The 60,948-nt window shown below is 38.5% G+C and overlaps 2 pseudogenes; one reads left to right on the top strand and one right to left on the bottom strand.

The window, feature by feature from the left end:
* The first annotated feature begins 255 nt into the window (after nt 1-255).
* LOC132597040 (ferritin light chain pseudogene) lies at nt 256-27,626 on the top strand (annotated as a pseudogene).
* Nucleotides 27,627-33,879: 6,253 nt separating this feature from the next.
* LOC115850469 (UDP-N-acetylglucosamine--peptide N-acetylglucosaminyltransferase 110 kDa subunit pseudogene) lies at nt 33,880-37,517 on the bottom strand (annotated as a pseudogene).
* Nucleotides 37,518-60,948: the final 23,431 nt, after the last annotated feature.

The following is a 60,948-nucleotide window of genomic DNA, read 5'->3' as shown; positions in this document are numbered from 1 at the left end:
CTGTATAGCACAGGCAACTATATTCAATACCTTGTAATAACCTATAATGGAAAAGGATCTGAAAAAGAATACATATATCTGAATCACTTGGCTGTACACCTGAAACACAACATTGTCAATCAACTATACTTCAAGTAAAACAAAACAAAAGAAAAAACTAAGTGTAAAGGGAAGTATAGTTTTATAAATTCACCTCTGATACCCAATGGACCAACTGAAAGATAACAGAAAGTACAACTTTCTAGGAGACAGGACATGGCCAGCAAACCAGGCCGTTACCCTCGGTAACGGTCATACCTTCCAAAAAATATACAGACTAGCCTGCATTCATGAATACATAGGAATTCTTCATTTATCTGGCATTGTTAGGCAATGAGGCATTGTATGTTAGGAGAAGTATTTTTAAAATGACAAATTTAAGAGGAGTTATTTTAACCTTCACTCGGTAATTTTTTCCTAAAATTAAGAAATGTATCCACTGGTGTATCTAATGTTTCCGTGAAAACTCGGGGTCATCAGTTCAATCAACGTTTGCATGAATAATGCAAATGGAAACAAAACAGCCATGTTTACTGAAACTGAAAATGACATAGCAATGGCTGGAATAACTGATGAGAGAGCAAGAAAAAAGCAAAACTGAAAACAAACCGTGATCAAGAAACAATCAGTCAAGTTCTGACTTTCTGTACTTAGTTTCAAAAACAGATACCACAAATCCCAGCAAGAGACTCCAGCATCATTAGCTGTCTTTCTCCTTTGTTTCCACCTTCCTTTCCTTTTCCTTCTACCCTAGACTGTTCCAGGAAGTGTTTATAGCTCCTTGCAAGACAAATTCTAATACTTGCTTTCTCTCACACAAACTTCACAATATGTCCATATGATAAATAGTGTGGAGGTAAAAGACAATTCATCACAGGGACATCTCCTATGAAAATAAAATTAGAAACTAGCTTCTAAACATGAAGAGAGAAGGGCGTGGTGTCAGGCACTAATTTCCTTGCGAATTCCTCTCCATTTCTAATAGACGTTCTTCTTTACCAAGATCCCTTTTTATTGGTGTCCCATTCCAGACTGCTTCACTCTGCCCATCATCATCCTGTAAAATACATTCACACTCTTTTGTGACCCTACTTATTTGCCCATTAAATAATCAATCATAGAACTGTCAGAATTAAATATAGAGTGAAATTAAAATACTGGAGTCACTTGGAGGGTTTAGCAGCTCCACCAGAAAATACTGGGCATGGATTTAAAAGAGGCTGCGTGGGACTTGCTCTTGTCCAAGTTCTTTCTCAAGAAGTATCTGAAATAAGCCTAAATTCAGAGTTAATCAGACTGGCCTGCTTTCTCAGGTGGACTGGAATTCATTGCTCTTTCCCCTCAACTCCGATGTCAGTGGCACTTTCCGGAGATGAGGTGGACTTCTCTGCCTACTGCAGAAGCTCAGTTCCCCCCGGGTCCACTCCCTGTCTGAATCCCACACTTGAGGCCAGATGCCAGCCTTCCCAGAACATTTGTGATCTCCTTTCAGTTTTTGACCTGCTCAGATTGAGTCCCTGTAGACTCTTCCTCGGCTTGAAACCTGATCTTCCACCCCTTCCCTGACCTTGATGGTTACCTTCCTACTTTAGGCCTCAGGTGCTTTAGCTATAAAATGATATAGTTGCCCTTAATTCTAAAGTCTTCTTTCTAAAGCTCTACAATGTGGTGGCTCCTTGAAAATGTTTCTCTTCGCTGGTTTTAATTTTGTAGAGAATTAAAAACACAGCTACTCTAAAAGACAGTAAGTTGCATTGGATAAGGAAAATGTGCTTTTGTAGTTAGATTAACAGGGATGGAAGACGACTTAGTATGTTTTAAGATACCATGATCCGTTCTCGTGAGAGTCGGGGGAAGAAGGGGAAGAGAGTTAATAAAATACCAAACGATTGTGACAAATTAAGTTCACCAAGATGTAGCTGATTAGTTACTACTTGAATAAGCCACACAAATCCAATTCAAGTTGTCCTTTATTTTTCTAAGAAGGATCCCAGTGAACTGAGTCCCATGTTCAGTAACTCCACGTTCAATGACTTAGTCTTTAAACACTGTTATGTTGCTGGAAGCAGAAATATTGCCCATCAGTCCTAATTGATGTTTAGCTATCACGCACATTTGAAATAAAGTTATTACTTTGACTGATCTCAGTGTAATACATTCCAAAGGGGCAAGGAGCACACGAAAAGTTATGGAGTCTCCATCTTCTACACTGAAGTGTGCAATAAATTACATATTATTTGGCTGTGAAATTCACAAGCCATAGAAACCACGCCATTAGCAATGTATACAGTGGTAAACAGCAGGTAATGAGAATGATATAAAACAAAACAGACTGTGTATGTTGGCACTGCTGCCAATAAGACAATCATTAAATGCATTCATATGCATCTACGCTAGGTAAGCTCTTTAGGGCAATTGCTATGAGTTCTACATACCTGTCAGGATATTATATATAGCCCACTTTCTATGCCCTTTATTCAAAGACGCTGAGAAAGGGTTACTCTGGATAAATCCAGACCTTTTCTCAATATAGAATTTGGTCAACATGCGTTCTGAACAGCAAAATTTCACAGTATTTTCCTACACTAATTGCCACCTCAGCAAATGCAGGATTAAGTATAATGGATTATAAGAAGTTAGAAAGGAAAGATGCAAGAAAAGAAGGAAGGTAGAAAAAAGGTGGGTATGGAGTACTTCAACATTTATGTAAACAGTGGACCTAAAACTAACCTGAGGTTACCCTGAATTATTAGCATATGCTATAGAAACTTAAATGAAAAAATAAAAAACCCAGCAAGGGAAACTCAAAGATTCTCTGTTTTTTCACTTTACTGCATATACACGTCCATCTTAAACAATCTATATGCTTATATCCAATAAGAGAGCATTGTTTTGCAAGGCTCTTTGGGATCTATTAGCATGTAAAGGTCGGACAACTCAACTTTAGCAAATTCAGCTTTCAGGTGAATAATTGCTTCTTTCAGGTTGCGAGCATTTGAATTTTCCAGAAATGTTTCCCAAAACATGAAAACTAAAAGAGTCCTAGGACAGCGTCCTTTAGAAGTTTTATAGTATCAAGGTTTTTGCAGGGGGAGTATCCTTGTCCATTATCAACACAATGATTCCAAGCAGGTCAGTTTATGCTGAGAATATTATATAACAGAACCCACTTCACCTCCATTATACTGACAATGATCTTCCTTACTTCAACCTGTGCTTCTTAGTAAAGTTGAAAATACGGAGCCAAGAACAGACAGTGACAATGCCAGAGACTCAGATGTACCTGTAGGTGCCTTCAGACAACATCAGCCACCCAGGCTAAAGTCCTGGTTTAAAACATCCCAACATGAATGAATCTCAAAAACCATATGCTGAGCAAGTGAAGCCAGATCAAAAGGGCACCTACTGTATTATTCAACTTACATGAAATTGTAAACTGGGCAAAAGTCATCTCTAAAGATAAAAAACAGATCCGTGGTTGCCTTGGGGTGGGAGATGGGGATACTTTTGCAAAAGCCTGGGAGGAAACTTTCTAGGGTTTTAGAATTGTTATCTATCTTTATGGGGGTGGTAGTTATACAAATGTATACTTTAATTAAAAGTCACTGAACAGTTGACTAAAAATGTCTCCATTTTATTGTATGTAAATGATACCTTAATAAGGTTGATTACAAAATAAACCAAAAACAAAACAAAGCAGAAGAAAAACCTCTCAAGACCTCAAAGAAAATACACTGTTTTCTTCCAGGGTACCAGATTGGAAATGAGGCATTGGTCTGTTCTACCCTCAGATTATCCCTAGGATTATCTAGTCTATTTTAAAGCACTAGAGTCCCCTATCAGGAAAACTCACCCCATGTTTAATTACTTTGATTTCTTCTCTGCCTCTTCTCCCAACACAGTGAAGCCATTCATGGAAGAAAAACCAGCTTTTTCCAACTTTGCATCACCACATATTCTTTCCAAAGCTATTATTTATGGAAGGAAATTTGGCTACACTTTGTAAAAATCTAGCTTTTTGAGCCTTACAAATCTTAACAGTTAACCTATTGCATCCACTGGAATTTGGGGAAAAAATTATTTTGAAAATGAATAGCTGAGACTTGACATTTTTTGTGTGTGTGATTTTCTCTTCCCCTAAGAGAGAAGTGAGTAGGAATGAGAAACACATACATAAAGAAAAACAATTATCTTGCTGCCTTTGCATGGTTATAATTTATAGGAGGCCCTTTTCAACAATAATCTATTATCAGAATCAATAAAATATAATCTCCATGAAGGCCAGGCCAGGATATTTGTCTCTTTTTCAGCAGATTGCAATACAAACCACATTCATGGATATGCTTCTTGATGATCTTTGTAATACTGTAACAGTTGACCATTTCCTCATGCCTCTTCACCTTAACTTCAACCTGGTTTTTCACTGATGACCTCACATTTCCTTCTCTAGCACTTGGTTGTGGGCCTCTTTTCCAACTCCAACTCCAACTCGCATTTCACTCTGGCACCAAAGGAAGACTCACACCTTCCTGCTTTTTAGTGATACCTCAAGGTCATTACCCTGATCACCCTGAAGAATAGCCAGACAATTGTTATTTCAGAGCCATCGGACAGTTTGTAGCTCTAAAAATTAACTAAGGACCGCATTTGTCAAAAATATCCTAGTTTAAGATCTTGGTAATACAGCAACAGTAATTCCGAAGTCATTTATGACAATCAGTGTGGGAAGCACCCTCCTTCAGGAAGACCCTTTGCCATACAATACTCTTTCCCTGTCTGGTAATAAGGAAGAATGGCCGTGGAAAGTAACCTTTTGTGGAAAGCAATACTTGGCTTCGAGAAGGCTTGCAGTTCATACACTTTTCTTGAATTAGATTCCCCATTAATTACTTTATCCACAAAGAGGTAATTATCAGAGTTATGTAAGCAATTAAGGAGATGCTACTCCACATTCTTTCAGCTTGTTGACCTTTCTCACTTTATTTCATGTGGCTATCTGAAACATCAGTGATTTACATGTCTTTTTTTTTTGACAGATTTCTCTGTGTGTGTGTGTCCCCATGATGAAAACATCATTAAAGTGAAATATCATGAATAGACTCTTAAGAAGCAGAGTCTACTTAAAGTCCTGGAAAATATGAAAGCACTAATATTCATGGACAACTCTACACTCTGAAAGTTACTCCAAATTTTGTTGACCTCTCTTTTGTCTAGGAGTTTTTCAAATTTTCTACCATGATCTTTTGTTAGTTTTATAATTACATAATAAAGGCATTACATCATACAATCTTTTGTTATCCATTGCACTTTTAAAACCATTCCTTTCCTTGTCCTCAGCAGATATGTCATAGCTAATGAGTACACAAGCAAAGACTTTCAACGTAACAGTACTTTATAGTGAGAAGAACTATACTGAGCTATCTCTATCCTAAGACAATGCACTAGGAAAGCACTAGGAATTCTTAAGCACTAGGAATACAGAGACGATCAAGGGGCAAGTTCCTAGCCTTCGAGTATACATAATCATTATAGCAAATGCTTAAATAGCACTTAGTACGTAACTCACCACAGCAGTCTTATTATCCTCCTTTTTAATAGGTGAGCAGAGGAAGCCACAGGGAAGTCATAGGGTAAAGCCAGAATTTGAACCTAGGTAGACCAGTACACTCTCCATGGCTTTAACCACTACATTAAAAAAATATATATATAAAACATATATATAACTCCAAGTATTCCAAAGTTACAAAACACTTATCTACCAAAACTCAAAAAGGAGCACACAAACTTGCATAGAAAATAAACATGTAAAAGTTCATAACTAAACCACAATATAACCTGCTCCACATAATATACTGACTGCAGTGTCCTGGGCCTCTCCCATCCTTAGGTAGCCGGAAATTACAACAAAATAATACTTTTCACCTTTGGAAGCCACACCATCTCTCATACCAACCAACCAATTACTTCCTTAGTATTGGAAATTAACCTGAATATCATAAAATATATATATATAGCATTAGTGATGTAGAATCTTTGTTGAAAGACAATAACTTCAATAGCAGAGGGAACGTTACCATTGCAGGCTTCAGATAACCTCTATATTTCTCAGATTTCATGCTAAATCATAAAATGCCATATTGTGTCTGAAGCTATTTTTTCAATAGTCCATTTTCTTAAATGGACTAGCAAAGCAGTAAATACTGAGGAACATTTTGGCTCCCAATTCCTAAAGCCATTCTGATTATGCCTGGGTGATCATGGGGACGTCATCGGAACTACCAGAGGACTGGCCGAAATACCAGTGTTCTGGCCAGCTTACAAATTAGAAATTATACAGAATCCAATTTTATTTTTTTGTTAAGTAATTCCTATGAGGCTTTTGGGATGTCACTGTAAAGTCCTTTCATGTGTAATCTTTATCCATTAGATAGGGAACAATGCCAATCCCCGTCATAAATACTTTCACAACCTGACACTGAAAATCCATTGCAGGGCATAGGACCTGCAAATAGGAGGTGAGTCACACACATCCACTCATTCAGACAATCCACAAATATTCATTTTTAAGTCTACTATATGCCAATAATGTACCGGCCTCTCAGATGCTAGACCATGCTAAATGCTGAAACAGATATACTCAGTTCGGGCCCTCCTGGAACTTATTACCTACAGAAGTGCCTTCATTGTAAATGGTCAGGTCTCAGCCAATGCTATTATCATCAGCAGGTGACCAAATGATACAGCTTGCTTTCTAAACAAGCTCCACACTCCTTGCTTTCAACATTTTTGCTTTCCTTCAAGGCACATAATCCAGTGGTCAGTTTCTCCCAGTTAGTGAGGTTTGGGGAAAATTACCCAGTGAACAATTCCTTGTGGCCTCACTCTTTCCTCATACTCTCCTCTGTGCTCTTGAGCTTAAGAGACCTGAATTAAAGTCACTTGTTCTAACCTTATTATTTTAAAATAGGGCTGCTCCTGCTTTGAGGATTTCCACTGGACCAACACAGCAGCAAAGCAGCACTGAATCAGAAGCAGGTAAATTTCAAAATGACAGCTCTAAACATATCCACTCTCCTTTTGTTTTCTTCCTATCCCTTTGCTCTGAACACCTCTGCCCTGAGGCTCTGCCTTTACCCTTCTCTGATTACTGCTCCAAAAGGGTTTCCAAGAGCGGGGAGTATTTATGGTTTCATTTGCTCCCAAGTCCATGGTGGAAAAGGATGCTTGCTTCCTGATTCTTACTAATTCTACACTCACATCATTAACACAAAAATCATCATTTAAAAAAAAAATTTCCTCAGCTTCATATTTCTTCTGGGCCAACACTGAAAGAATATTTTCAAAGAAACAATATCCTCTCTCCTTTGCTCTTCTGAGTTTCACGTTCTTACCTCCAGTCTCATTTTCAACCCTTATTATGGGATGCATCACAAACACGAAGAAAGTTCTTCGTGCTTTCCTGTACCAGCTAATTATTCTAATTTGTTCTGTCTCTACCGAACAGAATGCGAAATCAACACAAAGCCTGATTATGCGACCTCTTCCAAGGGAATGGTCTGAGAGTTGTCTATTTAGTAATGAAGCTCAGTGTGTATTAAGGGTTGACTGAAGCAATCATCAGGAATTTTCATCCCTTAAATTAGTGTTTTCCACCAGATGCACATCTTTCATTTCGGATAATATAAATTTTAAGTTCAGGATACAGCTGGACAAAAGAAAAGAAAAAGTAACCAACACAACATTTGCAGTAATAACACAGTAACAGCTATCATCCTTCCCTGAGGAATTCAGCCTACTTTATGGACACAATTTAGTACAAACTCATAAGAAAGCTAACAAAGCCCCAAACCACTTCACAAGAGCGTAGAGAGGTAAAGGTCAGAAATTATGACTGCCAGACCCAGCAGACAATGGCACCTACCGGAAGGAGCACAGGACAGGAAAACCTGAAAGCCTGTGTTCCAGTTTCGGTTATTCCTGTAAGCACTAGTACGATCTGAGTGAACTCAGCCTGCCCTGCTTTTTCCGTTTATAAAAACCTACATCATCCTCTCAGTAGAATGAAATGCCACATCTGAAAAGTTGCAGATCTCTTTAGGAAAGAAAAAAACTCATGCTTTCCAACCAAAATGGAATAATTCAGTCAATGGAGACTTAATAAAAATCTGCCATAAAGCAATTGTTTACTTGAAATCTATCTTTTGTGGTATATTTATTGGGGTAAGGAGTGTAAGCAAATCATAATTAGAGTTACCAGTTATTCCAGAAATCAAGGTCATTGAGTTCAGATTCCAGCTTTGACCCTGATCCAGGCTTACAGAGATGTAAGATGTCCCAATACCTCATATCCACCATACATGGGAGAAACAAGGTATGCAGACAGATCCTCTTATAAATATCCCATATGTAGTGGTTTTAATACAGGGTCTCAGATTCACTGCCATTCTTCGCATCCAGATGTGGGCGTTTTCCCTTGAATTTGGGCAGGCTTTCCATGGCTTCAAACAATAGAGCAGGGGTCAGTAAATTATGGCTGGTGGGCCAAGTCTAGGCCTCTACCAGCTTTTATAAATGAAGCTTTATTGGAACACAGCCATGTTCCTTAGTATATGTATTGTTTGTGTCTGTTTTCACATCACAGCAGCAGAGCTAAGTAGTTGCAAGAGAGACTGTATGGCTTGTAAAGCCTAAAATATTGACTGTCTGACACTTTATGGAAAAAGGTCTCCAACGCCTGCAATAGTATATAATGAAAGTGATGCTATGTAACATCTAAGACTAGGTCATAAAAGGTCATGCAGCTTTTGCATGATTCTCGTGGAATGCTTCAACCCTGGACACTCATTCTCTTGGGATACTCTATCTTGAATCCTAACTACCACGTTATGAGAAGTCCAAGCCACATGGGCAGCCATCTATAGGCACTCCAGTCAACAGTCCTTGTTGGGCCCAGTCTTCAAGGGCCAGACGTGTGAATTAAAATTATCTAGATGATTCCAGCCCCAGCCATCTGAATCCTCATGAGCTGAGGTTCCAGACATCAGTCATAGAGTAGAGACAAGCCATCTCCTCTGTGTACTGTTTGAATTGCTGACCCACAGAATCTGGGCACATATTAAAATTTTTGTTTATTTCACCACTAAGTTTGGACTTCTTTATTATGTAGCAATAGATAACTATAGCACTGTGTCTGTACACAGGAGCTCTACATTTCACAGAGCACAGGTTTTTAGATGTGAATGTTGACTGCTCAATTTCTAAGAAGAACGTATACACACACATAGGTACAAAATGTTTATGTATATGTAAATATTAGACCTATATAAACTAATCTATATTATCCATAAAATGAGGGGGCCTTGATAAAGGCTAACATTATTTTTCGGTACTTATTGTGTTCCAAGAACTGATAAATTCTTGCATTGTATGAATTTTCTCTTTCACCCTCATAGCAACTCCCTGAGAGAAGTAATGTTATCTCTATTTTATAGATGAGAAAACTGAGGCAAAAACAGATGACATGCTCAAGAGTACTCAACAAGTAAATTTTAGAGTCAAGATTTGAACCCAGGTTCTCAAGTTTTAGATCCCTTACTCATACTCACCAAGCTATATACTGAGGAAGGAGATGAAAGCTGACGCCATTACCTCATGCTCAAGAAGTTAGACAGAAACTTAGCAGGTATGGTTGAAAGAAGACAGGACTTGGAGTCGTAAGTCCAGAGCCTGAGTTATGAGATGAATTCTCCTCTCATCTAGATATAGGTTTGTTTTTAGAAAATGAAGAAGATCACTGCATATTTTGATTGTTAATTTCTGTACTTAATGATTACCAAAGAATGGAATTTTACCAGGGAGCTATTTTGCAATGACATAAATGATTGATTCAAACTCAAACCTTTATTATAAATTATTGATTCAAAATCAAATCTTTATTAAGTCTCCCTTGCATCAGAAGTCTTTCCCACTCTTCATTTCTTTGAAACCCTTTTCTGTCTACTCTTGGCCAAAGCTTGAAGCCTAATTTAACATTTGGAAATAAAATAATGAAACAGTCATAACCCAGCAATTCCAATGCCTACTGAAATGGAAGCTCTAAATAATTTTTCAGATAATTTAGGAAATTAAAAATATTTACATCATAGATGCAAAGACAGAAGTTACTTGTGTAATAAATGGTGAGACAAAAAGTTTCTGGTCAAGTAGATTTGTTTAAATATGATCACTCATCTGAGTTCTACCCCTGTGCTAAAACCCAGTGACAGGTTGCATACAGCTTCTAAAGGGATAGTTCAGTGCATTGGGTCAAATTCATGCCATAAAATGTGGTATTAGTAGTAGTACTAGAAGACAGAGTGACTGTCTTCTTTGGGACATAGATGAAGACCCCAAGATAGACAATATCAAGGACAAATTATGTAGAATAAGATATTATCTCAGTCCTTGGAACATGTCATCCAGGATAGAACAAGAAGTAGATTTATTATCAAGTACATGAAGCCAGAGACAGTAAGCAATGAGTGGTAGTTGGTTAAAATAGACAGGTTTTAGAAGCAGAGGCACGGACGTAGAAAACAAACTTAGGGTTACCAGGGGATTGTGGCGGGGAGGCTAAACTGGGAGATTGGGACTGAAATATACACACTACTATACATGAAATAGATAACTAGTAAGAACCTGCTCTTCTTATTAGCCCAGGGAACTCCATTCAGTACTCTGTAATGGGCTATTTGGAAAAGTGGGCCTTCCCTGGTGGCGCAGTGGTTGAGAGTCTGCCTGCTGATGCAGGGGATACGGGTTCGTGCCCCTGTCCGCGAAGATCCCACATGCCGCGGAGCGGCTGGGACCGTGAGCCATGGCCGCTGAGCCTGCGCGTCTGGAGCCTGTGCTCCACAACGGGAGAGGCCACAACAATGAGAGGCCTGCGCACTGAAAAAAGAAAAAAAAAAAGTGGATATGTGTATATGTATAACTGATTCACTTTGCTGTACACCTGAAACTAACACAACACTGTAAATCAACTATACTCCAATAAAAATTTACCAAAAAAATAGGTTTTAAGAACCATAGTCAGGGAGCAGTGTGGATTGGAAAGACCTGGCAAGAAATATTTCTGCATCCTCAGACAGTGCTCCCCAAGCTGGCTATTGCAAGGGTGAGCATTTAAGAGATCTTTGACCTAAGGAGGACATGAGATTAACAATCTATCCCAATGTGCATGAATTATTCTCCTCGGTGCTATCAGAAATCAGATGGCATCGTAGAGCAGGGGTCAGCAGATCTTTTTTGTAAAGGGTCAGATAGTAAATATTTTGGATTTTCTGTACCATACATCTCCATTGCAACTGCCCATCTGCTGCTGTAGCACAGAAACAGCCATGCACAATACGTTAATGAATGGATGCGGCTGTGTTCAAGCCAAACGTTAGGTACAAAACCAGGAGTCAAGCGAGATCTGATCAGTGGGCCAGAGTGTGCGGACGCCAGTTCTGGGTCAGTGCTCACGGCTGAATGAGTCATGAGGCCTTAAGTTCCAGTTCTCATTGTACTACTTTCTACCTGGGTGAACTTGGGTTCATCCTTTTATTTATATGGGCCACTGTATTAGTCAAGGTTCTCCAGAAAAACAGAACCAACAGCACGTGTATACAATGTGCCCGTATATACTGGCAGATATAGATCTAGATATCGATATTGATACCTAGATCTATATCCATATCTATATAAAGATAGAGAAAGAGAGAGAGATTTTAAACAACTGGTTCACACAATAATAGAGGCTTGGTAAATTCAAAATCTGCAGGTTAGGCTTCTAGAGACTCTCGGAAGAGTTGCAGTTCAATTTCTGTAAGTCTTCTGGCAGAATTCCTTTTTGCGACAGGGAGGTCAGTCTTTGTTTTATTAAGAGCTTCACCTGATTGGATGAGGCCCATGCATATTATGGAGGATAATCTACTTTACTCAAAGTCCACCACAAATTTAATTATGAATTTCATCCAAAAACACCATCACAGGGACTACCCTCGTGGCACAGTGGTTAAGAATCTGCCTGCCAATGCAGGGGACACGGGTTTGAGCCCTGGTCTAGGAAGATCTCACATGCCGTGGAACAACTAAGCCCATGCACCACAGCTACTGAGCCCGTGCACCTAGCGCCCATGCTCTGCAACAAGAGAAGCCACCACAATGAGAAGCCCGCACACCACAACAAAGAGTAGCCCTCGCTTGCTGCAAATAGAGAAAGCCCACGTGCAGCAACGAAGACCCAATGCAGCCAAAAATTATAAATAAATAAAACATAAAAATTAAAAAAAACACAAAAACACCATCACAGAAATATCCATAATAATATTTGACCAAATAACTGGGCATGGTGGCCCAGACAAATTGACATGGAAAATTCACCACCTAAGCCATAGTTTTGTCACCTGTTACTGAGAAATATGACTTATCTGAGCTATTTTGATACCTAGAAGATACCTTCTAGAGGTAACACCCTCAGTATTTTACATGGTAGGCAGTAGAGGGAATGAGCCCATTTGCCCAGCCATATGACACCTAAAGGATAAAATTCTGTCTTCTCTCTCCAACCCACAAGGATGAATGCCAAAAATACATCACTTATATCTGCTTTAGCTAACATAGGATAGGTCTGCAACAGACCTATGCTCCCAGTAAGTCTCATGAAATGCTTTTTCATTAAGGGGAGACTTTACTTGCTAAGATTAGAAGCAAAAGAGGGTGGTGGATGAAAAACCGCCCAAGGATATAAGCTCATGCAAGGAAGCAGGAGAGAGAATGGGTATCCGAAGATGTGCGCTCTGAGCCAACACTAATTCCACAGCATCAGGTTATAATTCAGGGAGCCCAACCGCTGGGGTTTTTTTCCCCTTCTTCTTTTCCCCCAAAGAGAGACAAGCATACTGCCAAAGGAAGAGCATTAGTCACCACAGATAAATTCCTTTTTAGAGCTGATCTCACAAATGATTTGGCTCAGTGTAGACTATGATTTGGCTCCCAAAACCATAAGCTAGAGCATTTCATTCCAGCTCCCTCCTCAAATATCCATGATAGGTAAAACTCTGGCATCAAGTAGGTCTTGAAATCTCCCCAGGTGATTATAATATGCAACCAGGGCTGAGAATCTGGAGAGGTAGAGCAAATTTAAATTGAACTTTAGTTAAACAGTAAAACAAGCTCTGACTCTACTGGCTGGAGCTAGACAAGGGATATGGATTTAGTGGGATGAGAAGATGAAGGACACCAGGGAGTAAATCAAATGCTTTACACCTGTGCTTAGCTAGTTGTTACTCAGATAATTCAGACAATCTTACAGCACCTGAACCCTGAAATTCCTTAGTTCTGTTTACAAAAAAGTAACTCTTCAAGTAACTGAACTCTGAGAATCATGCAACTCATAAAGAAAAAGAAGAAATCTTATTTTTTGAATTAGTTGATTTCATATATACTGTTTCACTTTCATGATATTAACTACTTATCTTTCTTTCCATTTTATGTTTGAGGAAAGTAAGGCTTTAAAGTCTCAGTAATTTTCTCAAGGTCACTTGTTAAGGGTGTGGTAGGCAGCATAATGGCTCCTAAAAATGCCCTCACCCTAATCCCTAGAACCCAATAATATGTTACCTTACATGGTAAAGAGGACTTTGCAGATATGACTGAAGTTATAGGCCTTGAGATAGAAAGATTATCCTGGATTACCTCATGGAACAAATCTAATTGCATGAGTCCTTAAAAGCAGAAAACCATTCCCAACTGTAGAAAGAGAAAGAGAGAGATGTCCTAATAGAAGCAGAATCAGAGAGATGCAACATTTTGGGTTTTGTAGGTGGAGAAAGGGGACTCTGAGTCAAGGACTACAAGTGACTGCTGGAAGCGGATGAAGTCCAGGGAACAGAAACACCCCTAAAAGCCTCCAGAAAAGAATGTAGCTCTGCCAACACTTTTTTTTCTTTTTTAACCATCTTTATTGGAGTATAATTGCTTTACAATAGCGTGTTAGTTTCTGCTTCATAACAAAGTGAATCAGCTATACATATACATATATCCCCATATCTCCTCCCTCTTGCATCTCCCTCCCACCCTCCCTTCCCTATCCCACACATCTAGGTGGACACAAAGCACAGAGCTGATCTCCCTGTGCTTTGTGGCTTCTTCCCACTAGCTAGCTATTTTACATTTGGTAGTGTATATATGTCCATGCCACTCTCTCACTTCATCCCAGATTACCCTTCCCCGTCCCTGTGTCCTCAAGTCCACTCTCTATGGCTGCGTCTTTATTCCTGCCCTGGCCCTAGGTTCTTCATAACCATTTTTTCTTTTTTTTTTAGATTCCATATATATGTGTTAGCATATGGTATTTGTTTTTCTCTTTCTGACTTACTTCACTCTGTATGACAGTCTCTAGGTCAATCCACCTCACTACAAATAACTCAATTTCATTTCTTTTTATGGCTGAGTAATATTCCATTGTATATATGTGCCACATCTTTATCCATTCATCTGTCGATCCTGCCAACACTTTTACTTTACTCAATTGAGACCAATGTCAGACTTGTAAGGTAATAAATTTACGTTGCTTTGAGTCACTAAATTTGGGATAATTTGCATGAAAGCAATAAAAAAAATACAGAGGTCCTACAAGAGCCAGGCTATATATTTATACTTAAGTATTTCTGAAATGAATTTAACCTTGTGATTGACAGCAGCAGCAGCAGCAGCTTCCAAGGGATCCCACCACACACCTGAGGCAAAAGGAGCCTAATACAAAGCAGTGACAGCAGCAGGTCACTGCCCCACACTTGGGGTAGAGGGGGACTTGATCTACTGTAGCAGCAGCATAGCCTGAATGGGAACCCATCCTCCTGTGGCACTAGTCCCATCAACATTAGTCTAATCTGCTAGCATCTGCTGTGCCAACAGGCCCAACATATACAAACCCTCCAACTCAGTAGCATTAAGTGAGCCAGGCTCAGTGTTTCCTGAAACTCATATCCAGTTGCACTGGAAATCCAAGATATCACCTACTGTTATGAAAACATAAACAATAACAGAAGACTGGGAACTTCAGAAAGAAAAGGGGAACAATGGAATGGGTGAAAACAAATGGGGTAAATATAAGAGACTATCATTAGCCTCATGAGTTTCTTAAATTCTATATGATGGTCAAAGCAAAAATGATGACACCATCTGATGGGGTTCTCAATGTAGAGAAAGGAAATACTACAGAAAATCATACTTTAAAACTGGGGAATATTAAGAGACCTAAATGGAAGTAAAATTTTGAAACTTCACTTGAAGTAATAAAACACTGATTCCAGTAGGCTATGATAAATTACATATGTATACTGTAATGCCAAAAGCAACCACTAAGAAAACTATACAAACAGTATACACAAATGATTATAAATGAATTAAATTAAAATGGACTTATTAAAAAATGTTTAAGTAACCCACAAGAAGGAAAAATAAGGGAAACACAGGATTGAGAAACTAAGGTAAAAGACAAAACAAAAAATAACATGGTAGACCAAATCATTGACATGGCAATAATTACATTAACAGTAAATGATCTAAATAACAAAGTCAAAGACAGAGATTGGTAGAGTAGATTAAAAAATCGCAAGCATGATCCAACTATATACTGTCTATAAGAAGCTTACTTTAAACATCATGATATAGGTAGTTCAAAGTAAAAGGATGAAAATGATATATCATGTGAACATTAATCAGAAAAAGCAGGAATGGCTATATTAATATCAGATAAAGTAGACTTCAGAGCAAAGGAAATTATTAGGGGCAAAGCGGGTCATTACATAAGGATAACAGGAATAATCCACCTAGATGACCTAGTGATACTAAATTGTGCACCAAACAACAGAACTTCAAGATACATGAAGCAAACACTGAAAAAGGTAAAAGGAGAAAGTTTTAAATCCACAATTATTATTTGAGACTTCAACACAGCAATTTATACAACTACCAGAGAGAAAAATCAGCAAGGATATGGAAGAACTGAAAACATCATCAATCAACAGGATATAACTGACATTTAAAGAACACACTCAGTAAGAGCAGAATACATATTCAAGTGTCCATGGAACATTCACTCATATACCATATACTGGGTGATAAAAAAACATTAGCAGATTTAAAAGAATTAAAATCACAGAGAGTATGTTCTCTAGCCATAATGGAATCTGACTAGAAATCAATAAGAGAAAGACAACAGGAAAATCTTCAATCACATGAAAACTAAACATCACAATTCCAAATAACTCATGGGTAAAAAAGACAGCATCAAGGAAAAATTTTTAAATGCATAGAATAAAAGAAAATGGAGATACAACAGATCAAAGTTTGCGGAATGAAGTGAAAGCAATGCTGAAAGGGAAGTTTATAGCACTAAATTGGGAAAGAAAATATTTCAAAGCAATAATCTAATTTTCTATATTAAAATAGTAAAAAAGGAAGAGGAAAAAACACTAAACAAGCAGAAAGAAGGAAATAATAAAGATGAAACAGAAATCCATGAAACTGAAAACAGGAAAATAGGGGGGAAAAAATCAATGAAACAAAAGGCTGTTTCTTTGAAATAAACAATCTAACCAATAAAGATCTAGCAAGACTGATAAAGATAAACAGAGAGATGGCACAAATCACAGATATCAGAAATGCAACCAGGGATACCATGACATATCCTGCAGGTTAATGAGGGACAAGTTACTATGAACAAGTCTACACTATAAATTCAAAAATGTAGATGAAATGGGCCAATGTTTCTACACCCAAAACTACCAAAACTCAGCCAAGATGAAATAGATAATCTCAATTTTCCTGTAACCATTAGAAACACTGGTTTTTCATTTAAAAACTCCCAAAAGAAATATTCAGGCTTAGATGTTTCACTTTTACCCAAGACTTAAAGAATTAACACCAATTTTACATGATTTGATAAGAAATAAAAGTAGAGGGAACAGTTTCTAATTAATTTCATGTAGCCAGTATTACCTTGATACCAAAACCAGACAGGGATAGTATAGAAAGAAGAAACCTACAGACCAATATTTTTTATGAAATTGGCTGAAAAACCCTCAGCCAAATATTAGCAAATTAAATCCAGAAATATATGAAAAGAATAATATACCATGACCAAGTGGGATTTATTCCAGTTATGCAAAGTTGGTTAAATATTTGAAAATTAAACAGTGTAATCCACCATATCCAATAGATTAAGGGGGAAAAGTCATGTGATCCTATCCATTAATGCAGAGAAAGCATCTGACAAAATCCAATCCCATTCATGATTTTAAAAAAGGAAGAAAAAAAACTCCAAGCAAACTAGGAATAGAAAAGGAACATACTGAAACTCATAAAGATGATCTACAAACAACCTATACCGACATTATATTTAACTGTGAAAGACTGGATGCTTTCTCTGTAAGATCAGAAACAAGGCACCGATATCTGCTCTCACCACTTTTATTAAATATATCACTGGAGGTTCTAGTAAGAAAATAAAACAAAAATAAATAAATACATAAATTTAAAAGTTAAATTTTTAAAAAGTTTATTTAAAAGATAAAAGGACTATTCCTAGTACATTGCATAGGAAGGAACATATCCTACTGAATGTTGAATAGTAATATATCCTATTACACTGAATAAGGAAAAGTAAAACTGTCTGTATCTGAAGATGAGATGATAATCTAAATGGAGAAAATACCAAGGAATCCACAAAAAGCTTGAGAAATAATATTAGTTTGTAAATGATTTAGAGTACAAGATCACCACAATTTTATCAAATTATATATTAATAACAAATGTGTAGAAGCTTAAATAAAACTATGTGATGCCATTTACAACTGACCTAAATAAATACCTAAATATAAGCCCAATAAGACATTTATAGGACCTCTAGACTGAAAATTACAAAATGCTGACGAAGAAAAATTTTTAAGTCCCAAACAAATAGGGAGACATACCTTGTTCATGGATTAGAAAACACAACATGATAAAGATGTCAATTCTCCCCAAGTTAAGAGGCTTAACACAATTACTCTTAAAATGCCCTCAAGGTTTTTGTGGATATAGACAAGCTTATTCTAAGATTTATATGGTAAGAAGAGGCTGAAGAAGAGCTAAAACAACTTGTAAAGGAAGATGAAAATGGGAGGAATTAATCTACCCAATTTCAAGATTTTGCAGTAATGATGGAGGGTAGATACATAGATCAATGGAATGGAATAGAGAACCCAGAAATAGACTGACATAAATACATATAACGTGTTTTTGACAGCAGTGCAAAAGCTATCAAGGAAGAATAGACTTTTCAAAAAATGGTACTGAAACAGTTGGACATCCCTCGACAAAAACAAACAAACAAAAAATGAACCTTAACCTCCACACCTTACACAAAAATTAAATCAAAGTGGATCATAATCTTAAATGTAAAAGCAGGACATTTTTAGAAAAAAAATAGGAGAAAATGTTTGACATCTAGAACTAGGGGAATAATTCTTAGACTTGACACCAAAAGTATGATCAATAAAGGCAAAAACTGATAAATTGGATCTCATCAAAATGAGTTAAAAATGCTTCATAGAGGGCTTCCCTGGTGGCGCAGTGGTTGAGAGTCCGCCTGCCGATGCAGGGGACACGGGTTCGTGCCCAGTTCCGGGAAGATCCCACATGCCGCGGAGCGGCCCGCGTAACAAAACAAAACAAACAAACAAAAAATGCTTCATAGAAGATCCTTTTAAGTGGATGAAAACTCAAATTACACAGTAGGAAAACATATTTGAAAATCCCATATGAGACAAATGACTTGTATCTATAATATACAAAGAACTCTCCAAACAACTTAAAAAAATCCAACTAGAAAATAGGCAGAAGACAGGAACAGACATTTCATGGAAGAGAATATACACATGGCAAAGGAGCACGTGAAAAGATGCTCAGCATCATTAGCCATTAGGGAAATGCAAACTAAGACCATAATGAGATGTCAGAGAGTAACTAAAATTAAAGTATAGGGACAACATCAAATGCTGGCGAGTACATAGAAAAATTATATCACATCACTGGTGGGAAAATAAAATGGTTTAGCCACTCTGATCAACAGCTTGACAGTCTCTTTTAATCCTAAAAGTAGATTCACCCTACAACGCAGTAATTGTACTCTTGAGCATTTATCCAAAAGAAACAAAAACTTAATTAAGTTCCCACAGAAACTTACACATAAATGTTCATAGCAGTTTTATTTATAATAGCCAAAAACTGGCAACTACCCAAATGTCTTTCAGTGGATGAATGTTGAAACAAATTGTGATAAAATCTTATGATAGAATACTACCGAGCAACAAAAAGGAACAAATTATTAATATACGCAAAAATTGAAATGAACTTCAAGGGAATGATGCTGAGGGAAAAATTGTGAAAAGCCGATCTCCGAAGATTAAGTAATTCATGATTATGTTTACATATTATTCTTAAAATAACAAAACTGTGGAGATGGAGAACAGATTACAAGTTGCCAAGGGTTAGAGATGGGGGTAGAAGGTACAGCGGGGGAACTCTGTGAGGTTTTTGTGGTTCCAGTACAAATAATACAGCAATCTTGGTTTTAATCCCTAAAGATTTCTAAAAGCAATTCCTAACAAGAGGTGTCCAGATATTTAGCAATGGCAGATTAGAGGTATAGCTCCCCAACATAACAACTTCAAAAGAGAACATACTAATTCAATGCATATGTTAATTTCAAATAAGGCCAGTCACAATACTTAAATGGTATATATCTTAATGATATTATTCTAAGTATCCAGCTATACCAGATGGACTAGCAAGATTTTCTGTACATTCAACCTTATTTAAGACAGTAAATCTTATAATAAGACAGTTAAAAAAAGAAAAAGAAAAAAAAAACAAACCTCAACTACAGTTGGATATTCTCATAGGAAGATGAGGTGCAAATATGCAGCAGCGGTTCAAAAGCTTAAGCAGTGGCACCTAAATTTGGTTGTGCATTAGAATCATCTGAAGCACTTTTTAAAAACCCTCACACTGACGGTTGGTCATCGTAGACCAATAAAATCATTTTAAATCTCCTCAGACGATGCCAATGTCTAGCCAGAACTGAGAACCAGCGGACTAAGCAGAAGGGGATGTTTCTACAAAGATCTCTTAACAATAAGTCCTTCCACCCAATCAGATTTACCTCCCCGCAAAGGGCTAAAGAACGCTAGATGTTGTCCATACTTGCTTAGCTTTAATTAGCACTTGTGACTTGCCCAAAACCTAGATCATGTTTCCCCTAAATTTCATGTTATTCCCTACGTTTTTCAAACCCAGGGCTAAGGGGTTTGCCAGGATGAGATTTTAAGTGCTCACACAGGGGAAGTCCCTGGCAAACCAGGACAGCGGTCCCTCTACATTGAAATGTAAAGCACCCTAAATAACCCTGCCACTGCTCCCAGATCCTAGTCTGTGCCAACCAGTGGAGAAAAGGCATTCTCCATTACTACCACGGCAAATGCTGCCGTACTTGCCTTGGCTGGTCCCTATCTTTTCCAGGCACCACTCCCCTTCACCTGCTGGTGGAAGCTTTGGCCAGCTGACAATGCAGATATTTTCAAACTTTAAGGTGAATAAAAATCATCTGGAGGGCTTGTTATAACAGAGATCACTGAGCCCCACCAGAGTTGCTGATTCCATAGGGCTGGGACAGGGCCCTAAAACTTGAATATTTGACACATTATCAGGGGACGCTGGTAAAACTGGTCAGGTTGTTACCGAATGCACGTTCGTGTGTCTGAAGCACAGTGAGGCCAAACAAAACTAAAGGTTGGAGTCTGGAGCAGAGAAAGGTTTATTGCAGGATCGAGCAAGGAGAGGGGTGGCCCGTGTTCCAAAACACCCTGAAATCTCCAAAGGATTTCAGTAAAGCATTTTTAAAGGCCAGGTGAGGGAGGGACGTCCCAGGGAATGTGATCAGCTCGTGCATAATCCTCTGATTGGTTATGTTGAGGCCACAGGGCAGGTAACATTATCCATCCTTAGGTGCCAGAAGGTCTGGGAGCTACATGCTCATGATCATCAAGGAGTTAATTTCTTCCATTGGGTGGTGGTTTTTAGCATCTGAAAACTCAAGAAATATGCCTGAGATACTATTATCTGAGTACTTCAGAGAGGAACTACAGCAGAGGATATGGGGGATGGGTCTGTCCTAGGAAGGCCCCATAGGGTACTGCTTGGTTACAAGGTGACCATACTTTGAGAACCACTGCTCTAGTGGCTTGGAATGTTCAGAAAGTAATGGAAGAATCCCTTCTCAGGTCTAGATTCTAGTATCGCCAGCTATTTTGGTGGGGGGAAGGGTAAGTTTTGTCCTCGCTTGGACTTCTTGTTCATTTATATCAAAGCCTATTTGAGGCAGTGCGCTCGGCAGTCCTGCAGTTCTGTCTTTTGCTTCAACAGTGTTTGGAATGAACAGACCCAGGGACGCTCCTTGCTCCAGCCCCCGACCACCCTCCACCTTTCTTCCTGTCGCAACCTTTGGAATCAGCCACTCAGCTATCCCCAGCCTCCAGGACAGGCCAACACCGTTTTTTGAGCTTAGCTCCTTATCACTGATCAACCACGAGTTCCCAGGTTTGTCAGAATTCTTCCATCGAGGTGGAGGCCGCCGTCCACCGCCTGTTCAACATGCATCTGGGGACACTTACCTCTCTCTGAGCTTCTATTTCGACAGCAACAATGGGACTCTGGACAGTGTGGGCCACATTTTTCGCCAACTGGCTGAGGAGAAGTGTGAGGGCGCCCAGCGTCTCTTGAAAATGCAAAACCAGTGCTGTGGCCGCGCCCTCTTCCAGGATGCGCGGAAGCCTTCTCAAGATGAGTGGGGTAAAACCCAGGACGCTGTGGAAGCCGCCATTCTTAGGGAGAAGAGCCTGCACCAGGCACTATCAGATCTGCGCGCCCTGGGTTCCGTCCGCGCAGACTCCCACCTCTGTGACTTCCTGGAGAGCCGCTTCCTGGAGGAGCAGGTGAAACTCATCAAGAAGATGGGCGACCACCTGACCACGTGACCGCAGGCTGGCTGGTCCGCAGGCTGTGCTGGGCGAGTATCTCTTTGAAAGGCTCACCCTCGAGCACAAACAGGAGTCTCTGAAGTCCAGCCGCCTCTGAGGAGCCCCTCTGGCATCAGAGCTTCTGCCTGAAGCCCTGCTCTGCAGCTACTAGGCAGCTTTGTAACCGCCCTGGAGCCCTCGCCCAAGCCTTGGACCAGATGGAAACAATAACGCTTTTTGCAGAAGGAAAAAAAAAAAGCCTATTTGAAACACAAACAGAATAAAGAGGAAAAAAAGAAATATATATATATATGTGTGTATATATATATTCATGTTTTTCTTTTTTTAAAAATTTATTTTACTGAAGTATAGTTGATATACAATGTTGTGTTTATGCTGTACAACAAAGTGATTCAGTTATACATATATATAATTTTTCATATTCTTTTCCATTATGGTTAATTACAGGACATTGAATATAGTTCCCTGTACTATACAGTAGGACCTTGTTGTTTATCCATCATATATATAATAGGTTACCTCTGCTAATCCCAAACTCCCAATCCATCACTCCCCCACCTCCCCCTTCCCCTCGGGAACCACAAGTTTGTGTGCTATGTCTGTGAGTCTGTTTCTGTTTCATGGATAAGTTCAACATATTGACCTTCAATTCTTCTACTTTGCAGCTTCCCTCTTATCAGGAGATGTCAGCATTTAGTGCAAGGACAAATGCTTGCCTCTTGGTGAGTAATGTAGGCAATGCCTCCAAGAGACAAATAGCCCTTAGGGAGGGGGAAAAAAAAGTCTTTCAAAAAGGTTGATGCCCAGAGGAGGCATTTTCAGTCATCTCAGCTTAGAGGTCAAATATCCAAAATTAAAAAGGTTAAAAAAAAGAAAAAGAAGCAAGGAAGAAAAGAAGGAAACAATTTTCTTATCTCATAGTAATAAGGCAGTTTTCCTTAAAAAAAAAAAGACTTAAGCCATAAATTCTCTTTCCTAATCAAAATGTGCTTTTCCGTCTTTAGACTATTCCTCTTATATCCTGTATTATTCATGACGTTTAATTCTTGAAATAGCACATGGCTGAAAACAGAAGCTAACCTCTTGTCCACTATGAATTAAATCTTCTTTTCCTAGGACCTGTCTACAATGTACAGTTTGGGGTTTGCCAACATAATTCTTTTCTCTGAAATAAGTTACAGCATTTTGCCTTTTCAATATATAGTTATACAATATATTGTTAACACAACATAGTTAATATAGTCAATATAGTAAATACAACTATAACACACGTGATATGATGCCACTTTGGTGATTTTCCTCATCCATGTAATTCTGAAATTTGACAGTATAGTTTTCATATTCTAATGAGCTGAGTATTACCTTTGCAAGGATAGAAAAATAAAATAAATTCATAATATTCTTGTGTGGTTTGCCCCTGGGGTGGATTACCATAATGGGGGGATATTTGAGCCATTCCTCCAGCGAGCAGCCCCTTGTCCTCTCCAGGGAGTGGGGGAAAGGATCTTTAATCATAATAATCCTGGGGGGAGAAATCTCAGAAATAAGACATCTGCTTCTGTGCCTTGTTGTTTTGCAGAATAGCAATGATTGCTTTAGCAGCTTCTATTGCCAAGTGTGTACAATAAGTAAATGAACATAAAATTGAATGAACGCATAAAAGAAGGATAAACCCACCCAGCTTAACAAATCCACTCTCTCACCTGCTGTGCCCGGAAACATGAAAGAAAGAATCATGGGATCATAAGGATTAATAAAATAACAGTCTCTGTTAACAATATTGACAGAAGGTATAGGAAAATTTGTCTGATGTGGGACCAAGAGCTTAACTGCTTAATCCATTTTTTTTTTTTTAAGGGCAACTCATTCATTTATTGTTTAAAGATTGCAAGACAACTTCTGAATTTCTGTAGCACAGTTTAAATGTTTTACTTTTTTGATAAATCAGAGTATAATAGAAAAAACAATTAGTTTCCAGTAATATCTATATCTCTATTCAGAATTAAGTCTTCCACAGACATGTAACCTGGAAACAAAAGCCTGTTACAATAAGCAAAGTTTCAACAGAGCTGCTACTTTTCGGGCCAGGGAAAGGTTCATCCCTATAGGAGGAGGATGTGCTATGTAAAATGGCTGCAAGGTCACAGCCTTGAGGGCGCTGGAAGTCTATTATCCTATCCCACATTAAGTAGTTTGGTGAACTTCCAACGTCCGTTCATCTGCAACCAAGCTGGCAAACTTTAACTGATATTTCAAGCAGGTAAAAAATAAATTAAAAGAAACCCTTACACTGATGTTCCTTGATTTACACTGTTAAATGGTTCATTAACATGTAATTCTGGCTAAGAATTACATCTGAGACTCCTTGCTCAGATTTTGGTTAACAGTACAAATCTTTCAGAAATTCAAATTCTTATTAATCAATAATTTGTCAGCTAGGCTACATTCAGGCATCAGCTGCAACTACAGAATAGGTGCACTGCCTCAGCGCTTTGGAAAGACATAATCTAGAACACTACTAGCAGACAAAATATCTGTTACTAGACAGCACAGGTGCAGTACAGCAAGACAAAAACATATATTCATGTGTGCCGCGGACCAGCAGGAGAAAGAGGATTTCACCGCCCAGGGTCAGAAGGGAAGGGGTAAGGAACTGAAGTGGCACCGACGGATGGGGTCAGAAGGACCAAGACAACTGATGGTTGCAAGGCAAATTTTATTATGCTACAGTTGCAGATTATCTAGACTAGAAAAAGGAAGGCTGCCAGATGGTGGTTTACATTATCTACAGACTGTCTCGGCTCAAGGTTAACTTCCCTGGGAGGAAACCCATAAACCCAGAAGCATCAAAAATAACCTGCATGTGCAGGGGGGAGACAGCTTTGCTTGTCTCATTTTACATTCTTTCTGATCTCTGGGCCCTGGTGATTTATCTCCCATGGAATGGAACAAGGAGGGGAACAAGTAGGGACAGTCCCTTCGAGCAGCGGCGGCATGCCTGGCATGTCCGTAGCCTGCTCTCAAGGCTGACTGCTTCCCACAGGTCCCCCTTTTTTATTTTTTAACTTTTGCTGCAAAATAATTCCATGAAGTTTAGTGCCCAGAGTAGTATACTGTTGCATGAGGATACGAAACAGACATGAGAAGATTATTATCAATAATAGGCAAATTATGGCCTGGGTAATAAATCCTGACAACCTTCCGGTAATCAAAGACTGAGGGTTTAACCACTTTAAATGATCCAGTAAAGTTTGAATTACATCTTCTGGTGAAATATCATCAAGATGTGTATTTTGTATATCCTGAATTTCAGCATTTAATTTCTTAAGATCAAGACTAATATTATTATCTGACCAAACACTCAGCAGATGCATTTTTACTTTTTCCCATTCCCAAATACAGTCCTTGTACTTTTAAGGAGTACCACACATCCATGTATACTTTGCATGACAAGCTAAACGCATCCTCAATTTTAATGCTTCTATCTGATCTCCAATCCCCAAAATTGCGTTTTTAAATTCAACTAACTTGTTATTAATCTGTAAATCTATGTGACTTTGTAAAGATAAAGCAAGACTGGTATGTTGAGATAACTGATTAGCAAAGTGAGCATGATGAATACTCTGTGAAAGAGCAAGACCGGCAGTAGCCGCGGTAGCAGACAGAGCAGCCGAGGCAGGTAAACTTACCATTAGCCACCCAAGAAAGCGTCTCCTTCTCTGCAAGGCTTTAGAGAGTTCCACCCATGCCTGTACTCCAGTATCTTCATACCAAGGTTCTCTCAGATGTACAGGCACCATAACATATATGGGTTGCTTTAGTATAAGCACAGATTGCGTTCCTGCAGAAGGGAACATACAACTGCTAAAAGTACAATTAACACAGCTAATATTATATCCTCCTTTGGAAGAATTACCAATGTGAATAGAACCACACAAACGTGTATATGGAGGAGTAACACAAGTTATAACAGGTGTATTGGAATAAGTTAGAGCTAGTTTCCATATATCCCAGTTCTTTTGAAATGTGATAAACCTATCTATGATGGGAATAGAAGAGATAAGAATTGGCACCTTGGTATAATCTATAGTACACCATATTTGGTTATTATTCCAAGATGCATTGCAACGTTCAAAACTGGATCCAGGAAGTTAACGGTCATAAGGGGAGGCAATTGATTTTTTGATTTTCTGTTAAGCATAGTAACCTTATGTCCAGCTATAAATATCCCTTGTCCTCCAAGTAAACGCTTCATACAGAAATAATTTCCTGAATCTTCACCTGTAACCTTGGCTATAGTAATAGAGGAATCCCTAAGTGGTGAGGCGTATGCGATTTGACCTCTAATATTAAGAGGTTGCCCATTTTATACCAAATGATTGTATCCTTAAGATACTCTCCTCAGCTGGTAGCCGGGCATGTTAAGAGTAATGTTGGTTCCTGTAAAACGAAGGATGCCTGGAGAGCCTGACAAACTAATTGATTGATCCGTTCCCTCATAAACATCTGTATGCTCATAACTAATAGCCTTTACACGTCCAGTTTCCAGATTCCATGGGCTAAGACAGACAGGATGGGTACTAAACCACTTAGTATAATTTACAGACATATTGATTTGTTTTATATTCCCAATAAGAGGCCCATAAACAGTTATCATTGTAAAATACAGGAAACTCTGCTTCAGACCAAGATATGGGTTGTAATAGTGGAGGATCAGGTACATAGGCCCAGTAAGTTGCTGCATTAACAGAAGAAACACATGAAATGGTTGCCAACATAGCCAAAAATAAAGTTACAGGTGTAACAGGATTATTCTGTTGTTTCACTGACTCTTGAGCTCGTGAAACCAGTTGTTTAATTTGTCCCCAAGCTGGAACATCACTCCTTTGAGTCGTCCTGGCAAGTGGTCTTCTCTTCCTCTTCTCTTTCTGAATCAACACTGTCAAATTTTCCGGAGAGGTGCAGAGCTTCTTCATCTTCTGAACTAGTTGTGAGCTGTGGCGAGCCATCTATTTGCTTGACTAAGCGCTCAGGAAGCCAGCAAGGTCCAGGCGCTGATCTGGGAAAGATACACACGTGACCACGTCCCCAAATCAACACAGGATCAGGACCACGCCAAGTGCTGGTTAACGGATCTTTCCAGAGGACCTCCGGAGACTGAGAGGCCAATCCTGGCTCAGCCACCAACCTTCCCCCTGCAGAGCAGCCAAATTTGTCAACAGTGAGAACATTTAAAATAAACAGAGCATGATTTATAAGGTTATGTGGCGTTGTTCTATACAATTCCCCCCTTTTTATTTTTTCAATAGTTAGCTTTAAAGATCTATTTGCACGTTCTATAATACCTTGTCCTTGAGGGTTATATGGAATGCCTGTAATATGGGTAATTTTGTAATGAATTACAAAATGTTGCAAAAGCAGCGGGCCCATTATCTGTTTTAATAATTTTGGGAAGGTTCATGAAAGCAAAACAGTGTAATAAATGAGTGATAACATGTTTAGTAGCTTCTCCGGTCTGTGCTGTAGCACAGAGGAAACCAGAATAAGTATCGATAGTGACATGAACAAACTGTAATTTCCCAAAAGACGGGATATGAGTAACATCCATTTGCCATAAATGTCTAGGTAATAATCCACGAGGATTAACAACATAATGTGGAACAGGAAGGTGAGGTAAGCATTGTGGGCATTGCTTAACAAATTGTCGGGCGGCTTCACCAGTAAGGGAAAATTGTGTGTGTAATGTAGCCGCTGACTGATGGTGTAAAGCGTGCAACTGCTGTGCTGCTTGTGAAGCAGTTTGATCATAACTTACCATAATATGAGGGTGTCCAGGACATGGACCATGAGTATCAAGAGTATGAAGATAATGAATGCAGTACATTAGCCATTCTTGACAGCATGAGGAACGGAAAGGAGGAGTATGGTAAATTGGGACATGTCCTCTTTAGGGAAAAGAGATTGAGGAGGAGGAGTAACTTCAACTCTATTCTTGGGAGGAAAATGTACAGGATAAAGATCACGTTTAGATCGAGTTAAAACATCTGCAGTCGCATTAAGTTTAGTCAATGGACCAGGCAAGTTAGAATGAGCACGGATATACAGACCTGCAACAGGACCATCATGGGAATGAATAAGCTGTTGAAGCAAACGAAAAGAGGATGATAATTCAGGGTCATTAGTATGTCCTATGGTCGCAGTCTCCAGAAGAAATCACAAGCTAATAAGATATTTACTATCAGAAAACAAATTAAAAGATATAGAAGGCAAATGTTTAAAAGACATAATGACAGCATACAGTTCAACATACAGTTCAACTTCCTTCCTGAAGTCAAGGAAGTTTCTTTAATTAGGTTTGTTCCGTCGTCAATGATTACAGCAGCCACTCCTGAAGAAGAACCATCCGTAAAAACCAAAGGTACATGAGGAACAGGCTGTTGCCTAATTATAGAAGGAAAGATATGAGTTAAGTTTGCTGAATTGGATCAATTTATCAGCAGGGTAATGGCATTCCAAGGTACCTGAAAATCCTGCAAGAGCAAGACCCCATTCATTACTATGTTGAAAAAGCCAATTTTGTTGACTAACTGAATAAGGGATAATAATTTGAGAAGGTTCTATACTTATAGGTTGTAAGCATCTAGTTCTACCTTGCATTATTAAATTACTAGTAAGTTCATAATAAGGGTTAATAACTTTAGAGGGTGTAGTTTTCATATGAATCTATTCAATAATTCCAACAGTTTGCCATAAGACGGCAGTAGGCACATGAGGAGTTGGACAAATTATTAAGAAAATTGGAAGGTGAGTATGAATTCTAGTTAACTGTGTAGAACTGATAGATCTATTGACTATTTGTAAAGCTTGAAATCCTTCTGGAGTCATAGAGCGTGAAGAAGAAGGATCTGAGTCACCTTTAAGAATATCAAACAAAGGCTGTAATTGAGCAGTAGTAAGTTTTAAGGAAGGCCTTAGCCAATTAATATCTCCAAGTAATTTTTGAAAAGCATTTAATGTTTTTAAATTATCAACTCGAATTTGCAGTTTTTGAGGCCTAATAGTAGTGTTATCAATATATTTTCCCAAATATAAAAATGGAGATTGTCTTTGAATTTTTTTTGAGGCAATGACCAAGCCAAATGATTGTAAGGACTGTTGTAAAAATTGAAAAGCAGTCTCTAATAAAGAAATATTATCAGTGGCTAAAAGTATATCATCCATATAATGTATGAGATATAACGATGGAAACCTTTTTCTCACAGGAGTCAAGGCCTGAGCCACATATTTTTGGCATAATGTAGGACTACTTGCCATGCCCTGAGGCAATACTTTCCATTGAAATCTCCTCATGGCTTCCTTAAAATTTAAGGCAGGCAAGCTAAAAGCAAAATGTTTTCTATCTTCAGGAAACAAAGGAATAGTGAAAAAACAATCTTTTAGATCTATAACTTAAAGATGATAATTGTGTGGTATGGCTGTTGGAGAGGGTAGGCCTGGTTGAAGAGCTCCCATTATTAGCATAGTTTTATTAACAGCTCTTAGATCCTGTAATAACCTATATTTTCCAGATTTTTTCTTGATAATAAAAATAGGAGTATCCAAGGACTACTGGAAATTTCTAAATGCCCTAATTGTTCCAGTACTAATTGTTCTGCAGCTTCTCATTTCTCCTTTGTGAGGGGCCATTGGTCCACCCATACAGGGTCATCAGTCAGCCAAGTAATTGGATCAGCAGTGAGTGGAGGAGAATCCAAGGCCCGTAAGAAAAACCCAAACCTTGTCTATCATTTTTTATTTTCACATCAATAGGAGAGACAGTTCCTTGTTGATTTGTTCCCAGCCCTTTTGTGGGAAGAAATCCTTGATCCAACATCATATTAGAGACTTGAGAGTTTGGACTATAAAGTAATACTCCCATTTCTTTTAATATATCTCGGCCCCAGAGGTTTAAAGGCAGCCCAGGCAAAACATAAGGCTGGAAGTATCCTGAATGGCCCTCACTATCTTGCCATAGTAAAAACTGACTACTTTGCATAGGAGAAGAACTTTGTCCTATTCCGTGAAGTTCTGTAATAGTAGGACTAATGGGCCAACGTTTAGGCCAGTGTATCTGCGTCATAACAGAGACATCAGCTCCAGTGTCTCACAAACCTGAAAAAACCTTTCCGTTAATGGTTCATTTCATTTCTGGACGTTCTTTCCCTATCTTCTGAATCCAGTAGGCAGCATTAGACGATCCAAAAGCCTTTGTTTCTCTCTTTTGATGTTGTAAAATTTGTCCATGAGGTTCAAAGGGCAAAAGTAGCAATTGTGCAATTTTATCACCAGGAGAAATAGTTATTATATTTTTAATAGTTTGTGCCATGACTTTTATTTCTCCTTCGTAGTCAGAATCTGTGACTCCTGGCATAATAGTTAAACCTTTCATGGTGACACTACTTCTTCCCAATAATAGTCCCATCAAACCCTTGGGTAAAGGTCCACAGATGCCCGTAGAGAGGGCCTGAGGACCCATTTCAGGAGTTAATACATATCGGGCGGAGGTGCTGAGCTCCAGTCCTGCGCTTCCTGGTGTTGCTCTGGAGAGCGAGGATATTGTATGTTTCTGTTTTTGGTTAATGTCTGATTGATAATTTGAGGAGGATACACAGACATTGCCCTTATTATTTGTTGGGGCCGGGGAAGGCCCCGGGAGGAGTTTCCCGACAGTGGTGGCCCATCCCTGTGGGCCACTGAGCAACAGTCTTGTGCCCAATGTTTTCCCCTATTGCATTTAGGGCATAAACCAGGGATTTTCTGACCATCTGGAGGTTTCTGAGTAGGGAAGGAAGGACTAGGGTTAGAATTAAAAGATCTACATTCTCTAGCAAAATGACCTGCCTTTCCGCATTTAAAACAAGTCTTTGTTTTCTTTTGATTGTTTTTGAACCCCACTTTAGTTAATGCTGCAGCCACAGCAGCACCCTGTATATAAGTAGGCCCAATGTCTGCACAAACGCGAATATAATCCTCCAATGTTCCCCGTTTTCTCCAAGGTCGAATCGCAGCCTGACATGCATTATTAGCATTCTCAAAAGCAAGCTGCTTAACTACAATTGTACCAGTGAGTCCGTCCACAATGAGTCTCCCCACCGCCTGTGACAACCTATCTACAAAATCAGCATATGCTTCATCAGGTCCCTGTCTAATTGTTGAAAGATCCTCAGTTTTGTGTGTAGAAGGACATTTCCTCCAGGCTTGTAATGCCAAATGATTTATTTGAGGATAAGCAACGAAGGGATAAGTTAATTGATCTTGTAAAGAAAGATACTGTCCTTCCCCAATCAGCATATGATAATCAACTGGAATATTATGGGCAGCATTCTTTTCTGCTTGTTCAGCAGCTCGTTCATAAAAATCAAACTTCCATATTAAATAATCTCCACCATTTAAACAAGCTCGTGCAATAGACTTCCAATCAGCGGGGGGAAGAGCTTCTCCTGTCAACCATAGCAGCAGTAAAAGGAGCAGTGGGCCCATATTGAGCACAGGCAGATTTTCAATCTTTCAAAACTTTCAAAGGGAGAGCCTGATGCTCCCTAGTAGCTTGTTGAGGATTATTAGGACCAGGTCTTTCTATGACGGGACAACAGAAAATAGGATCTTCTCGTTTTATTGCTCCTTGTACAGCGCGCTGCAAGGGACTGAGCATTTTTACAGATGTAGATTTTTGAGGAAGACAGTCCTTATTAACCTGCAGCTTTTTCACTGACTTATCTATCACAGCCATTAGAAAATCATCCTCAGGATAGTTCTCTCTTTTATGTTTACAAGCCACATCTATTAAGTCAAAATGTTCCTCTTCATCTAAACTATTTAAATTAATTAGCTCTTTCGGTTTAGGAAGCGGCGACACAGTAGCTGATAATACAGTCTCTCCTTCTGTCAGAGGCTTATGTTTTTCTGACTTTACATTCAAATCAACACTATCATGAGAAGCATCTAAACATATTTTTATCAGATTCCACAAACTATATGTAACAACAGGAGTATGAGTAGGCCCTCGAGACTCATAATAATTTTTTAAATCTTCTCCAGCTTTCTGCCAGATTTCTACGTCAACAGAGCCGCCATCAGGAAACCAGGGAGATACACATGGATATGCTGTAAAAATTCAGTCAACCGTGAGGTAGAAACTTTATTACCCCGAGCTTTAAGCATCGAAAGTAAAACTTGAGCAAATAATTCACACTCCTTTGAGCCCTCTTGCCCCATCTTATTTTACTTCTGACTATTGCCTCATGCCTCTATTAGTTTCACTTTTACTGGTGGCCACACATATTTTGCATAAGGGTTCTCTTACCTGCACTTTCTTTTTCTTTTAATTGCCTTCACGCTTCAGGTCCCTGTTCCAGTGCCACTTGCCGCGGACCAGCCGGAGAAAGAGGATTTCACCGCCCAGGGTCAGAAGGGAAGGGGTAAGGAACTGAAGTAGCGCCGACGGATGGGGTCAGAAGGACCAAGACAACTGATGGTTGCAAGGCAAATTTTATTATGCTACAGTTGCAGATTATCTAGACTAGAAAAAGGAAGGCTGCCAGATGGTGGTTTACATTATCTACAGACTGTCTCGGCTCAAGGTTAACTTCCCTGGGAGGAAACTCATAAACCCAGAAGCATCAAGAATAACCTGCATGTGCAGGGGGGAGACAGCTTTGCTTGTCTCATTTTACATTCTTTCTGATCTCTGGGCCCTGGTGATTTATCTCCCATGGAATGGAACAAGGAGGGGAACAAGTAGGGACAGTCCCTTCGAGCAGCGGCCGCATGCCTGGCATGTCCTTACCTGCTCTCAAGGCTGACTGCTTCCCACACATATGTTGCCTTGTTTAAGCCTCAAGCCCTCGATCCTTTGTTGAAATACAATAATTTCATTCCTATGGTTTTCAATACCAAAAACTCAACCTCCAGGAGGGCTAAAGTCTAATTTGTACTCCAAAGCAAGTAGCAGTGCAGTTCACTACTACTGAGGCTGGATCCATAAAGACTTCAAGACCACGTCCAGAAGACACGTTATTATATATAATACCGTAGAAAGTCTGAAACATAATTATCATATACATAGCTGGTCCTTCAGAGCTTTTTACCTATAACATGTTTTTTGATGAAAGTTATTTAATGTACTGGAGATAACTGTGACTTACTGATCAAATATTTGAATACTTATACTTACCTGGGATTTCATTTCTGCTGAAAGAAAAAGGAAGAACAGGACTCACTAAAAAAAAAAAACAAACTTTAGAAGTGAATGTAAAAATCTTAACACACACTATCACTTTTGGAAGCAGCATAGAGGGGCAGTCAACGGTAAAACACTGGTGAAATAGGTCACAACTCTAGGCCAAAAATCCATTATCGTTATCATCAGTGACAGTACCACAACTGTGCCCTTCAGAATTAATAATCACTCCTAAGAATCTTCATTTGGCACCAGATGATGCGTTTAAGAGAAACGCTCTGGGAGGTTTTGAATCAGACTTGGTTTTTTGTTAGCCAAGTTACAGGAGAATTTTTAAAGTGGGGGGAAGGGAAGAAGGAAACGGACCAGGAAAAGAATTTAAGCCATCATCTATAAACCAACAAAGCACTGATAGTTCCAAACATTATGTCAGAAACTAAAATGACTGACATAGGCTCAAGTGGTTTATAAAAAGACTACACCAGCAAAGTCCCCATTTATCTGTAGAGTTCAGAAACTAAAACAAGGAATATTTCAGCTTAAAACCTTATCTCAAGAGAATCATATACACTTCACATGAATAAAAATACCTGAAACCAAACATTTTTAAAAGCTCCAATACCCAAAATATAAAGAAAAATATTAATTCAGAAGACTCAATCAATCCATGATAATCACAAAACGGCTGGGCAATCTCTATCTCCCTTCCACACTAACCATCCATCCCATGGAAGACCAAGGGAGATCAGACCTTCCAGACTTACCTTCCAGACCTTCCAGACATCTGGCTGCTGCAAAATTCTATGGAGACTCCTTGTGGAACAGCAGTTTCCCATCTCTTGTGTCTCTCCCTATCGTGATCATGCAGGAAGCAAGTCTGGCTGTGCTATTTCTTATCATTGTCTGTCACCCATCTGCAGCATGGTATTGTACAGATAAGGAAAAAGTAGTTCCCTTTCCCCCAGAAGGTTGAGGCTCAGGTACAGGGTAATTCTCCTGTGCACACAGTCATTATTTAGGCCGACTCAGTGACTTCAACAGGCTTAATCATGTGATCAGGTTTGTTGCCAGCTGCGTAATGCTCCCACATCTGTAGATAGAGCTGCTCTAGGTCCATTGTGTACTGTTTGGTGTTGAACAGAGGGCTAGATGTTCTCTGCTTCCAGACTTTGCCACGAAGTTTCTTCAGGTATTCTAGATCAGTTCCCAGTTTCACAGCTATGTCTTCATATTCTTGTCTATTTTGAGCAATAAGCTCAAGACAGCCTAAACAAGTGAGCTGGGAAGCTGCAACTCGGGAAGCAAGAGTCTCTCCTGGCATAGTCACCACGGGTGTCCCTGACCAAAGGACATCCATCCCTGTGGTGTGTCCATTACAGAGTGGAGTGTCCAAGCAGACATCAGCCAGCTGGCCTCTCCAAACATGTTCCTCCTTAGGAGCAACAGGTGAAAAAATGATACGCTTCTGGGGAAGGCCCATCTTTTGTGCATACTGTTGAATATTAGGTTCTCCTACTGCTGGAAAACGCAACAGCCACAGTACACTATTGGGAACACGCTTCAGAATATTTGCCCACATCTGCAAAGTAGATGGGTCAATGTTATATAACTGATTAAAGTTACAGTACACAATGGCATCTTCCGGTAACCCGTACTGAGAACGTGTGGTTACAATAATGGTACGGGGAACCTCCTCTCCAGTGGCAGCCTTAATGTTGATCTGGGTAGTTGCCAGTCCATTGCTAAGACTGAATCCATTAATTGTTATCTGAATTTGTCCTCTGTTAATCATTTCAATAACTGCCTCTGCAATAGTATTCATAGGAATGACAGGCATATTAAGAGCTGTATTACTGCTGTCTGCGTTGTCTCCTCCATCAGGACATTTCATCTTGACAATCTGCACATCTGGGAGACTATCAAGAAATGCTTTGAGGTCGATGCCATTCAGCACAATCCGATTGTCATAAATGTGCCCATTGGACTGAAAATCGATGACTGCTTTCTTCTTCAGGTGAGGGAACATATTAGCATGATCACCAATAAAGAAAGTATGGGGCATATAAGCCAGTTTCTCAGAATACTGCTCAGCAACTTCAGCAGGTGAAGTTTCCTGATCAGTGATGATATAATCCATGAAAAGCACGCCACTGGTCCCAGGGTAGCCCAGCCACATTGCCTGAATAGGAGCTGGCCTGAGAGCAAAGAGTTCATTTCGAGCACCCCTGGTATAACCATTCATATTTACAAGGATGTGTATACCATCTTGATGGATGCGATCAGCTGCTTTCCCATTGCATGGAATCTGAGAAAGATCAATGAAATGATGGGCTTCTGCCATCACCTTCGCTCGGAAGTTTGTGCCATCATCTGGGCTCAGGTCATAACAGAATACCTCAAATTTATCAGGATTGTGCATGCCTGGAATAGACTGCATAAGATGAGAAGTAGGATGATTCCCAAAGTCAGAACTCACGTATCCTACACGCAGTCGACCATCACTGAGCTTCAAGTCTTTTGGATGTTCATACGGTGGTTTGTGAAGGACACTGATCTCATCCAAGCAGAGGTTCCCGTGGCTCTCAGCAATAGCCTTCCTGAAGCCATGAGAAAGAGGATAGAGCATACTATGATGAGGCTGCACAGAAGGCAACCTATTCTTCTCCAGCTGGTCAGCCACAATGCTGACCAACTTCTTCATTCGCTCATCATAGTCTGTCCAATCACAGACAAACTGCAGGCAATGAGCCAAATCACAATAAGCGTCAGGAAAATCAGGTTCAAGCTTCAGAGCAGTGCGATAAGAAGCAATTGCTTCTGGAATATTCCCTGAATACTTGTGAATGGAAGCCAGATTGCTGTGGGCATCCGCAAGGGCAGGGTTAATCTGAATGGCACGAGTATAACACTGCAAGGCTCCCTGAACATCCTGCATCTCCTTTAGAGTGTTTCCCATGTTACAGTAGGCATCAGCAAAGGTAGGACTGATTCGAACAGCCTCCTTATAATGCATCAGAGCTTCCTGCAGTTTTCCCTGCTGCTGCAATACACTTGCTAAATTTGAATGGGCAACAGCAAACTCTGGGAAGACTTCTAATGCTTTACAATACAAGAGAACTGCCTCTTCAATGTTCCCCTGGTCTCCTTTGATATTGGCTAGGTTATTCAGAGTCTGCATGGGTGGGACACAGCCGCAGAGCTGTATTATAACAATCTTCTGCTTCGGCAACACTGCCCTTCTCTTCCAGAGCTTTGGCTAGGTTGCAGTAAGCATCAGGGAAATGTGGTTGCAATTCAATAGCTCGCCTGTAGGTGTCTATTGCCAGATCGATCAGGCCTTGCTCATAGTATACACAAGCCAGGTTGGCATGTACCACAGCATGATTTGGGCTCAAGCTTAGGGCACAAAGGTAAGCTGCCACAGCTCTGTCAAAAATCCGTGCCTCTTGCAAGACATTTCCTAAATTGATATAAGCATCCAGAAAATTGGGGTCAAGGGTGACAGCCTTTTCAAAGTGATGAATTGCAAGCCAAATCTCCCCTTGTGCATTGAAAACACAGCCACGATTACTCCAAGCTACTGCAAAGTTCGGTTGCGTCTCCATTGCTTTCAAATAACACGCCTTGGCTCCTTCCAAGCGACCCAGGGCTCTGAGCAGGTTCCCCAGGTCACTGCGAACACAGTACAAATCAGGATTGCACTGAAGAGCAGAGACGTAAGCTTGTACTGCCCCTTCCATGTCGCCTGCTGCTACCAAAGCGGCTGCCAGGTTAATATAACCATCGATGAAATCTGGTTTGAGATGCAATGCATGCCGGTAATGCTCAATTGCTTCCTGCAACTGCCCTCTTTCCTTGTACACATTCCCCAAATTCGAATAGGCTTCTGCCAGAAGAGGGTTCTGTTTAATTGCCAGAGTACTAAAGTGGGCAGATCTGTCCAGCCTTCGACACTGGAAGTGTAGAGATGAAAGTAATAAAAGTACTCCAGTATTGTCTGGCTCTTGTCTCCACAGCTGCATGCAGTGTCTCTCAGCTGCCTCAAAATCTCCTGTCTGATATTCTCGATGTGCCAACTCAGCTAACCCTTGGAAGGAAAGCATACGTTTCGTTGGTTCTGTGCTGTCGGCCACGTTGCCCACAGAAGACGCCATCTGGAGGGTCTGCAGAGAGTGAGAAAAGGGGGTAATTGAGTCCCGCTGCCACCACTACTGGCAAGAATGTTTCCAGAGGTAGCAAATACGAGGGCAGCAGCCGTACCACTGCTTTGGCAGGCTTAAGCGGCGGCGACAGTTACAGGCACCGAACCTTAGGAACTCTGGTTGGTCGTCTAACTCACACGCTCTTGAAATCTTCATTCTTAACCCTGCCCTCTTCCACCATTTTTCTCCTAATCAGGGAATAAAAATTACCTATACACTTGCCTTAGAAGAAATCAAAAGTCAGTAGTCCAAACACTTTTCAAAATTTTGTTTTCTGCCCAGTCGGAAAGGAAATACATGATTGACTTTACTTCATCATTCATAGAGTCAATGTGGAAAACATTAGGGCCGTGAATTTCAATACAGTAAGATCAGAAAATTTTAAATTGGCCTTCCCAAACCATTAGTAAGTAACCGATGTTGTATATAATGCTAAAATCTTAGAGACTGAGTTTGATATTTTGAAAGTTCTGAAAGGATTAGCTAATTTCTCCTCATCATATTTCTCATGCCTCAAACCTGAGTATTACTTTTTTAAAAATAAATTTATTTATTTTTATTTATTTATTTTTATTTTGGCTGCGTTGGGTCTTCAATGCTGCGTGCAGACTTTCTCCAGTTGCGGCGAGCGGGGGCTACTCTTTGTTGCGGTACCTGGGCTTCTCATCACAGCAGCTTCTATTGTTGTTCCAAAACTCTATGGGTTCCTTTTGAGGTCTTATGAAGAACCCTAGAAATTAATTCATGTAATTATAAGTTTTTGCAAAATTGTCAAAAGTGAGATATTTTAACTTCCATCAGGTAAGACCAGAGTCTCTTTCTTTGCCAATTTTCCTTCTATCACATTCTGCTATGTTGGATCATATTGGAATGGCCACAGGCTTTTTTGAAATCTGGCTAAGGAGATTTTCTTTTGTTCTGTGGTACGTGGACCTCTCACTGTCGTGGCCTCTCCCGTTGCGGAGCACAGGCTCTGGACGTACAGGTTCAGCGGCCATGGCTCACGGGCCTAGCCGCTCCGCGGCATGTGGGATCTTCCCGGACCGGGGCACGAACCCATGTCCCCTGCATCGGCAGGTGGACTTTCAACCACTGCGTCACCAGGGAAGCCCTAAGGAGATGTTTTAAGTGAGGCTATTATGTGATTTTCAGACATCACCATATGTAATTGACTATATACTATCCCATTACAGGAATAACTTCCAGTACTCATACTGACTATTCTACTGACTTAACTAGCACAAGACACAGAAGCATAAGGACAAAAACCACCTTACAATATAGCCATGTCTTGCACTTCACAGCTCTCAAAGCATGTGCGTTTGAAGAAGAAAAAAAGAACTGAAAAGTACAAAACCAGAAGCTATTCTGTGGAAAATTATTTCAATCATCAGGCATGTGAAAGATAAGTCAAAGATTCAGTTCTCATCAATGCTTAGTCAAAACGGAAATTTTCTTCTGTCAAGAATATACTCCAGGGGCTTCCCTGATGGCACAGTGGTTAAGAAGCCACCTGCCAATGCAGGGGACAAGGGTTCGAGCCCTGGTCCGGGAAGATCCCACATGCCACGGAGCAACTAAGCCGGTGTGCCACAACTACGGAGCCTGCGCTCTAGAGCCCGTGAGCCACGACTACTGAGCCTGCGAGCCACAACTACTGAAGCCTGCGTGCCTAGCGCTCGTGCTCTGCAACAAGAGAAGCCACCGCAATGAGAAGCCTGTGCACCGCAACAAAGAGTAGCCCCCACTCCCTGCAAGTAGAGAAAGCCTGCGCACAGCAACAAAGACCCAACACAGCCAAAAATAAATAAATAAATAAATAAATATACTCCATCAACAATGTGTGTAATGGAATGGTGTGAATGAGTATCTTATCAGAATTCCTGTAATGCACAAACCTATAGCAGTACTGAAATCAGTAATGCATTTATAATAGTAAATACTTATGAGGAAGTAATCCATAGAGGTTTTCTCAAAGTTAACAATGAAAATTAATGTGACATTATCAATAATAAATTGTGAAGCTGAAATAAACTTTTCTAAACTATTAATAACTAGAAGCAAATTCTAATCAACCATGGTACAAGAAATCTATGTCTATAAACTACAAAGTTTATTTCTTAAAATTTGATTTCAAAAATACATAAACTGTCGTATGAGGAGGCAGTTAAAGAATATATAGCTAAAAGAGTGGGGGAAAAGTTTTATAGAGACACATCTGGCAGTAGTTCATTTTTAAATGTCATTTTTCTAGATTTTGTGACACCTATAGTATTGATATTTGAAAGCATTTAAAAAATTGTAATTTGAAGATTTGCTACTTCCAGGTAGAATAAAATATTTTGAAGCAAAACAACGTTTCCACTGAGAAAAACAAAAAAAGCCAAATAAAATAGCCAGCATTCAATCAAAAAGTTCTAGACAAACCAAGGGATAGAATCATATGACTAAAATTCTAAGAAAAGAACAGATAATACAAAAATATTTATATAAGATATTGTGTATGTTTATCAGGAAAAGTCTTTATCAAGAAAAGATTTTAAAATCATCAGAATTAATATTATATTTTATTTATTTGTATATTATATTTATATATAGATATTTATATATTTATATAAAGAACTTAAAGATAAAGCCCTAGTTAAGGCAGTGACAATAGCAGTAGCAGTGGGAGTGAAAAGAAATGGTTATATTCAAGCATATTTTGTCAGGAAAAGTCCAAGATCAAATGTCTGACTGCATACATGGGATGGATAGACGGAGTGGGAAAAATCAAAGTTAACTATAGAGGTTCTAGTGAAGATGGGGTTGCCGTCACCCAACCCAAGGGGTTGCGATCATCCCCAAGGTCTAGGAGACTCAAAGGGAAGGTCATGGTCAGAGGCAAAGTTAATTGGTGGGAAAATAAGACTCCCAGTCTCTCCATCTCCTTATACCAGTTTTTTTTTTAACATCTTTATTGGAGTATAATTGCTTTACAATGGTGTGTTAGTTTCTGCTTTATAACAAAGTAAATCAGTTATACATATGTCCCCATATCTCCTCCCTCTTGCATCTCCCTCCCTCCCACCCTCCCTATCCCACCCCTCTAGGTGGTCACGCACCGAGCGCATCTCCCTGTGCTATGAGGCTGCTTCCCACTAGCTATCTATTCCTTATACCAGTTTTGTTTTTCTGCTCATATACGTAGCAGCATTTCATTCAAGGGGAATGTCACTGATCTCACTGGTCAAATTAAACAACATAGTTCAAGGCACATTTACAGTGGTTAGTTCCTCCACAATTTAGAAAGTCACATTCACAAGTTCCCTCTTCCTACGCCGCGGAACACATTGGCCATTCCTCCAAAGTTTCCACTCCACAGAGTGGACCAGAGATGACGTGAGCCCAGAACTGAGAGCTTGGCATGAGATGGTGTCAGCCCCACGTAGAGCTCTGGCATAAGTTATAACCCAACCCAGCTCTACAGAGAGCTCTGCATGGAATCCTGGGAGTAAACTCAGCCATAATAATGGGATTCTGTTTTGCATTTGCTTTTCTTCCTTGCTTAACTTTCCCTGGCCACTCTGACAAACAAACTTTCAGGCATTCCTGGGCCACTCACTAACTTTATTCCATTTAATCTCATCCAGATTCCCAAGAAAATTACTAACTATAAGGAGGGAAATTTGGAACATGGTGAGTTTTAGATGCCTGAAATATACAGGTCATTGAATCCAGTTAACTAGCAAATTATCTGGATCTCAAATATGCCAGTAGAATAGCAGACTAAGCTCAATTTAATGTACTCTTACTGGAGACGCATGTACATTCTGGGTCAATTTTGAAAAAGTTAAAAGCACATAGCTGAGATTAAAAGAAAGAAAGGAACACCTGCATGTTTCAGAAAGTAATAGAGAAATTAAATCCAGAGAAAGAAGAGCGGACTGATGTCTGTGGGTTCCGTTCCTTAGTATAGGCCTTATGTAAATAGGGGCTGGAGCTAGAAATCTAACATTACCTTGAGGCCAGGAAATTATAGACTCAGGATGGAACAATATTGAGAAGTTGGTACAGATATCCTACAGAAATTTCATGAGGAACTGCTTAGTCCATTAAGAGGGCCAAGGGCGGTGGTGAGGAAGATTGATATCTCTTGAAAACCTTCAGGTACGGAAAACATCAACACCTCTGAAAAGCAGGCCTCTCCTTCCCAGCGTTGTGATGGCCAGGTTGTCACTAACCTGTAAGGCCCTGTATGAATCAGAAACTGCAAGGAGAGTAATTCAAAGAAAAACAGATGCAGGATGGGCGTGGCAATAAATCCTAGGACCCTATCAGAAACAAAATTAAAACCACTCTAAAGGGAAATTTTAACAAACCAGAGCAGATAGTATCCTAACCAGAATAGAATAATAATTCTCAGGAAGTTACTTTAGTTATTTAAGTAATATTCAATGCATTTCCATGGCCAGGCCCTTCTGAAGAATTCGAAAACATATACAAACAATTCATTTACATCTTATATATCCCACCAACCAGAGCAAAATTCACTTAAGTACTGTACTGGTGAAAATTGGGCAGCACTATGGAGACAATAAAAAGGTGTTTACCATCAAAAAACGTCAAGGTAAGAAAGATAATGTCTAATTTTTAATTATCCTGTGGTTTATTGAAATCTTTTGGAAACCCAAAATAGAGAAAACCTAGGAGGCAATGAAGACTTAAATCTTTAGAGATTTATCAACTCATCTATAAAAGCTTTATTAATCTCTTCTTTTAATACCATGCCTGAGAGGTATAAATGTGTCCAGAGATAGGGTTGAAGAAGCCTGAGAGAATTTCAATTGTTTACTATTCTTGGTCAGCTATTAAGACCTTTCAGGAGCATCTTGATTTTCATGGCATCATCCAACAAAAAGCAGGATATTTTACAGAAAGTCCTGGTCCACTTTTTGGCTTGCTTTTGTGTTTATGTCTTTGGTTTTCTCACATTGGGCGGTACATTAGGCTACCTATTGCACACTCCCTCATTCATGCATGCATTCATTCAAACAATATTTACTGAGTTGAGATATTTAATTAACACTCAATAAATGATGTTTAGATGAATGAATGCGCTTTTTATCAAAGTAAGTGTAAGTACTGAGAAAAATTACAGAATGTATGATCCCAGCCCCACAAAAGCGTATAATTGTGTTGAGGATATAACATATGCTGGTGAAATAACTAATATATCACATTGGACAGTTTCTAAGTTCAAAAATGAGTTTTTATAAATAATCAGAGCCTAAGGAGGACAAAGAAGGGACAGTTCATTATGGGTCGAATCTATCAATAAATGTACATTTCAGATGAGATTTGAGATTGACCTCAAAGAAAGAAGAGGACTTAGATATATGAACAGAGAACAAAAAAGGCATGGTGATAGCATGTGCATAGATAGTGTGGCCAATATTTATGTTCTTCATTAAAGACAGTCAGAGATAACCCAAATATAACTGTTTCCATGGGTCCATTCTCAGTATCCAAACAGAACGGCAAATCCTATCTTAGTAAAACTAATGAAAAACACAGTCTTTAACAAAGACATTGTGAAGGAAAGGGGGAGAGAAAGGCTTGCATCCCACACCACACAACAAAACTTATTTAATTATTTGTTTCATTTTCCCCCTCTGAAAATTTCCTCTCCCTCTCTCTGTACGTCTCTCTTCTCCCACATCTGGCCACACTCTACCACCCACCTTTCCAGATCTTTCCAGAACTCTCCATCCTAGTTTCATTATGCCACACGTTAAACATCTCACAGGTCTCCAGGACGCATCCTCATCACTTATTCCACAAAGACAAACAAAGGACACTTCTCAGGATCACGTTTCTTGGAAGGAAGAAGTCACGAGGAGTGATTATAAATAATATAAGGTGGAGAGCAGTGACTTAAAATACCATTTTTCCTCTTAGAATGTGAATACAGGGAACTTTGGGAAACTAGAAAATCTAGAAAGGATTCATTGATAATTATTTATTTTCAATGAATAAAATAAAATGTAATAATACGGCTAAACTCTGACAGATTAACTTTTTCAAAAGTTGCCTTCACACACCTTCACTATTGGGATGTTTGATAAACACATCTTTCTTCTTTCTTTGCAGATACTGGCACCAAACTTTCAAACAATAAGAACCTTCCCATAAGTCCCTTGCCAGGCAAGATTAAGGTATAACAATCCAAACAGATTTTTGAAGAAGATAACTGGTTGAAAGCACAGGAAAAGAGCTGGGTTGCTCTTTTTCAACGGTCACATAATGAGTAATGTGGGAATTGGTTTACAAAGTCTCTCTCCATGAGGGGCTAAGGTTAAGATTAGAACTTCTGAGGCCAGAAGAGCAAAATAACTACAACAACACACATATTTTCAAGAGGCGCCCTTTGGTTGTGAGGGATTGATTGTCCCCACTCTTTTTTCAGCAGCCCACCTGGTGTCTTTATTAAATGACATAAGAGAATACAGTGTGGCCAAGAAGGCTTAGATTTCCTTAGCCCCAAGTCAGATATTCTCAAGTGACTGTCCACTCAAATTAAAAAGAGAGATTTACAAGAGGAAACTGGATACAACTGAGTGTACTTTTATTTCAACTCTTTACCTGAATGTTTTGTTTTGATTTCAGTTCTCCACTGAAGTTGCCTACATTAATATATTTTTAAGAACATTTCCTTAAGTTGAAGTATTCATTCAGTATATTCATTTACTATAATTGAGAAAAGCCAAATGACTTAGGCAAATTCATTTCTATATTGCCACAGCAGTGTATTGTGAACTAAATGACACCTGGCAGTTCTTTACTCAGATACTAACTCAGTTAGAAGGCAGAACAAGGATACCTACCCATTGAGGGAAGGAAAGGTCACTTAGCCTCTGTAGCTGTCTTAGGTCTCTTATCATCACAGTAACAAATTGAAGACTAAAACCATACGATCATCTCAACAGATGCAGAAAAAGCTTTTGAAAAAATTCAATATCCATTCATGGTAAAAACTCTCCAGGAAGTGGGCATACAGGGAACATACCTCAACATAATAAAGGCCATATATGACAAGCCCATAGCTAACATACTCAATGGTGAAAAGCTGAAAGCATTTCCCCTAAGATCAGGAACAAGACAAGGATGCCCACTCTCACCACTTTTATTGAACAGAGTTTTGGAAGTCCTAGCCACAGCAATCAGACAAGAAAAAATAAATCAATAAAAGGACTCCAAAATGGAAAGGAAAAAGTAAAACTGTCACTGTTTGCAGATGGCATGATACATAGAAAATCTGAAAGACACCATCAAAAAACTATTTGAGCTCAAACATGAACTTGGTAAATTTTCAGGATACAATAGATTTCTATATATAAATTTTGTATTTCTATACACTCACAGTGAACTATCAGAAAGAGAAATTAAGGAAACAATCCCATTTACAATCGCATAAAAAAGAATAAAATACATAAGAATAAACCTGCCTAAGGAGGTAAAAGACCTGTACCCAGGAAACTATATGACACTCATAAAAGAAATGAAAGGTGACACAAACAGCTGGAAAGATATACCATGGTCACGGATTGGAAGAATTAATATTGTTAAAATGCCCATCATACCCAAGGAAATCTACGGATTCAATGCAGTCTATATCAACATATCAAGGGCATTTTCCACAGACCTAGAACAAATAATTTTAAAGTTTGTATGGAAACACAAAAGATCCTGAATAGCTAAAACAGTCTTGAGAAAGAAGAACACAACTGGAGGAATCATGCTCCCTGGCTTCAGACTGTGCTACAAACCTCCAGTAATCAAAACAGTATGGTACCGGCACAAAAACATCCATCACTGGAACAGAATAGAGAGCCCAGAAAGAAACCCATGCACTTATGGTCAATGAATCTATGACAAAGGAGGCAAGAATATGCAATGGAGAAAAGTCTGGGCTTCCTTAGGGATGGTTTCATCAATTAATTTGTTTTCTTAAATGGATCATACTTTTCCATGTCTTTGTATACCTTGTGAGTTTTTTTGTTGAACATTTGGCTTTCAAATATTATAATGTGGTGTCTATGGGAATCAGATTCTCCCACTTTCCCAGGGTTTTCTGGGCTTTGGATTGTTGAAGGCTGTAGTAGTCTGTTTGTTTAGGGACCTTTCCAAACTAGTTTTGCAATGAGTTTACTCCTTATCGTATGTAGGCACTGAAGTCTCTCTTCCTTTAGTTCATGTTTAGCTAATGTTTTGACAGAGATGTCTTTGAATTCCTGCACCTAAGACAAACAAAAACAAATATACACAAGCACATCCACATGCACACTCAAAACCACACACCTCTCCCCATTGTGCAGATTGCTGGATCACTCCTTCAACATTTAGCTGACCTGCACTGAGGTCAGGGCTCAGCCCATGGTAAAAGCTTAGAGATTCCTCTGGTGTTTTCAGAACATGCATCTTATCTTGAGTATGCATGTGGTTTTCTTAATTTCTCTGGACACATGTGTACTTTTTGTATGTTCTAAGTTCCCAAAGAATCTCCCCCAACTTTTGCTCCTGCATCTTATGTGGTCTATTGTATTTCAATGCACAGTCTTCTGCCCCAGCCATCTGTGCTTTGTTAGTTCACCTTGCACTTTTTTTGAGCAATGACCGCTGCTTTTCCAGACTGTGTTCCAGGTTAGCTAAGACAGAGATAAGCATCTTGTGTCAGTCCTTCAGGTAGCTCCCAGACAGGTTAGAACAGATACACATAATAATCCGAGAGTATGGTCTCTTCTGCTCCCTCCTGAAGCAGGATTGAGGGTCCCATACTACGAATGGTCTGCTGCTACTTTAAGACTATCACTGCATTAAGACCCCATCACTTTAAGACCACCACTACACTAACAGTAGATGGGGCAAGGGCAAGTAAAAATGCCACAAAGCTTTCCTGCCATTTTCAAATTGCCTCTTCCGTGGTTCAGTATGTGTTTGGTTGCTGTAAATCTTTGCCTGATTTCAGGACTAAGAGAAACTCAAGGAACCCCACAACAAGAAACAGTATAATCAAACTCTCAGATGCCAAAAGACAGAGAAAGAATCTTTACTCCCAAAGGAGAAAGAAAAAACAAATTTGTTACAAAGCAGGGATCCTCAAAAAGATTCATAGCTAATTTCCTATCTGAAACCACGGAAGCAAGAGGCCAGACATATTTAAAGTGCTGAAAGAAAAAAACTGTCCACCAAGAATTCTATATTTGGCCGAACGGGTTTCAAAACTTAGGGAGAAATTAACACATTCCCAGATGAACAAAGGCTGAGGGCGTTTGTTTTACAACTTCCTAACACTGCCCTATTACAAATGCTAAATTGAACCTTCAGGTTGAAATGAAAGGACACTAGACAGCAACTCGAAGCTGTATAAAGAAATAGAAATCTCCAGTAAAGATAAATACATGGGCAGATACTAAAGCCAGTATTGTGCTACTGGCTTGTAACTCTACTTTTTGTTTCTTACATGATTGAAAAAACAAATGCATAAAATAATCATAAATCCGTGTTATTGGGCTCACAAAGTATAAAGGTGTAATTTGTGACAACAATAATGTAAGGAGGAGGAATGGAACTGTAGAGGAACAGAGTTTCTGTGTGCTATTGAAGTTGGTTTCAATTCAAATGATATTGGTTGAACTTTAGAAGGGTAAATGTAATCTTCTTGATAACCACAAAGAAAATATCAATAGACTATATGCAAAAAGAAATGAAAAAGGAATCAAGAGTTCACTACAACAAAATCGGCTAAGCACAGAAGTCAGTAATGGAGTAAATGAGGGGCAAAAATTGCATAAGACATACAGAATACAACCAGGAAACAGACAGAATTAAGTTCTTCCTCATCAGTAATTTTTGAAAAAGTAAGTGGATTAAGCTCTCCAATAAAAAGATAAATATTGGCGGGCTTCCCTGGTGGCGCAGTGGTTGAGAGTCCGCCTGCCTATGCAGGGGACACAGGTTCGTGGAGGATCCCACATGCCGCGGAGCGGCTTGGCCTGTGAGCCATGGCTGCTGAGCCTGTGCTTCCGGAGCCTGTGCTCCGCAACGGGAGAGACCAGAACAGTGAGAGGCCCGCGTATCACAAAAAAAAAAAAAAAAAAAAGATAAATATTGGCAGAATGGACTTTAAAAACATCCATAATCCAAGTATATGCTGTCCGCAAAAAACTCACTTGATTTCAAGAGACACAAGTTGGTTGAAAGTTAAAGCACAGAATAAAATATCCCATGCAAATAGTAACAAAAAGAAAGAAAGAGAGAGAAAGAAAAAGGAAGGAAGGAAGGAAGGAAGGAAGGAAGGAAGGAAGGAAGATAGATAGATCTGGGATGGCCACGTTAATATCACACAAAATAATCTTTAAATCAAAAACTATCACAAGAGGAAGAGGAGGCCACTATATGTTGATAACAAATTCAATCTATCAAGAAGATATAACAACTATAAACATATATGTACCAAACATCCCCCCAAATATGTGAAGCAGTCATTGACAGAATTCAAGGAAGAAATAGATAGTTCTAAAGTAATAGTTGGAGATCAATACCTTGCTTTCAATAATGGACAAAACATCTAGACAGAGGATCAGTAGAGAGGTAGGGGGACTGAAGAACACATTTAACCAACTAAACCTAACAGCTATATATAGATCACTCCACTCAACAACAGCAGAATACACATTTTTCTCAAGTACACATGGAACATTCTCCAGGAAAGACCATATGTTACGCCACAATACAAGTACCAATACATTTTTAAGAAACTGAAATCATACAAAGTATCTTCTTTAGCCACAGTGAAATGAAGGTAGAAATCAATAACAGAACCATTGGTAGCCATTTCCCATCATGCCTGCCACACATGATATAAAGCAATGAAAGGAAAAACATAATTGACCATTTAGAAAAGTGGGAAAGAGGACATACCATTGACACAGAGTGTGTGCTGTTTCCCGTTGTCAGAGATAGAAATAAATTAGCATCATTTATTCATTAGTGCGTTAATTTCTTGGTCAATCATTGCACAGCCAGTGTTTCTGCCTGATGGGAAGATTTCCTATACTCAGTGTTGAGTGGAGACAACCTTGAAAGGGACATTTAAAAGGATTATACTGTGATGGGCTTAGCAGTACCCTTCCTCCTATGCCAGTATTTAGGCTGGGGTATTTCCATGCAGTGTGTACAATCGTAGGCCCCAGGTCACCAGAATTTAGTTGGATTCGTTTTGTTAATACATTCCCTCAGTACTTTGTCTTTTATTTGACTGTTGCATTTACTTCATTCTTTATTATCACTGCAAAACAACTTAGTTTGCTGTTCAGATGCCAAAAAGTGGATATCAATACCTCCTGAGTTTGACACATCACAGATCTGTTTTACATATCAGAGACAGAGACAGCAACTATATCCAATGACTTTGAGACATGCTTTGAATATGTGATTAACATGTGGAGTGTTGAAATGTGTGTCGAGCTCATTATACTTGCTCTAAAAGGTTTCAAACTGCAAAGATTTAAAAATCTTTATCTTTGAATAGTTTTCCTGTGCTGTCCCTTTGTGTCAGACTGTTAATGTGCACTCTGGCACCTTCAAATAATGTGGCTTTGTAACCAATTATTTACATGTTGTTTTATCCACAGAGAATCTTTTTTTTTTAAATAAATTTATTTATTTTTGGCTGTGTTGGGTCTTTGTTGCTGCACATGGGCTTTCTCTAGTTGGGGCGAGTGGGGGTTACTCTATATTGTGGTGTGCGGGCTCCTCATTGCTGTGGGTTCTCTCGTTGCGGAGCATGGGCTCTAGGCGCTGGGGTTTCAGTGGTTGTGGCACGCGGGCTTCAGTAGTTGTGGCTCATTGGCCCTAGAGCACAGGCTCAATAGTTGTGGCGCACAGGCTTAGTTGCTCCGCAGCATGTGCGATCTTCCCAGACCAGGGCCCGAACCCATGTCCCCTGCACTGGCAGGAGGATTCCCAACCACTGTGCCACCAGGGAAGTCCCCATACAGAGAATCTTAAGGTCAAAACATACAACTCGATTAACTACACGTCCTCCTGTTCACATTTCCCTCATCTTTTCTTCATCTTCTATGTTTCCTTGGCCCTGTTTATATTAAGTGCTTTTGCCATTATATTTGATTGTCTGTATTCCGGTGAGTTACCACAATGCTTTATGAGACACGATAGGATATAAATGCATTTAAGTTATATATATATATATGTAGTTTGCTTGAGTGCAGTGTTTTTTGTTTTCTGTACTGAATTCATTAGCATGGGTCGGTATAAAATTTAGCATAGGTCAATATGTAATTTGTAAACTAATAAGGTCTTAAAAGTGAGGAATTAAGTCTTTTAAATTTAATTATTTATTGTAAAGAGCAGAATAGCATACATAAACAGGTGCCTAAGGAAAACTTGTATTCTAATATGGAACTCTCATGAACACCTTTTTTTTTTTTCTTCTAATGGTATGACAGTAGGCCATTTGATTATTTTTATGGCTTTAACTTTAGAACAATGAAATATTCGTAAATTTTAAAAAGTATTTTTCTTTATTTGATGTGGGTGGGATACTGGAGAAATGAAAGGTCAAACACCTATTGAGGAATCCATACTTGTCTATATATTGTGTACTTTTATTTCAATAACTGATTTAAAATTCCTAAAAGGATGCTATAATAAGTTATTATGCCATTTTACAGACTGAATTAAGTGAATTTCAGGGAGGTATGAAACTTGCCTAAGGCTATCCAGCTACCAAGCGGTAGCAGTGAGAATTAAATCCAGGTATACCTATCGCCAAAGTTTCTGCTCATCTCTTTACATCATCCACTTTTAATAGCCAATGCTTTCCTGCTTACAAATATGACTGAGGTTTCCAGACAGTCAACAGTCCTTTTTAATCAGATAGAAAACTTACTGTTGATTCTCTAAAGACATATTCCTTTTCCATTAAGTGACTTTAGTTGTTCAAATAATACTTCCAGACAGTAGTAATCATACAGTTGGAGAGTAAGAACAGAACTCAGGGATGTGTCTAGCAGTCAGTAAAGACCAACTGGGCTCACTTATGATATTTACAGTCATTTCCTCTAGACTAACATAATCTTATTAATAAGACCCTAATAATTCACAGTACTGCCCTTGCCTGATTGTTTGTTCTTCTCCCTCTATCACTCTCTCTTTCCACAAATTATTATTATTTTTGGCAATTTTTGGTGAATTAAATTCAGGGATTAGTACTCAGGAGTACTAGTCACAAAAGCAGAGAATCTCAGCTCACACCAAAGGAAGAAAATAGAGAAAAGGTATAAATTATATGAATACACACACATACACACATGTGCCAACTATCTGTTGCACTTCTCCAAAATCTATTCAGTATCTGCACATTTACTGTATATTAGCAGTAAGACCAGAAATGAGCGTAACGCTCTGTTTACAAGGCACAGCAAACAGACCCAAATATGGAAATTACTAGCAATGAGAATGGGGAAGACTACAACAAGGAATGTAGATGATATTTTTGTTTCCTAGCTATGATGCCAAATATTGAACTTTCAACTTGAGACAAGGAGGCCATAAAAGTTGTATGAGTTTCCTAGAGCTGCCATGACAAAGTACCAGAGACTGAGGAGGTTAAACAACAGAAACTTACTCACTCACAGGTCTAGAGGCTAGAAATCTGACATAAGGTGTCAGCAGGATTGATTTCTTCTCAAGTATCTCTTCTTGGTTTGTAGATGCCATGTTTTCCTTTTGTCTTCACATGGTCTTCTCTCTGTGCATGTCTGTGTCCTAATATTTTCTTTTTATAAGGACACCAGTCATATTGGATTAGAGCCCACCCATTTGACCTCATTTGACCTCAGTTACCTACTTAAGGGCCTTATCTCCAAATACAGTCATATTACGAGGTATTGGGGGTTAAGACTTCCACATATTAACTTGAGCAGGACACAATTCAGCTGATAATAGAAGATAAGAGTAATTTAAGCAAGTAAGTAACTATTGTTTACAGTGAGTTGCTTAAGGATATGAATTTACTCAAGAAAAACAAGAAGAAATTACATAACACTGTACGTTATACAAAGATATTAAATTAATCATCATAACATCCTGGGAGATGGGCATTAAATTAGACTAAGCAAGATGAAGCAACTTATCCAGAATTGTATAGTTGGTACTTTCCAGAATTTAAACCAGGTATTTTCCCACTTCCATTCTACGTTATATATTCCTTTCATTAGTTGAAATGAATTTTGAGTCTTTATTTTGCTTAGTTTCTGAAGTTATATGGGGATAAAATGGCGTTGGATATTTTCAGTGACATTCACACATGGGGAAGGAAATTGAGTCCAGAACCTTCAGCAATGTTTCCATGGAGAACACTAACAACAGAACCAGAAACACCGTTATCCTTTTGGTTCAGTGATCTTTCCTGAAGCACTACAAGAATGAATTTTAAGAAGCCCAGTGTTTTCCAAACTTTCACCAAAGGGCTCTGTAGGGTCCTCTAACAGTATCTAAGAGACTAACTAGTTTCACATCCCAAGCCACTTAAGACAAGGAGTTCTGATTGTTCTCTGTGAGGAAAACAAGTGACAATCATAGCTGGTGATTTAGGATCGTTTCTTCAGGGCCCAGGCAAAACCTAATACACAGTAATAATCATTGTTAACTGTATCTTTGACAAGGATTAATCAGGTATCAAAGAGGTCTATAAGTTGGGAGAAATTATGATCAAAGAGAAACACAGACCACAGATATTTAATTAATGCTCAATTTTTTATGAGTTTAACTTCGGTTAACCTAATTTTCCTTCATCTAGACAATTTCCAATTCGTCTCCACAAAGAGACCAGAATAACCACCTTCCAATACAAGATTTATTGTGTTGCTTTAATTTAAAGCATACAGTGACCTCTACATTCACTCCACCAAGTTTTGCCAGGAGAGAAAAGGAGATGTGATATTTTGTCTTGAATTAGATATGCCACCATACTTGACTTAGCTCATCCTACTGGAAGCACTTTGAGGGCAGATTCTACAGTCTTGTCTTACATCCTCTACGGAATCAAGCCAAGGGAATCACACACAGTTACAGCTGGAAAAACATTTGTTCTGGGTTAATACTTTTAGCCTTTACCACCAAGACTTTATCACCAAGACCTACCTTTACAGTCTCGAAACAGGAGACCTTCTTGCCTTCCCTTTTCATATTGACTAGGAAGGTAAAGGGAAGAACTGAGAAGTACCCAATGTCAGCTAGCAGCCAGCACAGATAAATCATCTGTGGAGATATTGTTTCTTTCAAAAGATATAAACATAAGAGGAAGTCCTAGTGTTTGAAGCAACTGTGCATAATAAAATTCCATGAAAACCTAGAAATCCAGATGCAGATCAGTAACATATTGGTTAAATAAGCTGTTATGTTCATGCAATGGACAAGTGTACATACATTAAGAAGAACGAGATACTCTTTTCTATGAGATTCTCTTTTCACTGAACTCATCAGTGCTGCAAAAACAACGTTACATAATACTTTTTCTTTAACATTATATCAGGCATCCTCATCTTGTCCTGCATTTATTGCCAGTGTTACTAAAGTCTATCACTTACCTCTTTCTCTTTTAGACATATAATTTCTTCTTATTTTGGAAGCATTCATCAATCCCTATTTTACTCTTTCTTTTAAATTACAAATGAATATTGAATTTTATAAAATATCTTTTGGGGGATATTTCAAGTGATTGTATACTTTTGCTCTCCTTGGACCTTGTTATATGGTAAATTATATTTTGTTATTTTATATTATGCTATTTACTATATATTGTATTCTGTTTACTAATGACATTTATTATATTATAATTACATTATTTTTAAGGTAGCATTTTGTTTTAGACAGACAAAACAACCAGTGGAATAGGAAGCATCTTAAAATTAGATGCAAGAGCATAAGGGAATTGAGATTAAAATAAAATTCACGTTTTGGATCAGTAGGAAAAATTATTCAACAAAAGTGGGAAAATATAGCTATCATAGAATTACTAAATTCTAGATACAGCAACTAGTTAAAAGTTAAAAAATAATGAAAGTGTAAAAGTATCAGAAACCTGGGAGACTTGAAATAAATTATTCATGAGGAATACCTTACTAAGATACAAAGAAAAAAGGATATATTTAATTATATAAGAATTAAAATTTTCCTCATGGCAAAATGCACTACAAAGGTCAGTAAACAAGCAAAAGAAATTGGGAAATATATTTAGAAATGGATATGCCTTCTTTACAACTTCTGAGAGAAGCACATGTTTCTTTTTCCTTTAACCTGTTATGTGGGTATTAATCTATAATGTAAGTGCATGGTTCCTTTCCTTTAACCTGTAATGTGAGATTTAATCTATATGGTAAGTGCATGGTTCCTTTCCTTTCATCTGTAATGTGAGTGTCAACATGGGGCACTGTTTCCAAGCACAGACTTTGGATGTTCCTGTACTGGTCCCGTCACTGACCATCCACAAAAACTTACAAATGTTGCTTTACTTTCCTGGGGGTTAGAGTCTTAGCTAAGAAATGGAAGCAAAATAGAACTTTCCCCCAGGGATGATAGAAGGTTTAAAGGAGTAAATATGTAAGTGACTTGGCACAGTGCCTAGTACAAGAGAGATCAATATAAGTACTTACCAATTTTTTAAAGAGACAGAGGAAAGAAATAAAATGTGGTGATTTCAATCTATTGATATATATTCTTGACATTAAACTACCTTTTCATTCATTGGATGACGTAACTTGCTCGTGCTTTTTCTTACTCTAGTGAACGTGGGTAGCTAATATCATAGTTTAAAATTTTTCCTTTTATATTTACAAGTAAATTTGACCTGTAAATTTCTTTTTCCTTACAGTCCTAATCTATTTTCAGGATTAGGATTATATAGACTTCATAAAATGAATAAAGGAGCATTCTTCCTTTGCTACTCTCTAGAAGTTTTTCTTTGTTAATATTGATGTTATCTGTTTACCAGAAGTTTGATAGAATTCACCTCCCAAATGATCTGGCCGGGTCTGGTATTTTCTTGGTGAAAGATTGTAAACTATTGACTCAATTCCATTACTGGTGCAAGAACTCCAGCTACAAATTTCCTCTTGTGTCAGTTTTGGTAAACTTTAGGAGCTAGGAAATTGTCCACTTTACAGAAATGTTCAAATTTACTGGCATTTCATATATTCTCTGTTTGTACTCTCTGCTATAACACTGTCCTGATTCTTTCTGTATATTATTTACTTACGTTTTTGTTTTGGTTAATCAAAGTTTGTTTTTTTAAATCTTTTCAAAGAATATTCTTTTGACTTACTAAATCACCTCAATTTTATACTTTTTTCTGTTTTATTAAGTTCTGCTCATATCTTTATTGTCTCTTTTTCTATGTTCTCAGGGTTTATTGTTTTACTCTTCTGATGTCAATTAAAACACTTGGTTATTAGTTTTAATAAATCTTTTTACTTATAAATAGTTGAACTTTTTGAAGGTTCCAGCTTAGTTGTACGTATCTAAGGGTCAGCTCCTCCTCATAGTTGCTGGCCTAAGGCTTAGTTCACCCTATAGCAATGTATATATTGACATTTTTTCCCCTCGACTTTGTCTGTTTTGCTACTTCTCACTTCTCTTTGCAGAGAAGCCCTTTGAAATACACTTAACTTATTTTACAGCCAATAAGTCTTTAAAATACTGTGTATTTTTTAAGATAAATCAACTTATATAATTAGGCAGGAAATCTGATCTGCCATATTTTTAAAAACAGCATAATTTCACTCTTCTCCATGATTAATCTGCTGTATTACACGACCTTCGAGTTTTTAGCTTTATCAATGACATGTACTTTAAAAATGTTTGAAAGATCCTACCCAGTCTTTTAAAACATCCTTGCTCCTTGTTTCAGTTCTAGTTTTATGTATATTTTCTGCCTGGCACCTGATAATTCCAACATCTGATGGATGGCCTTGGGAATTTAATTCTGCTATTGATTGTTTTTGCTGATTCTCTCCACTTGTAGCTGATTTCTTCATTATTGTGTAAATTTAGATCATGAGCTCATGTTTAGCTAAACTTTATCTGTGGGAACGCTATAGGCCTGTGTTGAAGGTCTACCTTTCCAGAAAGGGTTTAGTTTTGTGTTTGGAATACCACCGATTTGGGAGCATTTTAAGTTAATTTCTTAGCTTGTGTTTGCAAGACCGCAAATAAATTTGCAACCCAAACACTGTGAACACAGATCTGCGGTTCAGAATTCTCAAGATTTCCTACCTGTTTCCTACCCAGAGCAGAGGCCAAGAGAATTTGCTCTTAGTCTCCCTTTGCCAGCAGATATTTTTTTCTCCTGGCACACCCTTTCATTAAAGGTGAAGCCAGGGATAGATAGCTTTAGTTCTAACTTCCCATCTAGTAGGGATGGAGTCTTACCTCCTGCCTCCCATGTGGTCATGGCCATTTAAAAACAAGTCTCTATACCAGGTGTGTCATTCAGCTACGGACTGTATTCCAAATCCAGACAGCTGCCTATTTTTTATGGCCTATGGGCTATGAATAATTTTCACGTTTTAACTGGTAACATTTTAAATAGTTATCTAAGTACCTAAATAATATCCTCAATTTTGCCTCTTTGGTCTACAAAGCCTAAAATATTTGCCATTTGGCTCCATAAAAACAGGATTTCCAGCTTCTGTTCTAAGCTATCAAGATCTTCAATCCACTCTTAATAGAGCTATCACTCTCACACATGGACCACCCTTCCTTCATGGGTCCTGGACATTTCGACTGCACACTTCCAAAATCAACCATGCACTTAAAAATAAGTTGTGTACATTTAACCTAGCATACCTAACCCTTTTCTTTTAGGAGAGTTTTTCAAGTAATCTTGCCCACCGTATTCTTCAGAACTTCATTAATGGCAAAAAACTGGGCTTACCTGGTGGCACAGTGGTTGAGAGTCCGCCTGCCGATGCAGGGGACACGGGTTCGTGCCCCGGTCCGGGAAGGTCCCACATGCCGCGGAGCGGCTCGGCCCATGAGCCATGGCCGCTGAGCCTGTGCGTCCGGAGCCTGTGCTCCGCAATGGGAGAGGCTGCAACAGTGAGAGGCCTACGTACCAAAAAAAAAAAAAACAAAAAACAAAAAAAGGCAAAAAATTAAAACAACTTAACATTCAACAAAAATGCGAAATGTTCATAACAATTATAGAAGCACATACAGTAGAAAACTATAAACTGTTATTGAAACAGTGAGATATAACTTTTTATTCTTAGAGAACTATATTTAGGTCCCTTTTGTTTAAATAAGTGTATTTCTGTGTATGTATGTATACAGTCATGTATTTATATACACATACATTATTTGTATGATATATTTATATAAACATATGAAATACATACCTATACACATACCTTTGATTTATATTTGTATACATACACAGGAATATAATTATATATTACATATTTATATACATTGAACTGAAAACTGGTAGTATACATATATATCGTGTATAAATGTGTGTCTACGTGCATGTGTAGAAAAGCAGGTTGAGAGATATGGAAGCATGAGTTAGACAGGGTTCAAGATTTTAAAAGCAGTTATGTGTAGGTAGTGAGGTTAAGGCCCATTTGATTGAAAATATTGCATATTTTTACATCAATTGTTATGATGACCAGATTCCTATGTAAATAAAATTATAAATAGCTATACATACTCGTATGTGTAATGTATAACTAAAAGATATATAGTTTATATATGTATTATATTTATATTATATAATACAATTATACTAATACATTATATATTGTTATATAGAATATATTAACTATAGTGTATTATATCAGATAATAATAATTATATATTTATATATTATGATACAATTGTTTTATAATCAATATTACAGGATATATCATATTAATATTATGAACATATTAACCATAGAAATACATTTCATTACTCATATTTTGTATATAATATATGCTAGGAAAAAATATATATTAATATAATACATAATTGTTATACTAATATAAATATTAGTATATTACACTTATACATCAATATAATATTTAATATTGGTATATTTATATTATTTTTAATATATACATAGCTAATGCTCTTTAAAGCCATCTGCTACAAGTAGAATAAGACCAGGAGTATGGCCAAAGCAAATTGTAAACATATTAGATTACTTATATTCATTTATATGTCATTTTCCTGGAATCTGCATCTGGCTATTAGAGAGGACACACAGCAAAATCAACAAAAAGTGCCCAGGACATAGGATCCTTTATTCATTGGAACCTCAAAGGAAACACAGTGCTATTCAGTCCCCCTTCAAAGAGCCAAGAGCAAACCTTGAAGCACCCAGTAAAAGCCAATTCAAACAAAAAAGCTTTTCCACTTAAACTGGAAAACGTTAAGTTCCCAAGAGACCCCCTACATCAATCACTGAAGCTCATTTGGCAGTAAAAACAATAATGTTCACCGAACAACAAGAAACGCAAAACAATAGGTATTTTACCAAAAACACAAAAAAGCAGCTAATTAGTGTCTTTCCTGTTTGAGAGAAGGGGGTGGGAAGTGGGCAGAAGACCTGATAGGAAAGATAAAAAGAAAAGGAAAAGGAAAATAACAGTTTCCAGTTTGACACTCAAGCTGTCTTCTGCATCCATTTCGTCAAGACCACCAAGTCAATGTGGAGGCTTTTTCCTCCTTCCCTTTTCTTTTCATGAGACTGATCACAACCAGCACTGCAGATTCCATCCAATTAAGGAATGCTGTTGCCTACATGTGTGAATGAGCTGTGAGTAAAGTACTGAAGTAGAGGACACCGAAAGTGAAACGATTTCATGAATGTCCACGTGGCTGAGCAGCAAGTTAACCTTTCATAGATGTGCTAAAGAAGAAGAGTTGGGTTTTATTTTATTTACTTTTCCCTGGACTGTGTTGAATGACTATCATCGACAAGTTCAGGCTACTTTTTGCTGAGGATTAATGCACTGGGAGAGCTGAGAGAACACTCAACAGCAGAGCTGTCTTTTTCTTAACCAGTTCACCTTAGTTTCCCAAACTCTAAGTCTTTCCCTAATTCTTTCTCCTTTTTATTGTAGTAAAATGAACATAACACAAAATTCACCATTTTGATCATTTTACAATTCACTGTACCATTCAGTGCAATTTACTACTGTCACAATGTTGTGCAACTATCACCACTGTCCAACTACAAAACATTTTCATCACCCCAAGAGGAAACATACACCCATTTTGAGGAGTCATTCCCTATTTCCCTCTCTTCCAAACCCCTGGAAACCACTAATGTGTAATATTTTCCGTGTGTATGGATTGACCACTGCTGGACATTTCATATAAATGGAACCATACAATATAGAGCCTTTCGCGCCTGACTTCTTTCACTTAGTTGCATCCATGATGTAGCATGTATCAGTAATCCATTCACTTTTATGGCTGAATTCCCTGATCCTGTTTTCTTCATACTGTTTGAATACAAAATTTAAAATAAGTTGAGAGTGAAGCTCTGTTTTAAGGGCATATCTACGAGGCCAATTCTTTTAAAAAAGGTGAAAAGGGAGATACTGTTGTGAAATGATAATCGTTGAGAAGCCTCAGCCAATTTGATAATGAAAAGTTTGGGAAATGTTGCAAAAAATTATCTGCTTTGTATTAAAAGCCTTTTAAGCAAGGATTCAGGAGATTGTCTTTTTCTTGCAGGTAACTTAAATGAGTCCGAAGGAAATAACTGCGCTTTAAAACAGATTTTGAAAGGATTCTATTTATTCTTAATAGACGAATGGGAGTACAGGTAGTTCACATCCAATATGGACTCCCTGTCCAAACACTGTTTATCGTTTTAGCCACCACTATCGAATTATATTTCTTGAGAGTAAGGCAGCTCAATTCCTGCATATTACTTTTTTTTCCCTCCATATTACTTTTTAAAATTCATCTATCAAATTATCAAATTCATCAATCCATTAATACAGTATAAACAAGAGATGTTCATGTTTCAGTGCAGTTCAAATATCAGGTATAAAGAACCACCAGCAAGAAAAAGAATCCTATATCTCTTGCCAGAATGTGGTCAGCTCTGGGGTGCTTTGCTAGCTGAAACACACTTTCATTGTTAAGAGGATAGAGGCTGTTTAAGAGGGATGAGAGCCAAAAAATGTTAACTACGTGTATGTGTTAAGAACAGTGCTAGGTTATCTCATATTCTATATCAGCCAAGGCTCACCATTTTACATATGTGAAAAGCGAAGTTAAAAGTGTTTTAGTAGGGCTTCCCTGGTGGTGCAGTGGTTAAGAATCTGCCTGCCACTGCAGGGGACGCGGGTTTGAGCCCTGGTCCGGGAAGCTCCCACATGCCACGGAGCAACTAAGAGCATGTGCCACAACTACTGAGCCTGTACTCTAGAGCCCGTGAACCACAACTACTGAAGCCCACACACCTAGACCCCGTGTTGAGCAACAAAGAGAAGCCATCACAATGAGAAGCCCGCGCACCGTAACAAAGAGTAGCCCCCGCTCACCGCAACTAGACAAAGCCCGCACATAGCAAGGAAGAGCCAACGCAGCCAAAAATAAATAAATAAATAAATCTATTTTTTTTTAAAAAGTGTTTTAGTAACTTACTAAAAGGCACGCAATCAGTAAATTTGAGCAAGAATTCAATCCCAAATCTGTCACACTGAAGTTTAAGCTAATACATGAGATTAATAAAAACAGCACTAAATTAAAAGTTCAGAGATATTTTTAATTTCATACTCTTTCACTAACGCTCTTTGGAGATAAAACATTTCTTTTATATGGACCTTAGTTTTCACAACTATCATAGTTGGAAGCTTGACTAGATGATCTGTATGTAGTCTTCCAATTCTAAAATGTTCCACTCATTTGGATTCCTACAATAATTGCCCTTGCAATACATGCATGCTGCCACCAAGCAGCCGTACAGACTATTAGTTTCCTTTTATATCCCTAGTGGGGAGTGCATTTTGACATCAGACTTACCGGTCAATAGCACAACCTGTTACTATAACTATAAAATAACAAAATAATCTGGTATTATTTCCTGTAAAGCAGAAGCTTTACATTGTCTGTGCATATCAGAATCACCTGTAGGTTTGTTTGGTTGTGTTTTAACATCTTTATTGGAGTATAATTGCTTTACAATGGTGTGTTAGTTTCTGTTTTATAACACCTGTAGGCTTTTAAACATAGAGGAAATCCATAACCCATTGAATGAGAATCTTCAGAGACAGGACATGGGCATCTGGATTTTGGGCTCCCATCATCCGTATATTTT

The sequence above is a fragment of the Globicephala melas genome, chromosome 3, assembly GCF_963455315.2.
Source record: "Globicephala melas chromosome 3, mGloMel1.2, whole genome shotgun sequence".
Taxonomy (NCBI): Eukaryota; Metazoa; Chordata; class Mammalia; order Artiodactyla; family Delphinidae; genus Globicephala; species Globicephala melas.
This window is presented reverse-complemented; position numbering and strand designations above follow the sequence as displayed.